At 40.2% G+C, this 72,089-nt stretch overlaps 2 protein-coding genes and 1 pseudogene across 2 annotated transcripts; 1 reads left to right on the forward strand and 2 right to left on the reverse strand.

The window, feature by feature from the left end:
- Nucleotides 1-6,794: 6,794 nt before the first annotated feature.
- Nucleotides 6,795-26,762, reverse strand: LOC139437290 (methionine synthase reductase-like). Its single transcript, XM_071210936.1, has 4 exons — nucleotides 26,642-26,762; nucleotides 20,134-20,226; nucleotides 19,706-19,885; nucleotides 6,795-6,928 (listed from the first exon to the last, which is right to left on the reverse strand). Exons 1-4 carry the CDS (start codon nucleotides 26,680-26,682, stop codon nucleotides 6,868-6,870), a joined length of 375 nt encoding a protein of 124 aa, XP_071067037.1. The 5' UTR covers nucleotides 26,683-26,762; the 3' UTR covers nucleotides 6,795-6,867.
- Nucleotides 26,763-27,733: 971 nt separating this feature from the next.
- On the reverse strand, nucleotides 27,734-46,647 carry LOC101442305 (methionine synthase reductase-like). Its single transcript, XM_071210935.1, is given in 9 exon segments — nucleotides 27,734-27,776; nucleotides 29,643-29,823; nucleotides 31,864-31,952; nucleotides 37,216-37,594; nucleotides 40,054-40,171; nucleotides 42,114-42,236; nucleotides 42,239-42,266; nucleotides 44,970-45,129; nucleotides 46,557-46,647. Coding segments are annotated over 7 exon segments (972 nt in total). The 5' UTR covers nucleotides 45,099-45,129; nucleotides 46,557-46,647; the 3' UTR covers nucleotides 27,734-27,776; nucleotides 29,643-29,717.
- Nucleotides 46,648-47,424: 777 nt separating this feature from the next.
- Nucleotides 47,425-56,539, forward strand: LOC101442746 (FAST kinase domain-containing protein 3, mitochondrial-like; annotated as a pseudogene).
- The last annotated feature ends 15,550 nt before the right edge of the window (nucleotides 56,540-72,089 follow it).

Consider the following 72,089-nt stretch of genomic DNA (forward strand, 5'->3'; position numbering starts at 1 on the left):
TGAGGGGGCTGGCAAGCACATGCTTGGCTACTTGACCTTCCTGGCTGCCAGAGCACACCATTCATTCATTCAGTCAGTCATCCATCCCTTTTACCAGTAAACCTGTCAGGCTAACCCCACTGGGCATAATTCTTAGGCTACACAGAGATTCAGCAATGTGGCTTGGATCAGACAGGGACTCGGAGTTCTTTGTGGAGGCATCATGCAAATAATGCCAGTCCAGTGGGTCACCCACTACTGGGCTGGTGACAAGATGCAGTGGCCTCATCAGCAAAAGGCTCACTAGGAGCCAGCCCTTGGGCATCACAGCAGCTACACCAGCAGGCTGGTCCTGTTGATGGATAGGTAGGAGTTGGCCAGATGGACAAAGGGGACCAGAATGGGAGTCATTCCAAACATTGGGTATGAAATATGTAAAGGCACAGAAGCCTGAAAGTGTAGCATTGTTTCCTAGAGGTACAAGCAGTTCTACCTTGCTGGAATATAAATTGAGGCTAGGTGCAATGGTAGAAGTGACTGAAGAGAACAGTAATATTGCTTCTAGTAATAGAAAACTGTTTTGTGAAATATATGTAATTACTTAATTTATACAATTGTCTTCCATACTAGACTTTGAGTTCCTTGATGGGCACCCATCAAGGAGCTGATTTGTACCAGGTACTCAATGAGCATTTGCCTGGGGGGGAGGCAGGTGGGTGGATGGGTGGATGGATGGATGGATGGATGGATGGGTGGATGGATGGATGGGTGGATGGGTGGATGGATGAAGGAAGGAGTGGGGCAAGTAGGTGGATGGATGGGTGGATGGATAAACACACACACACATATATATATAACTGAAAATACACAGTTCCCATCTTTGTAGTTAAGGTTCCCAGTGAAGTGCCCATGCCCATGGCTGGGCTGCCTCTCCTGAGTGTGTTTCTATCTGAGTTTCTCCAACCTCCTCTGTTCATCCAGCTTTCCTGGCCAAGCTGATGCTGAGTGGATGGGAAGGACACAGAGCCAGGTCCATCCCCCAGCCCCCAGCATAGAGTGTAAGTGTTCCTCCCCCACAGCTGGAAAGAAGCTGGGGTGAGTGGGGGTGACATCATTAGATTAGGGTCTGTGCTATAAATAGGAGCAAGGCTGGGAAGCATGGGAAGGTCCAGGTCCCTTCATCCACCCTGGCCTCCTGAGCTCCAGTCTCGATTCCTCAGGGAGATGTGATGAGTGCAAAGAGGCACTGCCCATCTCGGAGACCCCCCCACTGCAAGGACTCACCTGATGGATGTCTTTAAGTGATTGGTGGTGAAGCTGGACACTTTAGATGTTCTCTTCTTGCTAAATCCATATTGCCCAAAGGCTGATAAACCCCAGAAAAATTCCTCCTCCTTCTAAAAACCATCTTTGACAACTACTCCAGAAACTAGCTTGCCTCAGCCTGACCCCACTTGCTAAGGCTCTGACAATCCACCCCCTCTTCCCCAAGGCTGACCTCTCTCTGGGAGTGGCCTTGGGGGGCAGAATTCTGGTCAATCATCCACAAAGGGGCATGCCTTTCCAGCCAGGCCCAATCTCATCCACACTGCAAAAACCAGGAGACACAAAGTTCTAACACAGGTTAAAATGACTTGGGATTTGACTCTGATCAGCTATGGCAGGTGGAATGAGGAGCTGAACCCTATTTAGGTATTGTTGAGTTCCTTTAAGAGAGGCAGGGCATAGTGTCAGCAGAGTTGCTTTGTAGGGGACTATTTTGGGTTTGGGCTACTGATATTACAGTTACCAAGCAAGTGTAAATGCAACCTGTGTGGGCAAAAGCAAGTAAGCTACCCAGAGCCACTAGAGAAACCCCAGCCCCCTCCTACCCTAAAGGGTGGAGGTGGAATTGAATGTGCTCAGTTAATCAGTTCATATGGCTGAAAGTACCTGCAGTTGTCCAGAGAGGCCAAGGAAACACATTTATTGGGGTATGGGGATGGAGCCCCAGGTGTCTGACTATTCAGTCTGTGCCAGCTGAAAGTACCTGCAGTTACCTGGAGAGGCTGATGCAGGTTCCTCCCCCACCCCCACTTTTTCTCTGCCAGAGGTCAGGCTGGAGGTTAGGCTAAGGCTGTTTAGCAGTTTGATACGGTTCATAAATTCCAAAAATAGATATTGGTTTGCAAACTGGTCTGTACCTAGGTGTGGTTAAATTATGATTAGGGCTTTGATTGGGCCATGTCAGTAGGGCATTGAGTCCCCACTTCTTGGTGGGTGAGGACTCAGATAAAAAACATGGCAAAGGACAGAGTTGGAGTTTTGATGCTGGAGTCTTGAGCTGGAGCCCCAGGAAGTAAGCACACAGAGGAGCTTGATCATGGGGAAAGAGAGAAGGCCCCGGGAAGATAAACAAACCATTTGCCTAATAGTGTACAGCTAGCCTTGCAAAGATACAGAGCAGCTGAGCCCAGAGAGAGAGGAAGCCTAATCCCTTGCAGATGTAGACAGCCATCTTGCTCGAACACGTGGCAATAGACTTTGGTGAGGGAGGTAGCTTGTGCTTTATGGCCTGGTAACTCTAAGCTTCTACCCCAGATAAATATCCTTTTAAAAGCTAGCAGATTTCTGGTATTTTGCATCAGCACCCTTTTGCCTGACTAAAACAAGCTGCAATCCCATCTGGGTGGAAAGAAGTCCATCCACCCACCCATTCATTCAATCAGTCCAGCTTCCCCTCATGCTGGGGGCAGAGTTAAAATGGTACCTACTGGCCTCTTTACAAATTGGACAGGTTCAAACTTAAGTAGTTCATATTATATTTTAGCCAGCTGAATTTCCTAATCAGTAGCTGAAATCAGTGCCCAATTGTCTCTTCCTCCCTGTTTTTGGGGAAATGGAGTTTCCAACTCCAGCCATGGAATAGCTCCTGATGCACCACCAGTGGAGGATGGGCATTGGGCTCTGTGGCATGGAGTGCTCTATTCAAGAATCTTCTTAGCAGATGGGCAGTCTCCTCCTTCCATTCAAGGATGTTGCAGGATGCTCTTCTGGGCTCCTGGAGCCCCCAAAACAGGTGCTTTAGATAGCTGTGGGTGATCACAAACTGCCCTATAAGATGAGCTGACTCTTGGAACTCCTTATCCTTTACATGGTATTTTTAGTTCCACTTTCCAATTGTTCTGTTCCAGTATATAGAAATAAAATTGACATTTGTATACTGAGCTTGTAACCTAGGGCCTTGCTATTCTCACTTATTAATGCTAGTAGTTTTATTTTGTTTTATCCTTAAGATTTTTTATGTACATGTATACATGAGTATGTAATCTACAAATAAAGACAGTTATAATTTTTTTCTTTCCAATATGTGTATTGTTCCTCTCAGTTTTTAAATTAAAATTATTTATTATTGTCGGTTAGAACATCAGACAAAAACTCCTTGACTATACTGTTCACCTTTTTCTCCACTATGGCTTCTAGCAGAGATGCTCATATAGATGAATGAATTAAATGTGAATTGGTTTCTTTAAGGGGTCCCTTCAGCAGCCTTCCTTTTTTTCTTTTGCCACATTGGTTTAATTCTATGTTGCTGTGTGATAACTTGACCTGGAAAATGTTTTAAAAACACAAATCCCAATACAAAGCCTGGTAAGCCAGCCGAAGTCACAAGATGAGCACCTCTGCAGGGGCCCTGCTTTCTCAGAGCTTGCCTTCTCATTCAGTCCACTTGCCTGGGCAGCCAAGTGTTGTATTCCTGGTATTCTAGTGGTGGGCACAGGCAAGGGCACCTGTGGATCCCCTGGGGTCATGATTCCAGGGAAGTCAAGCCCTGTTGATGGTGGGGCAGAAGGTTTCCCAGCCCTTCAAGAACTGCTAGAAAGCCCCACCAAGGGAAAGCTAAAATGCACTCTGAAAACATTCTCAGAGTCACTAGCAGGCAATGTTAATTCTCATTTTGCATCACCTACCTGCTTTATTTCTATAACTACACTCTCAAATTTACCATTAGTAAGGCAAAAAATACAGGCAATGGCAGTCTGCTACAACTCCACTTTATTTCTTTGTGGTTACTATTAAGTAGAGATGAGAAAACAATGTGTGTACATGGAAAAGTCCCTTAGTTTTAATAGGGCTTGTGATAGTACTTCACATATATGGAGAAACTTCTTACAAAGAAAGTATAACTTTTCACATCCCCTTGGAAATACCAAAAAAAAAAAAACCAACCCTGCAAAAACAAAAAACGCACCTTCATAAGCTACAGCTATGTTGTGAAATAAATGCAGGATCGAACTGTTCTTACCCACATGGAGCCATGCTCTTTTGTCCAAGTCATCCATCTAGAAATAGAGAAAACATGACTGAGGCCTTTTCTGAGCCTGTCCCTTTACTTGTTAACCTTTGAAAGGTGAATTAAAGTTGGTGAAAGGGGCTAGTTAACTGTTATGGAATTGAGAACCATGGGACAGATGTCCATTCCATCACTGTGCAAAGGGCAGGGCATGTGCCAGGGGAGATGAAAATGTATCAAAATGACTTCTGCATACATCAGTCACCCCTATGGCAGTCAGAGCACAGTGCACATGTTGACAAAATGCTGCTTCTCCAGGAAGAAATGTAGAAGTGATAGAAGCAGTTGTAGTAGCAGCAGAAAGTATTAAGAATCATAACAACACATTTAAAATACACTTACAGGGACGTGGATTTGGCCCAATGGATAGGGCATCTGCCTACCACATGGGAGGTCCAAGGTTCAAACCCAGGACCTCCTGACCCATGTGATGAGCTGGCCCATGCACAGTGCTGATGTGTGCAAGGAGTGCCATGCCACGCAGGGGTGTTCCCTGTATAGGGGAGCCCCATGTGCAAGGAGTGCACCCTGTAAGGAGAGCCACCCAGCACAGAAAAAGTGCAGCCTGTCCAGGAATGACACCACACACGGAGAGCTGATGCAGCAAGATGATGCAACAAAACGAGACACAGATTCTAGGTGCCACTGACAAGAATACAAGTAGGCACAGAAGAACACACAGCAAATGGACACAGAGAGCAGACAACTGGGGTGGTGGGGAAGGGGAGAGAAGTAAATTTTTAAACTCTTTCAAAAATAAATCTTTAAAAAATAATAAAAAATAAATAAAATAAAATAAAATAAAATACACTTACATCCAAGAGACTTAAATCTTTGGGCTGTCCATATGCTGGTTGGGCCCTGAATCAACAGATTTGCAACACCCATTCTCCAGTACATGGATTCACCCAGGACAACTAACAAGGAGATGATGACTGACAACGACCATCTCAAGGAGCAAAGATAGTCCATAACTGCAAGCAAGAAAGTCCCATCCATTTGCCCCATGGGATCTAAGCCTCATTTCAATTAGAGGTGGAATGGCCATCACCATTCAGAATCCTCAGGATTGGGGAATGGATGATGGACTAGAGTAGACTTGCATTTGTTCTACTGTAGACTTGTGATCCTAGCAATGGAAGAACTTTTACCATTGATTTGGAGGCAGTGGCCACTGGAGGTTCTGAAGGCAGGGAGAGAGAAAAAGAGGTGTAATATGGAGGCATTTTCAGGACTTGTTATTCAGGAATTGTCCCAAATGACATTGCAATGACAGATACAGGCCATTGTACATCTTGCAACAACTTACATAAATGTGAGGGAGAGAGTGTAAACTACAATGTAAACTATAATCCATGCTTAGTGGCAATCCTCTAAGATATGTTCATCAATTGTAGCAAATGTACCACACTAATGAAGGATGTTGTTGATGTGGGAAAATGTGGGAGAGCTAGGGAACAGGGCATAGGGGAATCCCCTATATCTTTTCTGTAACATTTATGTAATCTAAGTTTCTTTAAAAAGAAAAAAAAAAGTATATTAAAAATAAAATAAAATAAGCTTATGCATCAAGTACATCTCTTGGCACTTTCTATGTATTATATCTAACAAACCATCATCAAAATTCATGTTCATTTAGGTTACAATTTCCAACCAATCACCAATATTGATAAAAATTTAATGGTTTTCTCCAAAGGCAATGCAATCCAGGCTCTGACACAAAGTCTTCATGGCAAAATCCTTTGTCATGAGAAGGCAAATAGATCAATAGGTATAAATCTATTAAGTTTTTCCCCTTCTGTTGTTTATTTGGAGCCTCCAGCTCAAAAACATGGTCAAGATTCTTTTCAGAAAAAAAGACCTAGAAGTCTAACTCTTATACATCATTGACTTTATGGTTGATCACTGAAGAAATACTACGCAAGTAAGTCTCATTTTGCAGTCAGAGTGAAGGAGTGTCCCGTAACTTTTCCAGAAAACTGACACCAAGAAAGTGTCCATGGATTTGTGTTTGGGATCAGAAGCCATAAAGATCCAAAAAGACTCCCAGCCTTTTAAGCCAGGTTGGAGGGAAATAGAAGACGCCTTTACGAATAAGCGTTGCCTTTGTTCTGGATTTATATTCTAATATTTACAATGATTACCTTTGGTTATATGTATCTGAAAAGTGAAGTTAAAAACATGTAAATGATCAGATATTAGATGTACTTAATACATACAGGAACACCATCATTCATTTCCTCTTCTTCAGTTTGGTATGGTTTAAAAAATAAAAAAGACATTGGGTGTCTCACTTTGTGATATGAGGAGTGTCCTGGTCTCCATGGAACTGTATCTTACAATCTACAAGGTGGGTCCTAGTTCACATTGGCCAGGGTAGGATTTGAGGAAACTTAATGGATGACTGTCAGTGATTTCATTTTATTCCTAAAGTTTCTTACCTGGTGAAAGCAGCAGCAGAGATTGCTCCATGGACATGGTCAAATTGCAAGGCAGAGGGAGCAAAACATTCCTGAGCAAATCCTCTTCCCTTTGTGATTATATATTCAGCAGCCTTAGAGCACTACTTTAGCAACTCCACACTTACCACCAATTGTCTTCAGATAGTGTAGGAAGCTAAATAATTAAGAAAATGTACTTTTTAAAAAAGTGACAAAAATATTGAAAGTGAAAGAATTCCAGTAACATGTTAGCAATCTCAATTCCAATTTCTGCATTTTAACATACTAGAGAAAATACAGCATATTAAAGAAAATGGTTCCTTTTATCTTTTCTTTTTTTTAAATGAAAGCTTTCCTCTAGCATGATAGAAAATTCTTCATTCAGGAAATGTTCACAGTTAGAACTCTATGCTGCTTCCTCTTTCCCAGCCAAACTTTCCATCTTCAGTGTTCTTTCTCATGAGTTTGACACTTCCTTCATGCGATAAAACTATTTTCAGTAATAATTATGTAAAGAAACCCATAAAAACAATGGCCAGAATAGAAGTGCAAACAATGAACGCTAACTTTATTTTATAAGATTTGTTTTATTTATTTATCACTACCTACCCCCTCATTGTTTGCACTTACTGTGTCTGTTCATCTTCTTTGTTTCTTTGAGGCACTGGGAACCAAACCTGGGACTTCTGATATGGGAGGGAGGCGCCTAATGGCTTAAGTCACCTCTGTTCCCTTGAACACTAACTTTTAATGAACTTCATAAATATATAATCATGCCAGTAAAAAAATTTAAAGTAAACAGATATTACTGTATAGGTAGATTTAAAAGTAATGGAAGGTAATGGATTAATTCTCTATAATTACTTTAATACTTTTTTTTTTTTTAAGGTACTGGGGCCAGGGATTGAACCCAGGACTTCATAAGTGGGAAGCCAGCACTCAACTACTGAGCTACATCATCTCCCCTGAGTTGGTGTTTTTCAATTGTTTTTCCTTTTGTTTTTAGGAGTACTGGGGACTGAACCCAGGACCTCCCATGGGAGAAGCAGTTGCTCAACTGTTTGAGCCACATCCACTCCCAATGCATTTATATAAGGAGGAAACGTACACATTGGTCCATTCTTAATTTTGCATATGTGTCCAAATTGATCTTCTTTGCATATTCATGTTCTTTCAATAAATAAATAATTTACCACCTACCTTCACTCAAAGTTAACCAAAGCAACCTTTTTAAATTTTAATTTCAAAGTTCTTTTTCAATGAACTATAAGACATATGATAGTTAGGAAAAATCTTATACATGAGGATGATAAGCTTCTCAGATTCATAAATAACACATTTCACAATGAGTTCCAGAAATTGCAATACTGTGCATGTCTTTGTTTCTTCAGGATTGAAATTGATGCTAACAGCTTTCAAATGTTTCCACAGCTGAAAATTTTCCCCTAAAATATCTTCACCAGAAAATTCATTAAAATTTCTATTATATCTGGTGAAAAGTTTCAGTGTTTTTCTTCTTCCAAAAAAAATCTGAGAAAATGGCTGACTGTTAGAAAACACTGAGAATGTTGAATCTGTAGCTTTAGAGCAAGTATCCAGTTCTTGGCAGAAATAAAGTATCTGGATTCCTTTTGACAGTGGAAAGTGAGCATCTTTTTTCCTTTCTCCTGGCATTCCTCCTTGAAATCAGGTTCTCTTTTTCTAAATAAATGTCCATGTACTTATATTTTATTGCTGCAATGTTAATGGCTTTCTTCACAATATCTGTGTGGTGATCTTCAATGAATGATTTTAGAGTTAGGTGTTTCACTATATCTTCTTAGGGCTGTTCTGGCTGTTTGTAAATATTTTTATATCTAATTTCCTTCATTTAAAATCTCATACCAAGAGAATGAATAGCTCAGAAAAAAAAAGTCACACACTGCAGAGGAATAAAATATGAGAAGATTCCCCTGTGTACATATTAACTTTCAGATTGTACTAACTTCAAAGGGTTGAGGCGGTGGACTTGGCCCAGTGGTTAGGGCATCTGTCTACCATATGGGAGGTCCTCAGTTCAAACCCCAGGTCTCCTTGACCCGTGTGCAGCTGGCCCATGCACAGTGCAGATGCACACAAGGAGTGCCATGCCATGCAGGGGTGACCCCCGTGTAGGGGAGCCCCATGTGCAAAGGAGTGCGCCCCATAAGGAGAGCTGCCCAGCATGAAAGAAAGTGCAGCCTTCCCAGGAATGGCACCACAAACACAGAGAGCTGACACAACAAGATGACGCAACAAAAAGAAACACAGATTCCCATGCTGCTGACAACAACAGAAGCAAACAAAGAAGATGCAGCAAATAGACACAGAGAACAGACAACTGGGATGGGGAGGGAAAGGGAGAGAAATAAATATATCTTAAAAAAAAACTTCAAAGGTTGAGCTAAACTCTTCAACTTATGTCTACTGCATACAGAACTTCGTATTAAGTATACCATGTCATCAGGGACAGTCCTGTCACAGCTACATTTATGTTCTGAAGGATTTTTCATCTATGAGGTGAGACTAAAAGGAATGAAAAATTGCATTCCAATTTTTTAAGAAATGTTACCATGAAGAAACTCTTCAAGTGGTCACAAAGAATTACAGAACTGAAGTAATTCAAGTTTTATTTCTATGCAAGTATAATCTCTACGCTAACATTTTAAAAGTTTGCATCTACCATTTAAAAGTGCTAAACAAAGATAGATATGAATATACATATGAGTTAGTAAGCATACACATATTTCCTTACTTTGTCCACTGAGAGGACCTAGAAGCAATGACATCCCATAGCAATAAGTGCACACAGCATCCAGATCTTGGATTCTAAATATCATTCCCTAATAAATGGAGAAATGGGTGATTCTGATGCCGGGGCAGGGAAAATAAAAGTTGAACCTGGAGCATCTCAGAATGCCAGAAAGAAAGAGATGCTCAAAAAAATCAGAGGGACCTGTCAAAGGGACACAGTAGTCAACCTGAAAGCTAGAACAATTTGAGCAACAAAATAATGTAGTATCATATTATAACCCAAAGTAATAAATAAATATCCATGGATCCATACTGATAGAAATAAATGATTAAATAAATAAATAAATGGGGAGAAGGAACACATTTTCCTTCCAAAGAATTACATATAATATATGTAGATACCCCTGCAACAAGGAAGTAATGATTAATTTCTCCTCCCTTGAATTTGGGCTGGACTTTGTGGCTCATTTCCAAAGAATAGAATTAGGAAAAGAAAAATTACTAACTTCACAATGGAGAAACCTGGCAAATATCATGTTAACCAAGTAAGTAACATTAATGCTACTGTGATAAGCCATGTTATACCATGTTTGATGGTTAAGTTTGAGTGTCAAATTGGCCAGCTTATGGTGCCCACTTGTTTTATTAAACAAGCATTAGCCTGATTGTTACTATGAGAGCATTTAGTGGATTTAATGCATCAGTAAACTGAAATCAAATGAGAAGATTGCCTTCAACAATGATCGAGGTTTCATCCAGCCATTTTGGAATTTAAAAGGAGACATGAGATTTCAGCAGTCAGAAGAGGGAACTTCTATCTCTACTCCAGGCAGCCAGCTTCTCCAGGGGATTCATCAAAAACCTTCATTGCAATTCCTGACTTGCACCTGCCCTTAGGAATTTGGACTTGTGCATCCCCACAGTCTCATGAGAAAATTTATAAAATCTCATAATATTTACAGATATCTCCAAAATACACTATGTAAACCCCGATATGAAGCTATAAGAAAGTTACCTCACCTCTGGTGTATTCTCAAAGTATCTTAAACCCAATGTAATCATGAATACTCATCAAATACCAAATTGAGGGACCTCAATCAAATTACCTGAAAAGTGCTTTTCAGAACTTTAAGGCCAAGAAAAAAAGAAAGACTGAGCGACTGAGACAATGTCCAGACTGGAGGAGACTACAGAGACAAGATAACTCAATGCAATTTGGTGTCCTGGATGGGATCCTGGAACAAAATATAATGCTAGTGGGAAACGTGGTGAAATCTGAATAAAGCCTGGAGTTTAATTTTTTTTAATCCCATCAGAATCAATTCTTTAATAATATTATTATTGTGTGGCTTAATCAGTTATTTAATTTTATTTATATATCTTCTGAATCCCTTGAACCTTATCTTAAATCATATTATCAAACTAGATTTTCAATTTCTTCAGACAAAGTTTTTTAAAAAGTATTATAATTTTGGGACCACAGACTACCTAGTGTTTCAAAGAATAAAATTAATGAAAGATGTACAAATTCTGTATGAATAAAAGTTCATTGAATGACATTACAAAAAATTGGAAGAAATGGTGAGAAATTCCATTTTCATGGGTAGCAAGCCACAATATGGCAAATATTTCAACTCAAGTCAATTCCAATAAAAATCATCTCTTCAGGTGTTCTGATGAACTTGAAAAGCTGTCTCTAAAACTTACATGGTGTCTTAGTTTGCCAAGGGCTGATGCAAATTACCAGAAATCTGTTGGGTTTTAAATGGGGATTTATTTGGGGTAAAAGCTTACAGTCCAAGGCCATGTTGCAGTTAAAATTGGGAAGAAAGCAGGGCAGCTGAACCTGAGAGAGGACACCCAGAGGGGAAGGCAGACATGGCCCACCATCTTGTTTCAACAGATGGCAGCTGACTTTGATGAGAAAGCCCCACTGATAGTTTGGCTCAAACTAGAAGATATTGTCTCACAATTTTGAAAGCCAGAAGTCCAAAATCAAAGTGACAGCAGACCACGTGTGGCAGTTTGAGATTATTGATGAATCCAAAAAAGAGAAAGATTATGTTTGTAAACTAATCTATTCATCTGGGTGTGAGACCCTTTGTTGTATTAAATTCAGTGAGGCATCTCTAATTAAGTTTACTTGATAAAATCCATCTAGGGCTTCTGATTGGGCTATGTCAGTAAGGCGTAACTCATGTTGAGTCCACGTGCCCTTGGTGGGCCCATATAAATGTATACTCCCTCAAGAAGACACACAGGAAGAGAGAGAACTGTCATTTTGGATCCTGGAGCTCCAGAAGAGATGAGTCATCTGCCTGATCATTTGCAGCTGACCTTGTGAAGAGACCAGAGCAGCTGAGCAGCCAAGAAGGCCTGGGAAGAAATGAGCCCTATGCCAGAGACTGATACAGGGAGCCCTGTGAGACAAACTTATGCCAGCCTAGAGCTGAGATCAGGAAGGAGCTGGGCCTATGGAGCTTTAAGAGGAAGAGGAAGCCCAGGAAGGAGGAGCCAAGCAGAGATCAGTGACCATCTTGCTTCAAAACATAGCAAATTACTTTGGTGATAAAGCAACCTTGAGTTTGACTATTTAGGGCCTTGTAATTGTAAGCCTTTACCCTTTTATACAAGCCAACAGATTTCTTGTCCTTTGCATCAGCAGACTAATACACTATGCCTTCTTTAAATCTGTAGCATTTGGGTGGTGACTTGTCAACAAGCTCTGCCTCTATAACGTGGTTGTCTTCTCACTGCTTCTACTATTCCCAAATTTCTTCTGCTTATAAAGACTCCAGTCACGTTGGATCAAGCAACACCCCCCTCCCTGCTGCCATTCAGTTTGGCCTCATCTTAATAGGCTCTTTGAAGGTCCTATTTACAAGTGGGTTCACATCACAGGGCTGAGGGTTAGGCTACAGTATGTCTTTGTGGGGAACATAATTAAATCCATAACACAAAGACTAAGAATAACTAAAACACTCCTTTAGAAGAGAAAAAAAGGTATAAGCTTATGGGTGTTCATTTTATAATTATGAATCATAAAATAATATTTTAATATATAACTCATTTTCTGAATGAAATATTGCAGCATAAACAAAATTTTTTGTAAAGATTATGTTTAACGCCCTTGAAAAGGAGCATGGTGAAAGAGACCAGACCAAATGAGCACTGCTGGGGGCGTCTCCTGAGCTGCTGCTCCTCTGGACACACCACAACTCAGAGCAGTGAGCTACACATATTCTTAGACTCAAACTGTGTCTTAAGAAAGATGGATAAAACGCATTGGGCCTACTTCAGCCAACTCCACTTTACCATCACTCTCACACTAAAAGAATATTTTTAAGGGAAAAAAAATTGTCCGGTCTTAAGGAAACCCATCAGATCCTCCAATCATGAAAAAGAATGGATGCCAAAAGCAATATTTGGATTTCTGTGAGATGTCAACCAACTACATTTAAAAACAAAAATGTTAGCATTAAATAAAAGAGAGATGAAAGCCTGGAAGAATTGGTTTAAGGTCTGTATAACTAACACTGCATTTATTGGCATTTGAGTTAATGCTCCTATCTGAGTGGAGAAAGCTTATCCTAGACATTCAGATGTTTCAGGTGTAGTTCATTTCCCCAGTTTTCACAATTTTGATGGAAATAAGCCACTTTGATGTGCATGTCCACACTAGAAAAAACACATAACTGTGTGACATAGAAGGGTTTGAATTTCCAGGGCAAATTCCCACAATGCACAGGACAGAAGGGGAATCAAAACCACCCAGATCCTGGAACACATGGTGGTCTGCCAGGCAGGTGCCATGGGATTGTGAGCATTCATCTCACCAAAATGTTTAATTCAGCTCTGGAAATGAGTTGATCTAAGTCAAATAATTCACATTCATGAATGCTCACTTTTATGTTTGGACATTTAAAATATTTATCATTAATGTCTCAGAAGCAAAATAAATTGAGAAACTTAGGGGACCCAAAGTGATCCTAGTCTATACCTAAGCTGCATTTTGCAGAGAAAAAGAGATGGAAATAGCACACAGAAAATAAAAATTTTGCATTAAATTAATAATAGTAGCCATATTTATATGGGGTTCACTGAAAGCATTCTAAGTGCTTTTCACAAAATTGATTGATTTAATTGGCATAATTACCCTTGAGGTGGATACCCATTTATACCAGACTGGGGCACAAGAAAGGTAAAGTAACTTGTTCAATGACACAAACTGGGTTTGAGAGCCAGGTTTCAGACACACAGTCAGGCTGCTGATTCTGTGCTTTACTATGCTCTCTGCCTCTCCAAGGAGCTGTGGCTAAGTTCCTGACTCTATTGCTTATGAGCTTTGCTCTCATTTATACCACAGTGATGCCCCAAGCACATCTTGAAGCAGAATGTAACTCTCCTTTGGACTGTAGAAAAATGTCAGTTCCCATCATTAAAATCTGTATAAATCATAACTTCTAAATAGTAAATAAATGAATGAATAAGAAGTCTTCAATCATGAGAACATACAATTCCAAGATAGAAGAATTTTAAAATGTAAAATTTCCATGTTTGATGTCAAGAATTTAAATCTTAAAATTTATTAATATGGGCATGTTCTGAATGATAAGAGTAACTTTAAAGACTGTGCATTTGACAAGAACACTTTAGGGAAATTCAATAAAAGCCAAGTCATTCCTAGTGAAATAAATTCATACACTGCAGTAGGTGAGAAAGCAAGCACATCTTACAAGGCCTAGTTTGTGGGAAAACATCATGTTGCAGTAGGGACCTTGAGGTGAAGGAATAATTTAGATGGCACATGGCAGGCAGTGGGAGGACAGAGGAACACTGAAATTAGAGCAGAAAATCCAGGGTCAAGGATTATTTAAGGTACCTGTTAATCTTTTTATATAGCAAGCTTTAAACTTATAATCACACTCTGAATATTTAGAAATATAACATCCTTTATTTTTCCCTGGGTGAATACAATTTGCTTATAAGCCTCTTAATTTAGACTTGGTAATACAAAAAGAAGAGGAAAAGAAGAGATGAATAAGGAAAGAGGGAAGAAACGAAGAGAGAGGTGGAGAGAGAGGGATCAATATGAAGATCAATATAAAGAGGAAAAGAAAGGGAGATTAGAAAGAAAAATAGTAACTAAGGTGGACATTAATTACCATAAGCCAATTATGGTTCTGCTTTTATATATTTTGTCCTTTAATCCTTAAAAGAACCCTATGATATAGCTGTCCTTTTATTAACCCCTTGATACAGATAAAATTGAGACACTGAGGAACTAAATCAACCAGAAGAGTCAAAACCTGAAGTGAGAAGGTTTGACTCCAGAACCTCTGCTATTAACCAGTGCACCATTCCTGATCCTGCATGACCACACGGTACTCTGGAGATTAGCAAAACACTTGTGTCCTCTGACTCTCTCCTAAACAGTCTTCCCTCCTCCCTGGGTGGCATGGAAACAGCCCCTAATATCCTGCATCCTTCCTGTTCTTTGAAGTATTTGGTTTTATTTCTTATTGTGGAAATTTTCAAACATATACAAAATGGGAAAGAACTGTACAATGAATCCTCAAGTAGCCTTTACTGGTTCAGCCATCATCAACTCATGGCTAATCTTTTTTTTTTCTATATCCTCACCTACCAACCCAACCTTCCCCACTGAACAGTTTGAAGTAAATTCCAGCCATTGTATCATTTCATCTGTAAATATTTCAGTACAGGCATACCTCAGAGATTGGGACTTTAGTTCTAGACCACTGCAATACAGTGAGTATCACAATAAAGCAAGTCAAAACAAAATTTTTGGTTTCCTAATACATATAAAAGTTGTGTTTACATTAGACTTCACTCTATAAAGTGTGAAATAGAATTGTGTCCAAAAAAGCAACGTGAAGACCTTAATTAAAATACTTTATTGCTTTATTTTTATTTTTTTACCAGTATTTCTTTTTTAATTCATAAATATCAGTACCAAATATCATGTCACAGTGACCCATGATCCTCTTAAAAAAATCGTTCAAGCCTGACCATTTTGAAATTTTGCCTTTCTAATGTCTTAACCTAGATGATCTTTTTTTAATTATTTATTTTTAAAAATTACATTAAAAAATATGAGGTCCCATTCAACCCCACCGCCGCCACCCCCCACTCCCCCCACAGCAACACTCTCTCCCATCGTGACACATCCATTGCACCTGGTAAGTACATCTCTGAGCGTCACTGCACCCCATAGTCAATGGTCCACCTCATAGCCCACACTCTCCCACGTTCCATCCAGTGGGCCCTGGGGGGATCTACAATATCCCGTAATTGTCCGTGAAGCACCACCCAGGACAACTCCACGTCCCGAAAACGCCTCATCTCATCTCTTCCTCCCATTCCGCAAACCCAGCAGCCACCATGGCTACCCTTCCCACACCCATTCCACATTTTCTCTGTGGACATTGGATTGGTTGTGTCCATTGCACATCTATGTCAAGTGGGGGCTTAGATTCCACATGGATACTGGATGTACTCCTCCTGCTCTCAGTTGTAGACAATAGGCTCCATGGTGTGGTGGCTGACCTTCTTCAACTCCATGTTAGCTGAGTGGGGTAAGTCCAATAAATCAAAGTGTAGGAGCTGAAGTCTGTTGAGGCTCTGGGCATGGGTGTCACATTATCAGTCCAGAGATTCAAATCCCCTAAATATATCTTAAACCCCAGCACCAACTACAATTCCAATAAAGTAGCATGCAAGTCTTGTGAGAAGAGATCCCCTCCGAGTCCAATTCCATCACGCAGAAACACCAGCTCCAAAGAAGGGCCATCTGCCATGGCAGTGAACCCCATCTGCCATGACCATAGAACCCGTGGATCTCTTTATCCCTCAAAAGAACCATTACCTGGGGTTGTATCTACTTTATCTGTCTCTTAGACTCTGCTCAGTTGTGCATAAGGGCATTCCTTCTGACAACCTCCAGACTCTTTTTTAGAGACTCATAGCCTTATAATCTCATTTCTCCTTTCCATTTCCCCCTTACATTAGGTCAAACAGCATTTTTAACTCCTGTTATTATATGTAGACAGGGATATTCTGCTGGTCCATGTTGAACCTTTAATTCAAGGTCATTTTCTAGTTGCATCTTCAGCTGGTACTTTATTGCTTTTTAAATGCTAACCATCATCTGAGTCTTCATGAGTTGTAATCTTCTGCAGGTGGAGTGTCTTGCCTTGATATTGATGGCTGCTGACAGGGTGTTAGTTGTGGAAGGCTGGGTCTTAAAATAACAATGAGGTAGAGTGCGTCCAGTGACCCTTCCTTTCATTAAAGAGTTCTCTGTAGAATGTAATACTGTTTAATAGTATTTTACCCACAGAACTTCATTCAAAATTGGAGTCAGTCCTCTCAAACCCTGTCACTGCTTTATCAGCTAAGTTTCTGTAATATTCTAAATCGTTTGCTGTCATTTCAACAATATTTATGGCACCTTCACAGGAACAGATTCTATCTCAAGAAACCACTCTTTGCTCATCATAAGAAGCAATTCCTCATCAATCAAAGTTTTATTATGAGATTGCAGCAATTCAGTAACATTCAGGCTCCACTTCTAATTCTAGTTCTCTTGCTATTTCTACCACATCTGTAGCTACCTCCTCCACTGGAGTCTTGAACTCCTTGAAGTCATCCAGGAGGCTCAGAATCAACTTCTTCCAATGCCTGTTTGTGTGTGTGTGTGTTTTATTAAAGATTTATTTTTTTATTTATTTCTCTCCCCTTTCCCCTCCCCACCCTGAGTTGTCTGCTCCCTGTGTCCATTCGCTGTGTGTTCTTCTGTGACCGTGTCTATCCTTATCAGTGGCACTGGGAATCTGTTTTTGTTGCATCATCTTGTTGTGTCAGCTCTCCATGTGTGTGGTGCCATTCTTGGGCAGGCTGCACTTTCTTTCACGCTGGGCAGCTCTCCTTATGGGGCGCTTCTTGTGCGTGGGACTCCCCTATGTGGGGGACATCTCTGTGTGGCACGGCACTCCTTGCGTGCATCAGCACTGCACATGGGGCAGCTCCACATGGGTCAAGGAGGCCCAGGGTTTGAACCACAGACCTCCCATGTGGTAGGCGTACACCTATCCATTGGGCCAAGTCCACTTCCCTCCAATGCTTGTTAATGTGGGTATTTTCACCTCCTTCCATTGAATCAGAAATGTTCTTCATGGTATTTAGAACCTTTCCAAAAGGTTTTCAATCATCTTTTCCCAGATCCATTAGAGGCATCCCTGTCTATCACAGCTATAGCCTTATGAAATGTATTTGTCAAATAAGACTTGATGGCGGTGGACTTGGCCCAGTGGTTAGGGCATCCGTCTACCATATGGGAGCAAACAAACTGTATGATTTTGATTTCTAAAATGATCAAGATTTGCTTTATGGTCAAATATCAAGTAATTTTATATGACTCCATTGGCATTGAGTGAGAAGAGTGTTTATTCTGCAGTTGTCTGATATATTGTTCTCTATACATTGATTAGGTCAAGCTGGTTTCCTATACTGTTCAACTATTCTATATAGTTACTAAATATTTTTTAAAATCTGTTTTTGTTTAAATAGAAAATTAATCACATCTGTATGCTGATGGGAATGATCCAATAGAAACAGAAAAATGAAAATGGAAGACAAAGAGGAGAAATTTGCCAAAGAAAAGTCCAAGGAGACAAAAGTGGACAGGATCCAGTGCAGACAATGACAAGGCAGTGGTGGGCAGTACAAAGTCATGGACGCCAGGAGCTGAGAACCTGTGAACACTCCCTCCTGATTCCTTGAGGTGCAAGTGAATAAGTAAGCAAGACCATTCAGGTTTTAGGAATTTGTTGTTTCTTTCTAGACTAGAGGGAGGTGAAAGGAAAGCAGAGATCTTAACTGCAGAGATGTGGGAAAGAGACAATTAAATACTCCCAGCCTCCAGTCCTAAAGACACTGCCAGAGTTTCCAGTCTTACTGAGGAAGATGAGCCTATGTGATCTATCCCCATGACCATGAGGGGCTAGTTCACGATTAATGCTTTAAGCACCTGGCCATTTAAGATAACTACCAAGTTCTCAACTACAAGATATTTGGAGCATGAATCTGCCCACTGATGGCACTGTTCCCCACAAAAGAAAAATGAAGATCAAATGCTTCATCAAAAACTAAACGAGGCGGCGGACTTGGCCCAGTGGTTAGGGCGGCGTCCATCTACCACATGGGAGGTCCGTGGTTCAAACCCCGGGCCTCCTTGACCCGTGTGGAGCTGGCCCATGTGCAGTGCTGATGCGCACAAGGAGTGCCCTGCCACGCAGGGGTGTCTACCGCATAGGGGAGCCCCACGCGCAAGGAGTGAGCCCCGTAAGGAGAGCCACCCAGCACAAAAGAAAGTGCAGCCTGCCTAGGAATGATGCCGCACACATGGAGAACTAACACAACAAGATGACGCAACAAAAAGAAACACAGATTCCCATGCCACTGACAACTACAGAAGTGGACAAAGACGACGCAGCAAACAGACACAGAACAGACAACCGGGATGGGGGGAGAAGGGCAGAGAAATAAATAAATAAATAAATCTTAAAAAAAAAAAACCTAAATGAAACTATACACCAACATGATGTCCAGACTCCCTTCATCAACCCAAGGCTGTTTTTCAGAAGTGAAAATGGGTCATGAGGTCAAGTCAGGGGTCATTTTCAAATAATGAAACAATACAAGAGAATAGGAGTCATCCCAATGTGTCACACATATTTCTAGGGCATTTATGGGTTTCTCTAATGGATCTTGTCTCAGTGTCTGTCTCCTGGCTTATGTCAACTTGGACACCACAAGTTTTGCCTTGAAGGAAAAGCTTTTTAGCATCCATATTCTCAAAGTCAAAACCATGCTTTTTTTCTGTACCTAGTTCAACTGCAGATATCACACATTCTTATATTTAACAAAATTGAACCAAACACAACTAATTTTTCTGACTATTTCCCTGATAATGACAACTCTTGGTTATGAAAAGTATGTTAGAATCATTTTAGAATTGCATTTCTACTCCTGTACCTGAGAATCAGATGTGTCAGCACTACACACCTAGATCCTCAACTGATGAATCTTCTGTTTCTTTTATAAACATCATCGACTACCTTCTCCTATCTGGCTTGTACACATGATAGCCACTTACCCACACATGTAAATACAGCCACTCTCATGGAGGAGGATCCTCACCACCTGCTTGCAGTGAAGCTGGATGCTGTCTTGCACATACTTGGCTGTGGCATCCTCCCTCACAGGCGCATCTCTCGAGAAGGAAACCTTCAGATGAGTTAAGACCCCACTCTTAAGAAAATGCTTGAGCTCCTCTCTGAAAGAGAATACATGATGAATGGGTCACTGGCAGGTTCGTAATTTAAGTTAAAAGCACCTGAATGAGAGGGTACAGGTGTAGCTCAGTGGCTTGAGCACCTAGTTCCCACATACAAGGTCCCACGTTCAATCCCAGATCAGTACCTCCTAAAAAATAATTTTAAAAATTAAAAAAAAACAAAACACCTGAACATTAAAATCGTACACTCAGTGGTTAAGCATTAAAATCCTAGAACTGTGGCATACCTGAATAAATAATCTCTGTCCTTATGCCTGCAGCCAAAGAACAGCCACATTGCTCCAAAGTTTCCATCAGGATGTTGTTCCTGGAGTTTCTCTCTAAGTGAAAAACATAGTAAAAATGTTTATATAAACATGTAAAACCAGTCTCCCTCATCAGGAAATACCACCACCAAACCCAGGGTGTGTAAAATCCATCTTTGCAGCCATTGGAAGTTCATTCCCTCAGTTAATGTTCACTACCCACAGGGTGATGTGGCCACTCCTGCAGGCACGAAGCAAAGGCAGCACCTCCACGAGCCCCAGGTGTCTATGAGCTGGCTGGGGGCCACGTGGCATGAGTACAAAGAGAGTGTAAACAGCACACTGGGAAACCTAGGGCAATTTATACATTAAATAATGTTAGTAGCAACTTTAATGAATAAAATTAAGTTTCAAGTATTACTGAAGATGTGGTATAGGGAGCCTGGCCTTTAAAAGGTGGAACGACAACAAGCTATTTTTAAAAGTATTTCTGAAATAATAAACACATCAAGTATGTCCATTTGCCATTACTCTTTTGCTTTGTTAAGGAAAAACTAAAAAAACAAAACAAAACACGACTTTGTCCAAAGGACACTGTTCCACTATCAAGGGAACAGTACATACAAATTGTTCATCACTTCACAAATCTGGAGAGAAGCATGATTCTGCTTATTTTTTAAAACTATCAAATAGTTATCTTTGGATACTAAGTTACACCTATTGATATCATCCTGTTGAAATAACTGATGGCTGGGATTTAACTTTGAAACTTCTAGGGAACTAGATCTCTGCTATGATTGTTTTCATCATCACACCAGGAAGGTATGCCTGAAATCTGTTCACCACTACACAGGCCATAAACCACAGTGCTGCTGAAACAAAATGAAAAACAAAAGTGCTACAATAAAAAAGAAAGTTCCACTACAGAGCAAAATCCCTCTAAGATGGTACTTATTTTTCCCTGTGGTGACAAATTATTTTATGATATTAAAGTTGGTAATTTTTAAAAAATAAGTTTCACAACCAAAGTGCAAGATCCTAAAAACTACCAATGAAACAATGAAAAATGGCTACCTAATATATTTACATCCACAACCACATGGTTATGTGGTACTTCTAGCCAAAAGGGCCTTTTACTTTCAAAATACTCAAGAAGCACTTACCTATGTTGTAGGAAACCAATAAAAGGTGCTATGCCAGCTCCAGGACCCACCATTATAATGGGGACTGAAGGGTCATTTGGTAAGTGGAAAGAATTTATTGTTTGAAGACAGATGGCTATCTGGAATATTAAAGTAATCGTATGGATGGAACCAAGGTAAATATGGGGGCAAGAGAGGAGTTCTGTGAGAGTACACGAGGATGAATATAAAACATGTAATATTACACCAGAAACATATAGGGGATGACAGACTAATAATGTAAACCATAAGGCAAAACATAGGATAACTAAAAAATTTAGAAAACTGTACAATCTAAAGTATGGACCACATAGTAAGCACAGATGTCACCTTGTTTGAAAGCTATTGTCTCGGAATCTGTACATCAGTTTCAGGAAATATGATATGAATAAGCTAAAAGATTATCGCTGTGGAAGGGAAAAGGTTTTATAGTGGATCTGGGGAAGTACTGTATATTGTATATATGAATTTCAGTGATCTAAGACTCTTGTGAAGTTGACATTATGTTGGGATTCACTTTACAGGAAGTTTTGGATCACCAAGTGGTTCAACAATGGCAGCGGAGGAATACTGATATAGGATGTTATTGATAGGATATATATGGCTGACAGGGAGTTATACAGGGCATATGCCCAGGGTATATAGTAATGTCTAGATATACTCATAGTGGAAACAATTAAAAACAACAGCTGGGGGGGTACTGGGCCCCTGGCCAGGGGGTCACTGTCATGGACCCTGGGGGAGCAGCGGCAGTCCCCCAGGTGCAACAGCAAGAACCAGGAAGGAAGGAGGGCCCAACAGTGGGTTCCTGATACTAATGGCTATGCTTTTGAGCCTATACACCTGCAATAAGAACAAGGCCTAGAGTAGCACTGTGCCTGGGAGTTTCCTCCTGACAGCCTTCATGCCACTCTCACAGCCAAACTCAGCATGTAGATGCAGTGCATTCCCCCAACGTGGAACATGACACCCGGGGATGAGCCTCCCTGGCACCAAGGGATCACTACCACATACCACCTGAAGATGCAACTAGAAAATGACCTTGAATTAAAGGTTCAATACGGATCAGCAGAATATCCCTGTCTACATATAATAACATGACTTCAAAATGCTGTTTGACCTAATGTAAGGGGGAAATGGAAAGGAGAAATGAGATTATAAGGCTATGAGTCTCTAAAAAAAGAGTCTGGAGGTTGTCAGAAGGAATGCCCTTATGCACAACTGAGCAGAGTCTAAGAGACAGATAAAGTAGATACAACCCCAGGTATTGGTTCTTTTGAGGGATAAAGAGACCCACGGGTTCTATGGTCATGGCAGATGGGGTTCACTGCCATGGCAGATGGCCCTTCTTTGGAGCTGGTGTTTCTGCATGATGGAATTGGACTCGGAGGGGATCTCTTCTCACAAGACTTGCATGCTACTTTATTGGAATTGTAGTTGGTGCTGGGGTTTAAGATATATTTAGGGGATTTGAATCTCTGGACTGATAATGTGACACCCATGCCCAGAGCCTCAACAGACTTCAGCTCCTACACTTTGATTTATTGGACTTACCCCACTCAGCTAACATCGAGTTGAAGAAGGTCAACCACCACACCATGGAGCCTAGAGTGTCTACAACTGAAAGCAGGAGGAGTGCATCCAGTATCCATGTGGAATCTAAGCCCCCACTTGATATAGATGTGCAATGGACACAACCAATCCAATGTCCACAGAGAAAATGTGGAATGGGTGTGGGAAGGGTAGCCATGGTGGCTGCTGGGTTTGGGGAATGGGAGGAAGAGATGAGATGTGGAAGCGTTTTCGGGACGTGGAGTTGTCCTGGGTGGTGCTTCACGGACAATTACGGGACATTGTAGATCCCCCCAGGGCCCACTGGATGGAACGTGGGAGAGTGTGGGCTATGATGTGGACCATTGACTATGGGGTGCAGTGATGTTCAGAGATGTACTTACTGGGTGCAATGGATGTCTCACAATGATGGGAGAGAGTGTTGCTGTGGGGGCAGTGGGGGGTAGGGGCGGTGGGGTTGATTGGGACCTCATATTTTTTTAATGTAATTTTTAAAAATAATTTTAATTAAAAAAAATAAAGTAATCGTGATGACAAGTTTGAAGGAAAACATAGGCAAAAGCATATAAGCAAGATTTTCTTTGCTAAAGCAATCAGAAAGTACTAATTCTCTTTGAAGTATCATTAAATCAGATAGCATTAAATCTTATTGAAACCACGAGTGCATCTGTCACTACATAGAAATAAACAAGTCTGGCTTACACATTTTTCTTTTCTATCCAAACCAGAAGTGTTTTCAAAATGACAGGCATGTTATTTTTGAGGTAGAACACTGAACAAGTAATAATCAAATTCTTTTTCCAGGCCCATAGATAAGATCTCTCTAGTAAGCAAACCATAATATATAATATGGAGATGCAAAAAATCTAGATCAGGTGCCCAAGTTTTAAATAGAATGGTGGAATTCTACACTGGAAGGTGGAATAATCTTACACATTTCAGTCTTTAATTCAGGGAAAACTTGAAGTTCATCAACAGATTGAACACCGTATCTTTTAAATGAAGACTTTATTTAGAATGAGACTGCATTTGTAATGTTGCATTGACCAATAGTCTTGACTCCTCCACTGAACAGTTTTACTAAGGCACTAGATAGAACAGGCCCTGGGGAGGCAGGAGTGAGCAAAGCAAAGTCCCCGTCTTCATGGAGCTTCCACTTCAGCAGGAGGAACAAGTATCAACAGGCTGGTGGGGAGCGCTAAGCCTTTTGAAGGGAAGTACATTGGGATGGAGCTGCTACCTTAGCTTAGCCTCTGGGAGGAAATGTTTGGCTGTGGTGTCGGATGGGACAGTGTTCCTGTGAGAGGGCAGGGTGAGTGGGATGAAAGCAAATCTTCTATCTTTTAGGGACAGTAAGGAGACCAGAATACTAGTCAGCCCTTGTTGCAGTGACAATCAACCCCCAAATCTGAAATGGCTTAAACAGCCAACACTAATGTCTGGCTTTTGATACGTGAAGGCTGCAGGCTGGCTGTGGCTCTGCACCACAGAGCTCCTAAAGCAGCAGCTCTGAGCAGGATCACCTGTGCCTTAGGACAGAGAGGAAGAGAGAGAGGGCAAACCACACCAGGCCATCACACGGAGTGCACCTGCTCAGATGAGGCAGGCATCCTGTCTCTCCCATCTCACTGGCCAAAGCTGGTCATATGAATGAGCTAAACATCAATGGGCAGAAAGATCTACTTCTCCAATGGATGGGAAGGATGTGGGGCAGGGGAGGATTGTGTGAACAGTAATGGTCAATGGTGATGGTGAGTCTATAGGCCAACCTGGCTAGGCCACAGCATTCCTTTTATCAAATACTAGTCTAGATGTGGCTGTCAACAGGTGGCTACCATGTGCCATCAGTGGATTTTAAGATTAATCTTGAGCATCACTCCTGCCTGAGTTCCCAGTCTCCTGGCCTGCCCTAAGATTTCACTTGTTGATCCCCACAATTATGTGAGCCAATTCCCTGAACTGCATCTCTTTATAGATGTGTGTGTGTGTGCATATATATTCTATTGTTTCTTTTCTCTGGAGAATGCTGGCTGACAGCAAATACCTCTCATGAGCAGGAGGTGTGTGTGGGGGGTATGGGGACACTCTCCCACCCACCTGAACACCATGGCAGAACAGGTATCATGAGATGAGCCAACACTGACATTCTCTACACTGTGCTCTACCATGTAGAGCAAACCAAGGTTTTAAATCATACTCTTTATACCTGCACTCTCATGCCTGCATATAGGGTGGGCCGTGAAATTCTGTTGAAATGGGAGGGGAGGAAAGAGCGTGTGGAAGGGTAATCCATGCTTAGTACTTAGGATACATTTTAAAAATACTCCTTTAAAAAAAAAACAAAACACAAAAAACTTATCGGAGATAACTGGCTATTTTTATACCTTACAGGTAACTCAACTGTTCTTATATTATCCTGAGATCACAAAGTGATGCAATATTTCCAGATCAGTATTATTTTTTAACAGGGAAATTAGTTTCTCTGTTCCCAGTTTTCCATTTATGCCTAAGGAACCTGGGAGTGTCCCTGTGTCTCTCTAATGGAGTTATCTGCTTTTTGGGAAGTGGGGGGAGGTTGGGAGGGTGAAGAATACACTCAAAGACTGTAAAGTACCTCTCTGTTCCAGGTAGATCAGGAAAATATAAAGCTAACCTGCATTTCCAAGCAGTTGACTTCCCTTAAATCCTCTTAAATAAACATTCTCAAATAATAAATACCCCTAGAGGCTATGAACTTTCAACTCCAATGACATAAAAAAGCCAAAATGATCCTAACATAAAGCAAGAAATGATGCATCTCAATTATCTGGGAGAAGACTTCATGAAAGATGATGATTTTTTTTTCATTTCAATCGTCCTTACATTCAAACACAAAATATATCACAAAGTACAGATGTAAATATGTTCACAATTTGTTCAGAAAATCACGTATATTTTTCTCCTAGGTGTTTTCAAAGTGATTTCTTCTCACTAACAGCACTAATTCAGATCCTATGTACCACAGCTACTACAAAAACAGAAGAAATAGGGACAGGCGGAGCTCTTACTACCCAAAATTGAAAACTATAAAATTTGTGTCTTACACATTTAGAAAATACATGGGACAGCTTTGGGCTGCACAGCTGAAACATTAAAAAGTATATTCAGGGGGAAGCAGACTTGGCCCAGTGGTTAGGGCATCCATCTACCACATGGAAGGTCTGCAGTTCAAACCCTGGGCCTCCTTGACCCATGTGGAGCTGGCCCACATGCAGTGCTGATGCGTGCAGGGAGTGCCATGCCACACAGGGGTGTCCCCGCGTAGGGGAGCCCCACGCGCAGGGAGTGCGCCCCATAAGGAGAGCTGCCCAGCGTGGAAGAAAAATTCAGCCTGCCCAGGAATGGTGCTGCACACACGGAGAGCTGATGCAGCAAGATGACGCAACAAAAAGAAACACAGATTCCTGTGCCGCTGACAACAACAGAAGCGGACAAAGAACATGCAGGAAATGGACACAGAACAGACAATTGGGAGGGGTGGGAGGGGAAGGGGAGAGAAAGAAAATAAATAAACCTTAAAAAAAAAAGTATATTCATAGGAAGTGAAAATATTTTCCTGTCCTTAACAACAGAGATTTTATAATTAAGAGTACAGCATAAATTTTCCTTTGACTAATCTAATGACAATGTCTATTTTTATTTTCCTGGGCAGGCAAAGAAAATTCTAGTGGTGTCGCAATTGCATACTCTCCACGTACTTCAGGTGCCAGGGCTCCTCCACCATCTGTGAGTGCTGCATGCGCACTTGGCTGAAGAACCGAGGCCACCAGCATGGCCAGCCAGCCTGTAGACTCCCTTCTGCAAAACCACTGTCGTGGCCTTAGACAAAAACTCCACAACATTAAAAACAAAATGAAGCTTCCCTGGGTGAAATAAACTTGAGCTGCAAAGACACACAGGTAAGTTTTTAGAATCAGTAATAGAACTCACATGTAACCCCCTCTTCCTATTGCAGTGGAGGAGTGTTTCTATGTGGACTTCAATCTACCTGTTTATGCCCCATGAGAGGAAGACAATATTGCTTCCTAAACATTTCTCGCCTTGTTTTGTGATAACACTCAGGAAAGTCTTCCTTTACTTCTTGGCCTTTCAGACTAGAGAAGATTTACAACTACTGACTTACCCTTGAAGGTCTCCTTGTGAAGACCCACAGGACATTCATAAAAACTTTGTGAATGAACAGGGGCAAATCCTGACAGATACCTCATAGATTAGTTACTGTTGAGTTGGTAAAATATTAAAGTGCCTGAGGAACATACATGCAGAAAGCTAAAAATTCAAATTACAAATATATTTTAAAGATACAGTACAAGCTAAATCATGTGGACATTCTGGAGTTAATCAACAAAGCAGTGTGATGCCTTCTATCACAGAGGAGCAAAGGGTAGAGCAAGATGGGAAATGGTGGTGACCATGGAATGGAGGTCAGATAGAGGAAGCTGCCTGTCCCATGCAGGGGGACCAGTGCTTCATGGGGGCATTCCTGCCTCTCCCTGCCCCACTGGCCCACCAAGACAGGGGTCAGCCAGTAAAGGAGGCAGGCGGAGGACAGCAAGGCTCATCGCTCTAAGTGGAGAAACACGGAAGCAGACCTGGAACAGGAGAAGATTTTAAACTTGATGAACTCCTGGAGGACAGGAGCTTATTAGATCTGTCTTCTTCATGCCTAAAATTTGGTATGCTTTCACTGAATAAAATGAAATTAGTAGACACTAAGGGTTTAAAAGATTGAGTCTTATAAGATTTTAAGAAAAGGCGCCGTATTGTATTATGTTAACAAATACTAGTACCTTGCACAGGAATATGGTCTGGGTTGAAGCTTGGGAAGATGTTCTAGAAAGAAAATAAAAATAAACAATTATTAATTCACTGCTATTGGAATTAAACTTATATCTGAGGGGTAAAAAACTGACTCCTGTTTTCTATTATTTAGAATATTCACAAATAATTTATGGTCTAGTTTTAAATCATACTTTAGAACACATATAAATTCACTGTGACTAAGTAACATATTATTGGGTATTGTTTCCCAATTCCTAAAATTAAAGCCAGACATATTATACTTCCTTACTCTGAAATCAGTACTTCTGCCCAAATGCTGGTTTCTAAACCCAGAGAATACTGAGAAAGGGGTCTGTGCAAGGGCTTCAGATCAAGGCTCCAGGCTTCTACACATATCTGCAGCTTTTTGGTGAAAGGTGTCCAGAGATTTCAGACCCTTAAGATTAAAGATCACTATTTTAAGGATTTTGAGAAATATTTAGGACTGAACATTTTTTCCTTTATATGTGTCATTAATAAAAAAGGACTGAACATTTTAAAACCAAATATCTAGAAAGTCAGTGGTTACAAAATACATAGGTTCTTTTAAAAGCTTGTTAAGGAATCAATATTATAATAAACTGTCCAAACTGACACACTTCAGAATTTTCAGTTCAATATTATATTTTTAAGTTATTTAAGCAAAAATGTGAAAAGACATTTCTAAAATGGCTTAGTTTTAATAAATACCACAATAAGGTTTCAGAGGGCTCAATTTCATATTAAACTTCAGATAAATAATTTAAATTTTTAAAGTTTTTTGCATAACTAGGTAATAAATGCTATTTTTATAATGCTAGAAAAGGTAACAGAACACACAAAAGGGACTGGAACACAGCCACGTGTGACTGGGCTTTACGAGGCCCCTTACAGCTTCTTTCCAGGGTTCTCACTGCTACTTGCCCCCACATTAGTGGTGTAAGGCTGAGCTGCAAAGGGTCAGAGTGCTGGTCCGAATGTTGGGAGCAGAAAAGCTGCCTCACCTGGCAGCACCTCCTAACCAGTGTGGGGAGGAGGAGGAAGGATGCAGACACAAGGCAGAGCAGGCAGGGCCTGACTTCAAAGGTGCATGCCCTGAGCTTTCCTGGGCATCGAGAAGGAGCTTGCAGGCCTAACAGTAAGAGGTATGATACACCTTTTGCTGTCACCAAGGACAGATGCAAATATTGAAGACCTTAATGCTTTACACTACAGGAAAAGAGAGATGACAAAATTACAAGCACTAGAAAGTAGTAAGGGTTTAAATACCTTCTGATGCCCTTACAGTCATTATCCCTGCCTAGAGGATACAGAGGCCATCTGGGGAAAATTTGGAATACTCTGTGATGGGCTCTCCAAGCCTCACTGCCTGGAAGACCCAAGTAAGTGGACTTCCAGGGGATGGCGTGAGCAGCCCTCTGAGCTGAGGAGCGCTCTGTCTCAACCTGCCTGGATGGGGCATGAACACATTCTGCACAAAGCACACACCACTGAGCGAACCTCTGTCAATTAAACCTGATTTCATTAACTTTGAAAAAGACTATTTAAATTTGGAGGGAAAGTTCATTTTCAGATAAAACTCGGCTAAATGACTCTATGAAATACAGTTTAACTTGCTAAGATGTTAAATTCTTAGAATGTTGAAAAAGAATAAAGACTGACCACTGATGGTAGAATAAGGACATATAGCTTGGAAGAGGGACTCTAACTTCTAGAAGGCAGTCCAGAGGTCACAGCACCCTGAAGACAATATATAAGATCTTTACTGATTATAATTTAATTTAGATGAGTTCTCACTATGGCTGTATAAAGTTCCAAAAGGTAATAAAAAGCAGCCATTTCTCTTTCTTAAAAAAGATTACCCACACATTAGTGCACTCAGAGACCAAGGCCACTTACCGAGCAGCAATGGAAGCGGTGGCCGACAAGATGAAAAGGCATGGAGGAGGTCCAGCAAGCCAAGGTGAGCATCCCTCACAAAGTGGTTATAATCAGCAGCCCCTTGCTTACTGCACAGCTCCTGGAGCCTTCGCCTGTCAGCACCATCACCTGTATAGTCCACAAGGGCTCGCAAAAATGCCTGTGGCCAGAAAGAAGGAAGCAGATTTAAACCACCACACCCCTGTGGTTAGGGCTATTACAATAGTCAGTTATTACCTGCCTGGGGGTATGGCAAACTGTCCAAGAAAAAGTGAGAGGCTCAAGGAGTGTTCTCAGGAAAAGAGAATCTAATTTACTACCTGCTTTAATTCCACCTACTAGGAAAATCCCACTTCTACTTCTGATTTTGCTCACTTGTCCAAGGTCCTAAAGCAAGGTCCTCGGTCACAAGTATGATCTTAAAATACCTGTCAGGTATATCAGAGCACACGTGCTCAAGGAGTCTCAAAAGTCAAGAGTCTGTTTCTGGACATACCTGTTTTTGTCTCAGCTGGTGATTTTGACTGACATTTTCCACAGGCATTTACAACAGGCCTGTGGCAGGTAAGGTTCTGGTCAAGAAGACATCTGCCCAAGGGCTCACAGCTGGAGTGGACACAGGCTATCAGGGGCTTCCAAATAAGGCGCGACTTCCAGAAAGCAAAGCTGAGCTTCAAGTTGGCCATAAGACACAAGGGCAGTAAGAATGTCTAAATGGATGGCACAGTTTCCCTGCCTAAAATACCAGAGACTAATAGATTGTGTGGATTCCTTAAAGAGTTGACGTCAGTGCTGCTGAATGGAGAATAAGCACTCAGGAAAATGCTGGAGAATGAATGCATGTTCCAAATTTCTGCATAGACTTTTGGTAAGATAGTAAAGGGTTTACCAATATCACCTTGTATCACAAAGTCTAAAGTCAATAAAATGTCCTACATTACAGGCTAAAATAGTGGCAACTATAAATCCTTTAAGATATATTTTACTTTTAGAACTACTGAAATTTTATAAAACTAAAAAATGTTACTGTCCTGTTCTGGAAAACAAGCTGACAAATATTTACTAAATTAATACAATTTTTAAGCAGCAATTCTCCTTCAAGGGATTTGCTTACAAAAATTCTTCAAACACAAGACTGTTCAACTAGACAGTTTTCTTTAATAATCGGAAACTGAAAATAAACCAATTGCTATGATTAAATCAACAATTAATTATGGTACATCCAAAACAGCCTTTAAAAATATTTCCAATATCTTTCCATGTTGTGTTATATAGAGCTCTTGATTTCCTTTTTAAGAAAAAAAAGACAAGTTACAGGACAACATCTGGAGTATGGGAGTCCATTATTTTCTTAGCAAAACAAAATTCAAGTGTTAACTCTGAAGTTTTGATTATAAAGGACTTTCATTTTCTGAGTTACACATTTCTGTATCTGGAATTTTTAACAGTGAGCATATTATTTTCATAGTTGGGGAAATATCTATGTGTCATAAAATCTTTAAAAAATGGTAGAATTGAACTAAAACTGAATTTATTGAATTTAATCAAGAAGCTCTCCGCACAGAGAATTCTGAGTAGTTAGGAACATTTTTTAAGCAGTTCCTTGTATAATACTGACATCTAGTGGATCTATCTCCAAATTCATCTAAGCATCAATACAGCCTACCAAAACCTTCAATTTCTCCTCAAAAAGTCTGGTTCAGCAATAATTATATATATTGCACAAATGGGATCTTAATAATTATAAGAGGTGGCAAGGACAGAGGGAAAAACAACAACCACGACCAAAAAAAAAAAAAAAAATACACCTAAGCCCCTAAGCCCCTATTAGCTTCCTGCCATGAATTAGAATGAGAAATATTTGCAATGCGTAGTTGGTTAACATAAGAAATTAGGTAGGGCCTTTTTCATCATGTTTAAAGTGTTATATCAAGTTAATGGCTAGTAAAATCAAATCCTATCTTAAAAATCCCATTTCAAAAGAAAATGTAAAAATTTCATTGTAAACACAATATAAAAATATCTGACTGTGACAATTATAAAGATACCATACACTCTTGGGAACTAATTTTGCAAACATGTTGTAAAGAATACATTTTTTAAGCCCCCAAAGGGCAAATAAATACCAAACCTCCTTAATAAATCTTACATAGAGTTAAGCATATTTTTTAACTGTTACCTGAAGAAGAAAGAAAAATACCTTTTTAGGAATTGCTCGTATTTCAAGGCACCAGGTAAGGATGAATTGAAGAGAACTCCTCTCAGGTATATGCTGGGGTAAGGCTGCTCCTTTTCAATTAAAGACAGAAAAGAAGTTCATGACAACGAAAATAAAGAATAAAATGGTGTGATTCCAAAAATACAACCAACCATACCATTTTACATTAGAATGCTATTGAAGTGCAATTAAGATTTGCGGCACTGCTTATTCAGCCAAAGCATTTCCCCCAAATGAAAACAACCCAAGAGGCAACCTTACAAAAAGATATTACGAATTCAACAGATCTATTACATGAGCAATTCTTACCAAATCCAGTTATACCACTGAAAAGAAAGGAGACGTCTAAAACTATGGAACAAAGCCTATCGATGGTAATAGCCCATTAAAACTGGTAATGCACAACTCTAAAAAGTAAACTTAGAACTGAATGAATTCAAGTTCATTCTAGGCAAATAGCTAATGTAAATTTGTTTTAAAAAATAAACTTTTAATTATGAAAAATTCCATTAATGCTGTATACTAAGTAAGTGCTGACAAGTATGCTGAGAATGAGTCATAATAGGAATACAACTAAAAAAAAGTTCTAGGCTCTTGCTTCCTAAAGACCACAGGTTAGTTTAACTTTTAATGCCCAGTGTCCAATAAGTAGGAAGCCCATTATCATCTCATGTCGTATAATTAACACAAAAGCTAAAACACGGGAGAGCCTGGGAGGGCCTGGCCCACCAATGCTGGTGGAAGGGCAGGCACCTTGCGCTGCAGCGCACACAGCCAAGTGGACTTTCAGGAGAAGCTCGCAGGGTTCGTGCTCGCAGGGTGTGCTCTCGCAGTCAGCTCCAGCCCACTGGCTCAGTAAGTCATGTCCTCAGGGCTGTAGCACCTTTCTTCCTCGAGTCTTCCTTGATTTGCAAGAAGACGTAGTATTCTTTTTTGTCTGTGAGGTGCAGTCTCTCCAGCAGGTTCTGCACCTAAGAATCACTGTTAGGACAGATCACATCGAAGGCATCTCCAGGCTGATAGGAAAAATCTGTTTTCTAGAGAGGAACCACAGTCAAAGAAAAAAAATTTCTCAGGAATTAAAGTTTACATTGTTTTATTACATAAACATGTTAACACATGGACTTAGGAATAAAATAATTCTACCCACAATAACAACAAACAAATAACCCCAACTAACCAAATGAACATATTTTCATTAGAAGCTATTTTTAAAGAGAAATTCCAAAGTTATCTAATGTTTTGCTTTATAAAATTGTGTATTGGAGAGAATAGAAATTAAGACCTTCCTCATCTTCCACAGAATAAGGTACATTAGCAAGTAGCAGTTTGAAAAATCCATGCAAAATTCTGCTCATATAAACCCAAACACAAAAAATATGACCAAAGGAACTAATTAAGGGTATCAGCATGGCTCTCGATTTACTTTTCTTTACTTTGCTTCTTCCCTTTAATGGGCAAGAGGGATGGACACTATTTTTCCCTTCATGAGCATAAAATGCTGCACTTGCAGCAAACATGGGCTGAAGAAGGAGCTGCCCCTGCAGCAAGTCTGTGTTTGAGGCCCAGGGACCCAGGAAGGAGGCAGTCTCAGCAAGGGGTCAACTCCAGCCACTTTTATGTCAAAACTGCCAAATGTCAGAACAGAATATAAAATGTCATCATTTTTATAGTACAAAGTTATAACATGGCTTATTGAAAAGGTGAAAACAAACCAAAAAAATGGAGCTACTCACTAGAACACATGCAAAACCACCTAGCTGTGACACCTGTTATATTTCCTTTTCCTATAAGGAAGTTGAACTAAATCCGATGGAGACTTGATGTGCTCTTCTCTGAAAAGCACAATCCCTTGACCTCTGAGGACCTACCACTGACCATGAGAAGTGGTGCTCAGAGATGTATTCACCAAATGCAATGAATGTCTCATGATGATGGAGGAGATTGTTGTTATGCGGGGAGGAGTGGGGTGAGGAGGGGGTGGGGTATATGGGGACCTCATTTTTTTAATGTAATATTAAAAAAATAAAGACAAAAAAAAGAAAATAAAATCATCTAAAACAAAAACAACAACAACAACAACAATGGCTTTAACTAAATGACTGAAGATGCACTCAAGCACTGAAATTTCAGGATCACTCACCAGATTCTGGACCAGAGAGAGGTCCATGGATTCAGGGGGGAGGGGGAGTGGCATGGAAGGAAGGGATGGAGTTCACAGGTGTAGTGTGTGAGTCCCCAAAAGTATATGCAAATGGTTTTATATAATATTGTAGCATTTTCCTGGGAGAAGGTCATAATTTTTTCCCTGACCTTAAAGGAATCTGAGAACCACAGCCCTGAGAAATTAACCTTTACATGATGGTCTATCTCAGCTCTATTTCTTTTTTTTTTTTTTTTTTCTATTTTTTTTTTTATTGACTTTGTAATAATATTACATCAAAAATATATATGTGAGGTCCCATTCAACCCCGCTACCCCACCCCCCCTCTCCCCCCCCAACAACACTCGTTCCCATCATCATGACACATCCATTGGATTTGGTAAGTACATCTTTGGGCACCTCCGCACCTCATAGTCAATGGTCCACATCATGGCCCATACTCTCCTCCATTCCATCCAGTGGGCCCTGTGAGGATTTACAATGTCTGGTGATTGCCTCTGAAGCACCATCCAGGGCAGCTCCATGTCCCAAAGACACCTCCACCTCTCATCTCTTCCTGCCTTTCCCCATACCCATCGTCCACCATGTCCACTTTTCTCAATCCAATACCACCTCTTCTATGTGGACATTGGATTGGTTGTGTCCATTGCACCTCTATGTCAAGAGGAGGCTCAAATTCCACATGGATGCTGGATGCAATCCTCCCATTTTCAGTTGTAATCACTCTAGGCTCCATGGTGTGGTGATTGTCCTTCTTCAACTCCATCTTAGCTGAGTGTGGTAAGTCCAATAAATCAGATTGTAGGTGCTGGAGTCTGTTGAGGCTCAGGACCTGGCTATCACATTGTCAGTCCAGAGATTCAAATCCCCTAAATATATCTTAAATCCCAACGTTAACTGCAGTCTGAGGAGATTTCAAAAGGAAACAAATAGTCCTAAGTGCTTCAAGATGGTATATGCCAGCTCTGAATATCATTAATGTTATTTAAAAAAATCTTTGTCCATTTCTTCTTAAAATACAAGGAAACATACTCTAGAGACATAGCCATTAAAAATGAATTAAACAGAATGCCAAAACGATTTTGAAAATGGAAACAAAGTTGGAAGAGTCCCATTACCTGATTTTAAGCCTTGTTTTCCAGAGTAAACAAGACAATAATGTTTTGGCAATGTGAGGTGGACTGAATTCTGGATCCCAATGGGACATGTTTTTGGTCTTGGTCGGCATTCTGGTGATGTGGACCCTTAGTGAGTGGTCTCTTCCATGTTTCTTAAGTTAAGCAGGGTCCTAACTCAATCAGGTTGAGTTCCAAGCAGGATTAACTGGGATCCTTTCTAAGCAGAGCTAAAGTGAGGAGAAAAAAGCCAAGGAAGAAGCTGCAAGTCGACAGAACCTGGAAGAGAAAGGAGCAGATGCCGCCGTGTGCACTGCTATAGGAAAGAAACGCCAAGGAACCCCCGGACTGCTTGGGCAGGAAGAACCAAGCGTGGAGGAAGCCAGGCCTCCAGCCACTGAAACTGTGAGCCAATGAATTCCTGCTGTTAAGCCAACCCACTGCATGGCACTTTTTTAGCAGCTGGGAAACGGAAACACAAAAGAATAGTCACCAATGGAACAGAACAGAGAGTTCAGCAATAGACCAATATATGTGACTGATTTTTGACAAAGTTGCAAAGTTAATTCGACAGAAAAAAGATAGTCTTTACAACAAATGGTACTGAGGATACATATCAAACAATATAAAGCCTGACACTCACAACTTATGCAAGAATTAACTGAGACTGAATCACAGATACAAACATAAAACCTAAAATAATCAAGCTTCTGAGGGAAAAAAAGTAGAAAAGCTTTGTGACCTTTGGTTAGCAAAGATTTCTTAGATACAACAATAAATGGACTAAAAAAGAAAAACATTGATAAAATGGATTGAAAATTTAAAACTTCTGCTCTTCCAAAGACACTGTTAAGAGAATGGAAAGACCAGTCACGGACTAGGTGACTTATATGCCCTCTGAGTGTATCTTTTCAATAGAACACTCAAAGTGTTCCTTAAATAGTTCAGACTTCAAAAATCTTTTAACTCCATTACCTACTAATAGCTCAAGCCTATTTAATGAATTTACCATGGGGAAAAAAAACTCTTAACAGACTCTCTCCCCCAACTCAGCATTGTCAGGTCACTTGGACACTCTACCCCTCCACCATACGCTATCCTGAGACTTGCAGGTGGGGGAGGTGCTCCCCAAGAGTCAGCCATGTCAGTTCTCAACCCAGATAAAAATGCCAGTAGTATCTATGGCTGTAATTACCTTGCATAATTAAAGTTTACAAACTAATAACCCACAGTTGTGGCTATAAAAAAAATAGAACTTCTTTATTTGAATGTTTCAGGGAGATAATAAAAAAATTAGATAAGAAATGCTATCACAGTATGTTTATGCAAAATAGTTCTAATATACTAGGATGCTGGGCTCAAATTGCTTCTCATGTCTTTAAGACTTTCTTCATTAGTAAAAGAAAGCAGAAAGCCCTATATTAAAAGAGTGGCTGCACTGATTTATTTAAGCATGTTAAAAGGATGTTCAGGGTAGGAATTAAATATTATTCAATTTGATGTTCAAAAATTTACAGTCATTTATTTATGAATAGGAAAGTACTCTTTGAGGAAAAAAAATATGGACAAAAGTGGGTCTCTCAGTTATCACCCACCTACAAAATGAATGATCTCCAAAGTGGGGCATCCCATGACACCAAAAATCATTCTGGAAAAGAATCTACTGTAAATAGGTTCATTAAGTTTAGCTGCTGAAATAAATTTGCTAATAGTCCACAATTCACTCTGCACCATTCACATCTATAATGAGAAACCAAGAGGTTAATTCTCTAAAATAACAGAGATGCTGCTCTTAGCCATTTCCTTCTTCAAAAACAAAGTAATATAATAATATAAACACTTCTGTAATGCATAGATGGGTAAAGTTTTTCCGCAAAAGCAGCCGTGGACAATGTGTAAGTGAATGAGTGTAGCGCAATGTTCCAATAAAACTTTATTTATACAATCAGGTGGCAGGTCTGCAGGCTATAGTTTGTTGATCCCTGTTTGTTAACAAAATTAACACCCACGTAAATCAACATTACCCAATATAAATCAGAAAGCCACACTGCTTACCTGGCTAAGAGACTCTTGCAGATGTACCTGTAAATATTCTGGTGGTAAAGCAGGAATATTTAAAGAAGCCTGTGAAAGTGGGGGTACTGAATGGGTAAGTGAGGACTCAAAGTCATCAATGAAAGCATTCGACTGACTGTTGTTGGCTGCACTGTGTTCCAAAACCTCAGAATCCTTTCTTCCTGAATCACCTAATCTCAGATGTTCAATTTGTGATTCAAGGTGTAAAAATTCTGGTTCAGTAGAGTCTGTCCTCAAAGAGGCTTTAGATGCCATTGTGAGAGTTCCACTCATGTCCTCTTTTCCTCTACTTGACATAAAATGCTTTGTGAGGGCAGCCCGAAGTCCATCAATCCATGGCTCAACCACGAGCTCTAACCTGTATTGTTACATAAAGAAAAAAAAAAACCTAAGTTATCTATCATAAATCTACACCAGTGGAATGGCAGAAACTGTCCATTTGTTAAAAATGAAGACTATTCAAAATGCAAAAAATACCTACATGAACAACTAAGTTTTAAAAAAGGTAGAAAATATGTGTTCATTAGTATTGCAGCTATAAAAAATTATGTACAAGTATAAAAATCAGAAAAAGAAATGAAGATATTTTCATAATAGGGTAATAGGAATATGATTTCCTCTTAATTTCCTAAAATAGATTGATAATCTTCAAAGAACTTTGTTTTTAAGAAATCATCATTGTAAAGAGGCATGCCACATAGTGATGTGGCTAACAGAACTCAATCAAAATCCAAGTCTACTCTAAACCTCACAGGTGATAATTACATCAAGTGCATCATCTTTTTCTGCCTAGCCAACTTACTAGCCTTCTCTTCCCTACGGATCAGGGTTTCTTAACAAGGAGTCTGTGAGCTTGAATTGAAATCCAAAAAAAAAACTTTATTCTTGTAGGGGCTGTTGGTATAAGTGTGATATATTTATAAATTAATACACAGTACAGTAGGGATTTGGTAAGGGGTCTATGGTTTTCACCTGACTGGCAAAGGAGTCCACGGAACAGAAAAGGTTGAGAATCCCTGTATAGAATAAACCATGACTAAGTAATCATTCCAAGTCTTTTAACAAAACAAACAATTCAAACTTCTGTCAGTTCTGAACAATTTATTTAGTAAAATTTCTAGAGAGGCTGACCACCATGTGGGGGGCAGGGAGAAGAGTCATCTTTTAGGAAAGTTAAATTAATCATGTTAAGTACATTACAAAAAAAGAGAAACCTCAAACAATAACATCCCCCATATTACCTAAACAGAGAAACTATGAGTAGAGTGAATGAAAAAGATAGACTAAGCTGGGATCTTGGAAATGACATTGTCATCATTTTAAATCAAAACTCAAAGAAAGTATCAAAATCCAATTCATAAACCTAAATGGCACATTTTAGACCTTTGTCTTATTATGACTCAGGATAGAATTTCATTGAACTCATCAGTAGTGCAATACAGTACACAGTTCTAAATTTGGTTATACACCACATCCATCCCTGAGCAGTCTTTGAAAAGGCAAGTTTATAAAATTATGGGTCCAACGGTGACAGATACATTTAAAATTTCATTCTCACAACTCAGAAACAGTAATATGGTAACGATATTGACAACTTTAATATTCACTACAGGGCAGGCACTGTTTTAAGAGGATAATGTTTATTCATTCATTTAATTTGCCAAGAGCCTTACATAGTGTGTACTATTTTATCTATATCACAGGAGGAAAAACCAAAGCACAGGACATTTAATAATAATTTGACCAAGGTGTCAGTCAGGAAGTGGGAGATCAACTGAGTCCACACACATGTGGGGGCATGTTAAGCAAGAATGACTTCTTGAAAATATTAATAAAACATTTAATGTCAATGACCTTCTTACAAAAAATAAATACTATAAAGGGACAAAACTAATAGAGTACAGCTTGGAAATGTGGCAGAGCTTTGTCACAATCAGAAAAATATATATAGTAAGAATGTGGGGAAAAAAACACAGCATCCAGCTATAGAAAATAATATAAGAAGTGGACATTAGGCATGAGTTAAGTGAAAACATAACAAGAATCTCTGACACACAAAAAATAAAGTGGTAATATGCAGAAAAGCAAGACAATAGCAAATCTGTCATTCGTAAATACATCTCTTGTGAGTGAAAATTCATTTAATACATGCATCTAGTAAGAAAAAACAAAAAGAAAAATGAACAGGAGGATGTGAGTGCTTTCGGCTAGCTAAACGGTTAAAGGCCAGGTGCAAGTGAGTCAGAGGGCAGCACCTGTAAGATCTTTGAATAAACATGTTAAGAGGACCTGAGAGGGAGCTCTCAGGCTGAAGTTTTTACAACTTTACAAGTGTAAAAACAAGATCAAATAGAAATCATGAAAACAGAAACTGAGGCGGCAAACGGACACTGAGATGGCGAGAGGCAGAGCACCAAGGAGGGCCTCTGAGGCGATGCCCACTGATCTGTGCTCTCTCAGAGAGGGCGGCTCTGTTCCCCCTGTCCCTCCCCGGGGTGCACAGCAGAGGGGACAACATGCACACTCCTAAGTTTCCTAAGTAATTTACATAAACATCCCAAAGAAAATGCTAAATGTAGCAAATTCACGCTTCAAAATAAAGGCAACCATATTGAGGCATTTTCTCTAGTTCCTCCCATTAGCAGATACTGAAGGAGAGACATCTAAAAAGAAAAGCAGAGAAAGGGGTGAATCAAGCTCTGACTGACCTTCTTGAATCCAAAAGCTTAAAAAAAAAAATTAAACTCATTAACTCCCATGCTGTGCAAATAAGCACTTATTACAAAAAGAGGTCCTTATGAGGCACACTGTTCTCACCCCACACAGTCATCTGCATATCCAGAGTCACAGAAACGCTGGGCTCCAAGCTCTTTAAGTCGTCTGTCAATTATCTTTCCCTCATTACAGAAATACATGTATTCTGAATCGCCCAGACCTAAAAGAGCCCAAATAAATTCTTAGTGCACAATAAACTTTAAATTTAAAGCAGATACAAAGAACAAATAAAATAGCTAAAGAAAATACAAAGACCAGATAAATAAAATATCTAAAATAATATCCTATGCCCTTATTGAAGGAGCAAGAAATAATGTATAGTTTCTCATTTTAATTTTTTCTTGAGTAATAGTAAGTATGCAGACATGTTCCTTCTACTTTGCAACATAAAAATAGGCAAACTGAAATAGAACAAATACTTTTTGACAACTGTTTAAAAAAATTTCACATTTTCCTAAGTCTTAAAGGATTAGGTAGGTTTTGAAAAAACATGGTACCTGTATTTCTGACTTTTCTGAATTAGAGCAGGGGTCTGCAAACTATAGCCTGTGGGGCAAATCCTACCTCGACCTACTGTGTAAATAAAGTTTTACTGTAACACAGCCAAGTCAATATATTTATGTACTATTCATGGTTGCCTTCAAGCTCCAATGGTAGTTACATAGTGGTGATAGAGACCACATGGCAAGCAATGCCCAGAGTATTTATAATCTGTTAGCCCTTTACAGACAGAATTTGCTGACCCCTGATCTAGAACACCTAGGTGTGACTGCAGTATAAACAATCAGCTGCTACAAATGTTTCTGTATTAAAGTAAATTAAGAATGGTTTCTACATTTCATGGCAAGAAAATAGACTAAGTTATTGTTACACTTGGTAGAAATTTTAAAATTAAAAGCTTAAACTTCTCAGTTGCTTAACTATCTCCATGTTCTTTCACATGAAGAAAGGGTAAAGAAGTGGTGGGCCCACCTATGGGCCTTGGATTGGATTGACTAGAACAGGTGAACAGGCTGCAATTTTCTGTCTTTAATAAGTTTTTTGAGGAATTTTCAAGCAATATATGTTCCCTCTTGAAAATTGGAAACACAAGAATATAAACATGAAATTATAATAAACCTACTACCTAAATATAGGGGCTGTTAAAATTCTGGTGTTACATTTTGATGGTGCCTGATCTTAACATACACACAAGTGTTATTTTATAACCTATTTATTTCAGTTAATATTTTCATATAACTCTTTTCCCATTATTAAGGTTTGAGTAAAACAATTTAAATGCTATAAAATATTCTTTTAACTATGTTTAGACGTGACTGTTCTTGGTCAGGGTCACAAAACTCAAAATTCTGATGAACTGTTTATTACAGCAAAATCTACCCTTGCTAGATCTCCTAGGATGTGAGGGGATCCTCAAAGGTGAAGAGTACAGACCTCAAGCCAGGAATATGGGACCTGAATCCTCCCCATGGGGTCCCACCTGACTGTGCTTATCCTGCTGATCCTTTGATATTTTTAAGCAATACTGCACAGCTTGATCTAGGATGCACATTAAAATCACCTGGGTGCACTTAAAAACAATTGATTCTGGGCACTACCTGAGAATACTTAAGTCAATCACTGCACGTGGGCCCAGGAAATGGAATTTACTAAAAACTCCCAGATGAACCCAATGTTCAGCCAGGATTGCAAACCAGGCTCCTACACTACAGGAATGGTTCTTAGACAAAGGAACCTAGCAGAGTCATCTAGGAGCTTTTCACCAAGACACAGCATTCAGGCTTACTCTTTTAGGGACTTGACATTAGGTGTCAGAAGGTGGCATTCAGCCATTAATATTTTGAAAGTGATCCAAGGTTGAAATTGATGAGCACCCTTGGTTAAGAATGCTACTCAAGGACTTCCACAGAGGCGGGCTGAAGATTGGGGGAGCATTCACACAAGATGCATGTATTTCCATATTCTGTTTTATATTCAAATATTCATATTAAAACAAAAAAGTCAAAACCCATGCAACTCTATTTCATGGTTCTGAAAGATGCTTTCAGACACCAGAGTTAAAGCTAGTAATAATACAGTAAAGCAAGAGCAGGAAATGTTACCCAATAATCCATATCGCAGGTGAGCAAAGAAATCAGCTGGCAGTGTCTTGTCCTGTAATTCTTTAACAAACTTGCTGGCTGTGTCTGGTGGGTCTCCAGTGCCCGTGGTGGAAACAACGATAAGAGGGGAGCCGTTTCGGTTTTCAAATTATACTACAAAACAAGAACAGCGTTTCAGGGATCTAATGCCAGACGTATTTTTGACTTACCATGCCAACAAGGCAATATGCTCAGCAGTAGACCGAAGTGACCAGCAGGGCAGGGACCAGGGAAAACAGTGTGGTCCTGCACTCCCTGCTCAAATGAGCCGTCCAATGAAACAAAGGGCATTGGTTCTCTTGATGCTCACCATGAAGTCAGGGGAATTTAACATTTCCCTCTCTCCTTGCGCCTTACCAGAGAAGCAGAGGTGGACCCCACCACAGTGTCCATCTAATGCGTTCATTCCAGTTCAGGAAAGTCAGAGGGAAATGAAGCTGCTATCACTGTGTCCCGGGCCAAATGTGAACATGAGCTCTAATTTGCAAGGCCACTGACAGGGCCATCGAAGCACCTGCCTGCCGAACAGTTTTGAAACCAGAGATAACCAGGGAAACCTACCACCAAGCATGGTTTTAGGAAGGGGAGAAACAACCACTGAACAAGCACACAAGACATATAAACCCAAGAGAAGCGAAGATGATAGCCCTATGCATTGTGGTGAGCTGTCGAGAAGATGCTGCCTGGGTGGGAAGTCTACCACGTGGGAAGTCTACCACGTGGGAAGTCTACAGTTCAAACCCCGGGCCTCCTTGACCCGTGTGGAGCTGGCCCACGTGCATTGCTGATGCATGCAAGGAGTGCCGCACCACACAGGGGTGTACCCGCACAGGGGAGCCCCACTCGCAAGGAGTGTGTCCTGTAAGGAGAGCCGCCCAGTGCGAAAGAAAGTGCAGCCTGCCCAGGAACGGCGCTGCACACACGGAGAGCTGACATAACGAAAAGAAAAAAGAAATACAGATTCCCGTGCCGCTGACAAACAGAAGTGGACAGAGAACAGACAACTGGGACCGGGGAGGGGGGGAGGGGAGAGAAATAAATAAATAAATCTTTAAAAAATAAAAAAATAAAATAAAACAAAGCATAGGGATTTTGTTAAAGTGGGGGTAGTAGATATGGGGAGATGGAAGTTCAGAAACAAAGAGCACAGAAACCCAGATGCCCAGAATTAAAATGGCAGGATAACAAGGGAGGAACAAATGAGATATTCTGGTGAAGAAAGGAAGCAAGGAAAACCCAGTTCTGGAATCTTCAGCAAAACATATAACCAAAATAAAACCAGTTATCTGAACTGCAAATGGCATAAGGCAGAGAAGTAAATGGAGCACTTCAAAGCTGTTAAGCTAGAAGTGTTATTCCGTAGTCACCAGGAAACCTAGCTATCAAGAATGCCTCCACATTCCCAGACAGGAAAAATCAGGAATGGCAAACTGAGATCACCAGTGTTTTCACACCTTACATATCAAGTTTCTTCATTTTAATCCTATCCTCAATTTACGTATTTCAAATAGAAGACAGCACTGTCTCTATTTATAACACCTCAAGAATACCACTTAATTTGGCTCCAAGGAATCCATTTTATTTTCATGCTGACGTAACGGCTAACTTTTGACTAGATGGCATCATGTTTACAGGACATTACAACAAGTTGTGTGTTGCATGCTACAGAGTTTGTGTAACTTCACCTTGAAAAGGACCAACACAGAGCAGAAAGCAGAGAGCTATGAGCTGACACTGAGATCGTGTGACATTACTGGAGAGACCTTGCCACCCTGGTCTTAGTTATACAGCAGTGGACCTAGTCGGGGAGGTCAACCCCAAGGGGCCGGGCCGGGCCAGGGCTAGTGTTCCATCATGATGATTTTGTGTTTGTTAGTAGTAATGGCCTCAGATTATGTTTCATCATGTGGCTCCTGCAGTGTCCCCCCTTCTGTGTGAGTGACTACATCTGGAAACAGCTTGCAATGCAGTACAAAGCAGCTAGGCAGGCTCCTTCTATGAGCTGGGCTTGTACCTCACCTATGCTGTTAACAGTCTAGCCTCTTGAACTGAAGACGTGGAAAAGGCTAGAGGAGGTTGTAAACTTGACTGTGAGTGAGAAGTTAGTACTGGCAGTACAGTTTTTAAAGTATTGAACCGAGCTGCTACTTATGGTATAAAAGTCCCTGCCCGCTGCTAGAGCCTACGTTGTCTGAAACAACGTAATCCAGAGGGCTAAAAAGAATTAAAGGAGAACAGAGAATTGAGACAGGCCCTATATTCCTTCAGAGAGGAACTTCTGCAGAAGCTGGACATAAAATACAAGTAGTCTCTGGCCTTAAGAAACTGAATCTTCTCCAGATCCTTATACTTCTACTTTAAATTCTATTTCAAAGATTTCAGGTGGCCCTTTCCTGGTGGAACTCTAAAAGGAATGGCAAGGTGCTTTGGAGGAAACATAAATGGGATTCATGAGGTAAAAATTGCACATACACACTCACATTTTTTTTCCAGAGCTTTTACAACACATCTCATTTTTTGTCAGACACCCAATGAGATAAAGAAGCATACATTACTACTTTCACTTATAATTGAGAAAAATGAGAAATAATTACTTGTTTTAGTTTTAGAGAATGCATAGACTAATCCAAATGTACATTTATACAAAATAAAGAGCTGATAGAAATCTTACAGTACAGTTAATTAAATAAAATTCTGGCTATTAAAAAACATGGTTGCATTTAGTGTCCTACTTTGTTGTTTAACAAACATCACTTAGTAATCAAAATACTTCAAAGCACACAACACAGTAAAAGTCATTGGAATAAGGGCTCTTACCTTATCTGATTCACTAACACAGTGAAGCTCTGCAGAAAATCCATGTTTGATGGCTTGCTCACCTATTTCTTCTGCTATGGCTTTTGCCTGTCCCTTCTGTGTAGCACACAGTAACAAAAACCTCCTCATCCTGTCAAGGTACGTGAGATAGCTGGAACAGCTGAAGAAAAGGTTTTCATTTTTATGAAGTAATAACAATGCACAGGTATTTTCTTACCTCATAATCTTTAATAAAGGCAGCAATGATATTTACACAGTATGAAATAATCTCCACATTTGCTTTTTAGCATTAATATTCTAAATGAGTCTAAAAAAGAAAGAATTCATCAAACTAGAGAGACTACAAGAATTAAACTCTAATGCTGTGGTTGAGAAATCAGATCCTGGGGTCAGACCACTTGGGTTTGAATCCACAGTCTGTTATTCACAACTGTACCTCTGGGCAAGCTACTTAACTGATCTGTGCCTCAGCTCCTTCATCCTTAAAATGGGAATAGTACCTACCTGATAAATCACAGCACTTGAAACCATGCTAGAGACATTGTAGTGCTCACGAAAGCTTAGGTATCTTTTTGTTTGCTTTTTTAAAAAAAGATTTAAAAAATATGAAAGTTAAAATTCCATTAAAATTATAGGATTATTGGCCCCTATGTAAGGCTAGTACTAAACACAGTAAGTTAATTGAAGCAATACAATTAATTTCACACCAAATATATATATATATATACACATATAAAATACATGAAAACACTTCCAATCCATTCAAACCTTTTACTAAATCATTTATGTTTTCCCCTTAAGAAATGACTTTTTTCCATACCCGTCCACTGTGTCTAACCTGGAGAAGTCTCAATTTATAGGAAAAGATTTAAGGAGAAACCCAAACCAAAATCTTGGCTGCTGAGGAGTCAACAACAGAGCTTTACGCTTCTCGGAAGTGCAAAATTACAACTAAGGACAAATTAAGCTACCAGGAAATCAAAAGATAAAATAATCGTGTAACACATGAAAAAGCGAAATCACAGAATATACTTACGGACCACAACAGCCTCTCGCCTACGGCAGACTCAGTTAAACAAATGACTAGATAAGTTATAACAATAATCTGGTCTCACTACACATTTGGGGTTTACCTGGCAGTGTTAAGCGCAGTGCTAGAAACGCCAGGGCTTCCTGTCGTAACTAGCAATCTGCCTCTTGCTAGGAGTCCCGGTTACTCTAGGCGCCTTAGAGGATAACCCCCACAACCAATTTACAAAGCAGGTGCCGTGACTCCCGCGTGTGTCAGGAGGCCCCACGCACCGCAGGCCCACGGGAAAGGAGACGCGGGGAGCGGGATTCGCCCCGGCGAGGCTCCCAGAGAGCGGACCCCGCACGGCCTGGGACTCGGCCCTCCTTCCCCACAGCCCTGGGATGGCCTCAGTGAGCCCGAAACGCGCGCGGCCTCCACAGCGCTCAGCTCGGCAGTGGGAGGGACGCCAGGCGGCACCGGCAGGGGAGCAGGCGCGTGCGCAGCCCGCCCGGACCCCGGACCACCGACCCGAGGCGGCGCGCGGCGCAGGCCGGGAACGCCGTCGAGGGTCTCACCTGCGTCAAGTCCTCGCGCACAAGAGACCCTCACCGGAGCAGACCCCAGCCGGGGACGCCCCAGGAGCGCGCGGAGAGGCGCGCATGCTCGGCGTCCTGACCAATAGGGAGGTAGGAGCGGTGGCCAATAGGAAACACGGCCTGGAGGCGAGGCCAATCACGGCGCGGCGGAGGTGGGGCGATGTTGGTCCACCTCCCCGCCCCGCTCCCGGCCCCGGCTGGGGGCTGCGCCGCCTGGGGGATTCCTGGTAGCCAGCGCGAATGCTCGGGGCGCCGGGATGGGGGGCGGCCCGCGGGGTTTGGGGTTATTTCTTGCCTAGGAGGGACTTGGCAACCGGGGTCCCCTTCCTCTCTGTTCTTCAGATTCCCCCGAGTCCCCAGGGGAGCGTTAGGAGGTCGCCTCTTCCTCTTCTTTGACATTTTGCGCTTTTCTTTATTCTTCCATTGGCCAAGCTAGAGCATTTTCCTTCCAAAATCTTAACCAAATCCCAGATCCGAGGGAAAACCAACACTTTAGGGCCCTTTAACCCTTTCTCTGACCTGTCTGTCGAGTCTTGTCGAGTAAATTTATTTGTAACCAAACGCAATTCCTTCCTTCAACCAGCATGTAGGTACTTGGTCGTGGTTAAGAGCAAGACTGAGTTTGAATCTCATCAACATCCTAACTAGCTGTGTGAGCGGGGCTTCATTTTTCTCATCTGCTTTCCCTGTCGTTACATTTTAGTGAAAAAAATTATTAAGCTTGTTTTTGTTTCTCTGCCTTAGTTTCAAGAGAACTGATGAAGTTGTACAAGTCATGTTCTCCATGACCATGTTTAGTTTTGTTTTAATTTAGGTATAGATCAGGAGGAGTTGAGAATCCAATGGCATGGCTTTAACCACCTTGCGGAGGAACCTTTGTCATTTGTTGGATTGTTTAGCACACAGAGCTGTGGCTGCTCTCAAACATCAACCAGAAAACCATGTTCACTAGGCAGCCAAGGTGCATCCGTGTCCACTGCTCTTTTCACAACAGTCCACACCTTTCAGGGTCAGGTTCCATCATGCCTGTTGTAAAAAGTTCCATTCAGAAAATGGAAATTACCCCCATCCAGTTGGTGAGCCAGTGTTTTCTCAAGTACATGATTGGGACAGGCTGGAAAAAAATACTGAAAACATGGATGAACAGATATTTTACCAGAAACTAAGCAACTTCACGTCATCTGAAGAGGTGTTACATTTTATGGGCACATTGGGCACTCTGCCTGATACTGTGGCAGCAAGACCTTTGCAGAGCATTTGTGAAGTGGAAAAAAAGATGGCAACAGTAGGCTGCCAAAAGAAATCTTAGAGAATAACATCTTCAAAGATTTATGTCTTCAGTTCAAACAGGATCCCTAACATTTGTCAAACACTGGTTTAGTGACTGCTTTGCAAGCTCTGCTTCTGTTGCATGCGAATCCTCAAAGTGGCTTGTTAGTGAGCCTGGTGGCAGAATGCCAAAGTCATCTCAGAAAAGGTGACCTGGAAGTTCACAATCTCTTTATTCTTGTCAAAAGGCTGATTAAACTGCAAAGTCCAGGTTGTGCAACAGTAGAACTGATTCTATGTCAACTGCAAGATGAAAATTTGGAAAAATTTACCGCTAAGGATATGGTGGCCCTTTATAGAATACTCCAGGCATGTCCTGAAAAAGCAGATCAGCTCCAGATGTTTCAAATAAGATGAACAACTATTCTCTGTCAGTAGTTTCCAAACTGAGTCCTACTTGGGTTAGCCAAATGCTCAGTGCCTTAGTGGTATTTGATCAAACTCAGGCATTTCCTCTGGTCATAAAATTGGGTAAATATGCTGTCAGGCATTTCTCTAGTTTCACTAATGAAGAGCTAAATAAAGTCTTAGAGGCTTTCATATACTTTGGGCACACTGACAGATTTTTTACAAAAGTCCTGGAGCAACACATAGCTGTACTTTGTCTTTCTTTGAATCCTGAAATTGTCAGCAAAATTATGGAATATTGCAGTAGAAGACTGATTCTTTCAAAGCCTATCTTGGGTACAGTGGCAGAAAATTTTGTTTGCCAATCAGAAAAGTTTTCACTTACTCAGATTTCTGTGTTAATTGAACCATTTGGAAAACTCAATTATTTACCACCAAATGCCTCTGCTTTATTTAAGAAGCTAGAAAATATTCTTCACACATTTCAATTATTTTCCACCCAAAGTACTACTGAAACTTCTCCATTCATGTTAGCTTATTGAATGCCATCCAGTCAACTTTATGGCAAAAAATATTTAATCCTTATTTTCTTCAGTGGCTGCAAGGTGAGTTGGTTATAACTTTTGAGAGTGGAAAAAGGAACTTGTGATGCTTTCAGGTCTGTGCACCTTTTATACTGAGCAGTGCTATGCCTTTATTTCTCTTCCCTAGTGATCCAAAGAAAAGGTCTGATGTGGCAGGCTATAAACCCAGGTTTAAAGAATGCTAGAGCATCTGATAGAGGGAGGAAAATGGTTTTGGATCCTGCTGCCCTAGCTAAGGATTTGTGTTCTTGTGGGGATATGGTGATCGTGAAGCTCAGTAATATGCTGTAGATTGAGAGCAACTCTAATCCTTTGAGAGGATGGCATTGTTCGTCTTACTTCAGTATGTCACATTTCTGGATCTCTGTACTTAAAGGAGATTTGCACTAATCCACTCAAAGAAGTTAGGAGCTTGGGTTCTAGAAGTCAAAATGAGATGTCACTGGTTAAGCAAGAGGGCATCATTCTAACAAGTTCATTTTCTAGTGTCACTTAAAAATCCATCACACTTCTGGAATGAATGAATTAGTGCTGTGTGTCCATGATTGTTTTCATTACATGTATCAAAATTCAGATGTAACTGATTGAGATGCTTTTTATTTCAGGTGAAGAATCATATGTGGACAGATTGAGTCTGGCACAACTGACACAACTGAACTTACCCTGAGTCCTAGAATGTCCTTTCTATAAGGTAAAAACACAAAGTATATGGCATTATTTCACTGAAGGTGAACAGTTTTCTTGTACCCCTTCTGAAAACTAAGTTGCTTCTCTTTTGACCTATCTCCATAACCTTATTAAAAGGGAAAACTTACATTTACTTGGAATTAGGTGTGACAGCTAGCCTCTTCTTTGATAAATTGACCCCATTTCTGTCTTGCCCTATAGGACCAATTCCTGCTATATGAGATTTCTAGACAGTTTCAAATGTTGAAGGCGTGTGATTCGAGTTTCAAGTGTTGAGGGCATATGATTAGTACTCTTTGATTCACTTTGAGGGTTTTAAAGGGTTTTAGAGTGCACAATAGCCATTTGATTTTTAAAAAGTCTGAATCTCTGAACTCTACAAATCCTAATTATTTCTGAGTGCATTTTTAAACCAAGTCAGAAATTTCACTCCTCTCTGGTAGAGTTTCATTTAGGTGGTGTCTGTGCTATAAAGATTCACTCTCATAACCTTTACAGCACACCTTTTTTTGTGATCAGAAATAGTGTCAGGAAGTGGACTTGGTCGAATGGCTAGGGCGTCCATCTACCACATGGGAGTTCCACGGTTCAAACCCCAGGCCTCCTTGACCCATGTGGAGCTGGCCCATGCACAGTGCTGATGTGCGCGAGGAGTGCCGCGCCACGCAGGGGTGTCTACCGCATAGGGGAGCCCCACACGCAAGGAGTGAGCCCTGTAAGGAGAGCCTCCCAGCACAAAAGAAAGTGCAGCCTGTCCAAGAATGGCACTGCACACACAGAGAGCTGACACAACAAGATGATGTAACAAAAAGAAATACAGATTCCCAGTGCCACTGATAAGGATAGAAGCAGCCAGAGAAGAACACACAGCGAATGGACACAGAGAGCAGACAACTGGAGGAAAAAAAAAAAAAAGAAATAGCATCAACAGACTTTGTCATCCTCTCCTTTGTCCTCTAAATTTGACTCAGGGTCACATTCCACAATGCCAAAGCATATAAAGATAAACATTAAAATTAGTTAACCCCAACCACCTCCCTTCCCTGAAATAATAAAATTGTAACTATGCCTTCTATGCCAAACATACACAAATACATAAGCCAATTTTCTTTTTGTTGGGTGACACTATTCGCATTACTCTACAATTTACTGTTATGTCCAATATATCATAGACCTTCCTTGAGGCCAATGTGTGTGGATCAAATATGTTCTTTTTCAAAGTGGCATAGTATTTTATGGGGCTTACTCACCTGTTCCCCAGCTTATAGACTTTCAAGTTCTTTCCACTTTTGGTCCCTCAGCAGTGTTGTGGTAACACCCTTGCATGTCATTCTCCTGGGGCCCATGTTCCTTTAATCTGCAGACTAGAGTGCTAATAGTGAGACTATTGGTATAATGTCAGTAGATAGTGACTCTGAGAGGTAGATGTCATGTCTCCCCAGCAGTGAGTAAAGGTGGCTGTGTCTCCCCTGCCTCCCCTGCACAGTGTTGTTAGTCCCTTTAGCTTTTGCCACTCACTTCAGTGGAAAAGGGCATCTTGTCACTTGTTTAAATTGCATTTAAATGAGCAATAATGAAGTTGAGTATTTTATCAAATGTTTATTGCCCATTTGTATTTCCCAAGAATTGCCTTCCTGCTCCCTAACTCATCTTTCTATTGGGTTGTTTGTGTTTTTAAGTTTTGTGTGACCAAATCTACCCCTCTTTTAATGGCTCCTGACTTTCCCATCATACATAAGATTATTTCACCAAATATGTGTTAGTACAAATATGTTACTAATTTTTCCCCATTGGATCTTTGCAAGTTCAGTTTCAGACCACTGCAATAAAGCAAGTTATATGCATGTTTTGGTTTCCCAGTGCATGTATTCTATAGTCTTTTAAGTATGCAGTAGCATTATTTTTATTTGTAAATGTATATACTTCAATTAAAAATTGACGCAATCCTGCCAATGGCCCACTGGGTGGACTGGAGGAGAGTGTAAACTACAATGTAAACCACTATCCATGTGGTGCAGCAGTGCTCCAATCGTATTCACCAAATGCAGTGAATGAACCATGATGATGAAAGAGGTTGTTAATGTGGGAGGAGTGGGCCAAGGGGGGTGGGGGCTATATGGGGACCTCATATTTTTTTTAATGTAACATTAAAAAAATTTTAAAAAGGGACACAGTTGAAGTGAGCATGTGCTGTTGGAAAACTGGCACTGATGGACTTGCTGAACACAGGATTGCCACAAACCCTCAGTTTATTAAAAAAAAAAAATAGTATCTGCAAAGTGCAATAAAGCAAAACTCAGGAAAAGGAGATATGCCCATAGTCTGATGTTTGGTAGGAGTTTAACTGTTCTTTTCTAGAGAGACAACCAGTTTTCTAGCACTACTTATTCAATAGGTATACTTTATTTACTGAACTGAGATGTCTGTTTTATCATTTTTTCTTGGATTAAAAAATTTAACTGAGTCCTTCAGGTCCTTAAAGCTATTCTGAGAGTTTCAGAGATGTTTCTTGAACTTGACAGCATTGCCATGATGTTTATTTTTCTTTTTTACAGTGGCTACTTTTAAAACACATTTTAAAGATAATTTGAGCTGTTAGACTTGAGCTATAATAAGGGTATTTTTCATTGCCATTTGAAGGAAGATATCTGTCCTAAGTCCTGGAAAAATATCATGTGTTAAAGTACTTTTGTATCAAACTTTTATACATGGGTAACTTACTAACTTCAATTTATTCTGTGGTTCTGTGTCTTATTTTTCTCTGTCATGTTTGTATATATGATTTTTAGGGTCCCAAACTTTTTCCTAAATATCAAGTGAAATCATTTCTTACCTCATGCCATTCCCTTGAGATCCCTGTGGATTTTCACCTTCATAAATCTGTGGTGATTGGATTGGTTGACCTTTTAGAAGCAAGATCCTACTTTGCTTCCAAAGTGTTAACACCCCATTGGTATATAATAGGTAAGTAGTAGGGAGTTTGTTACGGAACCTCAGTGGTTGTATTCTGTTTGAGAGATAGGTGGAGCTTAGAATGCAAAATGGAATCTTCCCTCCCTTGCATGAGGCTATAGAGTGTAGATGGTAGAATATAGAATATAGACTCTATTTAAATCGTTTGCCACAGATTAGCAGAATGTCTTTCCACAGTGTGTTTGCCCTTTTTAATCTTTTTCTGTTTGCTTCCATCTGTAAAACAGGGGTAAGAAGAATATTTACCTCAAAGACCTATAGCAAGAGGGAATAAATGAGGGGATAATACAATGAGTGCTCGTGACTGTTTAGCTGCTCTTATATTCTAGGCCTGCACTGTCCAGTATTGTAGCCACTAGTGCAGATGGCTACTTAAATTTAAATTAAACTTAAGTAAAATTTATAATTCATTTCTCTAGTTATATATCACATTTCGAGTGCTCCAAAGCCTCCATAGCTGGTGGCTACCATGTTAGCACAGATGTAAGCACATAAATCATCCCAGAAATAGCTACTGGAAAGTACTGACTGTGAGTCCAAGTCCTTCCTTCCATGAATTAAAAAAAAAAAAGTCATCTCAAAGAGGACTATCTCTGATAGTGATGTGGGCTATGGGTGGGAGGCTCTTTGTCTCTTCAGAGATAACCTTAATCTAAACTGTCTGTCATGACTTGTGGGTGTGGAATGGTAAGAGGCTGCAGTCCTGCCCTTGGTAGCCATGGAAATGACTCCAGTCCCAGGAAACAGTTTAACAATGCAAAGTCTATAAACTCTAAATATTCAGGGAAAATGCAAACCAAATGTGCTAAAAGCTTATCTAGAATGTATGAAGTCCCTGCTAAAAGCTTACCTACCATGTGGAAGATGTATATGCTAATTCAAACCTATTGAGAACTGAAACAAAAGGACCTTTTGGCCTTTCCTCTCTGTGTAAAAGGGACTCAAAAATCTTGTTCAGGGCTCAGGATTGAAACAGAAAGCTCCCGAGTCCAGCTGGCCATCAGTAAACCATTTTTCCTTCTCAAAATCATTCCTGAGTCCTGGCCTTTCTATACACAAATAATTGAACCTCTCTCAAATTCTACAACAATAGTGTTACTGGATTTTATTTAGGTTCTTGGCTATGCTGCAGAAATGAATTTCAAGAGCATGCCAGGTGAGTTAGACCAGTAATTATTCAGGTAGGGAGGAAAGAGAAATGGGAGAAAATAACAGAGCAAAGGTCCCAGGTAGAGAGTAAGGGGGTGAAAAGGGATAAAGAGGACTGATTTACAAGCTATAATTCCCCATTATAGATTATATATGCCCAGGTTTACTTGCATGGCCATGTGGCAGAGGAAAAATGGCAAGATTGGCACACAGAGGGTAGGAACAGGTCCAGAGGCAAGAGAGCAGGGTAAGAGAGTGCTCAGGCCTTGTCTGCTTTATAAACTATTAAATATTCCACCCCTTTGCTAATGGCAGGGAAGGAGTTCCAGCTGTTTGCTATTTTGATTGATTACCCCACCTATCAATCCCCCAGTGAGGACCCAACGATAAAGTCCTTGGGGAATATCTGGGGCTTTCCTTGTTCCCAGAAGAAGTCTTTGTTCTGGATTGCAGAATCCTGGGGGTGGGGACCTTCCAGCAGCCATCTTAGGGGTTACTGATGTCCATGTGGACTTTGCCAGGTTCCAGATTTGTCTATTAGTTCCCTATCTTACTAGACTGTTTCAGTAGGCTCCAGATGGTCAGGTGTTCAGCCTCTCTGCTCTCATGACCCTTTCTACGTAGGAATGGCATACACCAGAGGACTGGGAAGGGAACTCCAGCCATGCCCCTTGGCCACGTGTCACAGTTGTGGGGTATGTTAGCTGTTGAGAGGTGCTGAAAGTGATGGACATGTTGAGCTCCTTAGGTGTCTAATTTTGCTGAACTTAGAGGATCTTCTTCACTGTCTGAACTGAAGGTGTGCCACCATTTGTAAGGATGAGGAGAAGATGCATGGTTCCTATTGCACCCCTGCTAATTTGAGGACCTACTCCTTAGCACAGGAAACCTCCTGAATTTCAGGCATATGTGCTTGTTCTTGAAGTCAACTAAGTGAACATCCTCACCTTCATTTGGTTGTGTTCATTACTTTGCAGCCTTCAGTCCTATTGATAAATATAGTTTGGAAGAAATCAAAACAGAATAAAGAAGTAAAGGAAGATAGTGTTTGTGAGGGTATAACATGAAGACTTTTTCCCTTTCTTCTCTCACCAGATATTGAAACTAAATTAGATAAAGAAGGATTTGTATTATCATTTACAGTTGATGAAGATGTACACAAAAGGTAAACAAACTGTTTTGGTTTTTACGTTACAAGGCCTTTTGAGGTGAAGAGGCAAGGATCTTTTTCTTAAAAGGGTGAGAAAAATAGATGATTCTGGAAATTAAAACTACTTTTCAGGATATGTTTTTTGGAAATTTCTTGTAATATTTTATAAACAGCATCATTAATAAAGCTGAGTACTTTTTTAGTAGACTAAAGAATAACACATTCGTGATTGATGTGAACGTATTGGCCATTAGGAATAGCCAAATCCCAAGTAAACTTTGGCAACAAAATAATAAGAATATTTGGGTTGTTTTTAAAAATGTTTCTTTCTCTTTGATTTTTTTTCAGAGTAGCACTATGCATTGATGGCCCCAAAAGATTTTGTTTTAACAGCAAAAATTTACTAGGAAAAGCTGTTAAACAATGGCTCCTCCAGTTACTTGGTTATCAAGTTGTCCAGGTATGGTTCCAATTCCCCACTCCCAAGTAATCTCTAATTCAGACTTGCTTTTGCCAGAGTCCTAAGTAGTCTGCTAGCCCAGGGGGACAAGAATCTTATATCTCTAATTTAATTACCCACTTTGTTAATTAGGCTTTTCAGGATACTTGATATTTTTTTATAAATCTTTGGCTTATATTTTGAAATACAGAATTTTCAGACCTTCAGTTTTCCAAAAGCAGAGCATACCTATATTCTTCATAAACTATGCTCAACTCTGCTTTTAGAGTTGCTAAATTATTGGAATATGATGTAAGGGTAAGAGTGGACAAGTTGACTCACTAAACCCAGTATCTTCATCACTACCTAATGCCTAAGACCTTATTGTTTCCTTTGTAAGTTACTTAATAAGGCATTATGATGATGAGTGACTAGAGAATATAGATGAGTTTCCCCAGTTCTCTAAGGTATCAGTGCTAGTCTGCTCCCTGGTTTCCTCTCTGGCTTACTCTTCTCCAGTTCTTCTTGCACATCCCCAGATTAATCTTCTGAAAACTCTCATCATGCAACCTGTGACCAGAACCTTGTTTCTTTCCTGTTCACAGGAACCTCCTCTGCTCACAGGACCCCTTGCAGGCCACACCTTGTTTACCATCCCTTCCCCCACCCCCCCCAGCCCACTCCATTTTCTCTTGCCTTGCTCCTTTGCCCAGGTGCCCCTTCTCCCTCCAGACAGCATCTCCCCATGACTAAATTCTGTCCATTCAGTAGCACCCCACTCAGGTCTCTTCTTTCCCCACAACCTAAAATCCCAACTCCCACTGAGGGTGGGGTACTGATTTTCTTCACACAATCTCCTTTGGCTTGTTGCTTACTTCAAGTATTTATTGTGTCCTTGAGGACAGGAATTGTGTTTGATCCTTCTTTAAATATCCCTCTTATTTAGCCAACAAATATTTCTTGAGCCCTATTATGTGCCAGGCACTGTTCTGGGCTCTGGGAGTACCTGTGTAAGATAGCTGTGACTGTGCCCTCAAGGAGCTTCCATTCTTGTGGGTGGCAAGGACTGGGGGGCAGGTTGTTAGAGACCAACAAGTTGAACACCATAATTTCAGTTGTGAAGGATTATAATAGGCAGTTTATTTTTTCTTTCTTCTTCCCTTAACACATTCCCTTTCATGAGGTGGAGATGCTAAAATCAAGGCTTGAATTGGTGGAATATTTATAAAGAAAATTGTTTTCTCAAAATCCTGGGGTTCAGTGCTGATAAGAAGGAATAGTGACTTCAGAACTCAGATTGTGAAAGAAGTTGGATTTTATGGGACTCTGTATAAAAAGAGCTTTATTTGTGATTTAGCCAATTTGCAGAATTATGGACTATTAGGCAATCTGAAAAGGGCCTGTCCAGATCTTACAGAGACATGGAAGGAGCCTTTATTTTCCTTATTCTGTGTATACCAAGTATCAGTGATTGATTTAAAATTAAAGTTCAATTTAATACTAGTATCATAGATGCTTGATTTTATATGTCAAACAGATTTTTGATCAAGTACAGTAAATGAGTACAATGAATAAATATTTTTAAATCTGTCATCTTGTAACAGTTATCTGCTAAATGAAAATAGTATGCTCTTTTAGAGACATTCATTTCCTCTTCTTACAAATATATGAAATGTTTTCTCCCATTTTCTAATGTACTTTGTTAGCAGATGTAATGTATGGTGAGGAGGAGCAAAACACAAACAGATAACAGCACTTTGGATTATTATAACATTTATAATTATAGAATTATACAGAAATAATCCTTTAATAAATATAGGGAAGCAGATATGTCTCAAGCAGCTGGGCTCCTACCTACCATGTGGTAGGTCCTGTGTTCAGTTCCGAGTGCCTCCTAAAGAAGATGAGCAACATAACAAGCTGACAGGACTAACTGGCTTGGTGAGCTGATGCAGCAAGGTGACACAGATGATGCAACCAGAGACACAGCAAAGAAATGAGACATAACAAATGGAGCAGAAGTGGCTCAAGTGATGAGGTGCCGCCCTCCCACATGGGAGGCCCCAGGTTCGGTTCCCAGTGCCTCCTACAAAGAAGACAAGCAGACAGCAAGCCCAAACAATGTGTGTGGGGGGGTAATAAATCTTTAAGTATATATATATTCAGGAGCTTTTTCTTTTTAAATGTACAAAGAAGTAGAGTAAATTTAGATAGGGTTGTGTGTGGGAAGTAGGTTTGAATGTACATAAATGAATTACATTGTATTGAGCAAAATACAGATGATTCACTCTCCCATTAAGGTCAGGTTAAAGCTTGAGGGGAGAGTAAGACAAGGCAGGCTGGTGTGGAAAGGGCTGCAGTTAGGAGAATGGGTTTCTACCACTGCTAGTTCTGGGACCTTGGACAGGGCAAAGAGCTGTCATTTACTTTTCACCTGCTCTGTGCCAAGCTCTGTGCTAAGCACTTGAACACAAGACTTGTATGATTCCCAGGGGCCTTGGGCTTGGGCAGTGTCCCTCTCTGATAGGGAACCAGCTCAGAGACTGTCAGTGCCTGCCCTGGCTATAGCACTGGGGTGAAGATGAGACTTGAACCTGGTCTGAGCCTCATAAAGCAGAGGGCCAAGAATCTGCATTCAGGAATCACATACCTGGGGTTGATTTCAGCCTCTCTTGCAAACTATATGATCTTGGGCCTTGTTTCCAAATGGCTAATCATAAATAAGGATGAAATGAGTTAATACACATAAAAACACTTAGGAAAAGGCCCAGCACAAAGTAATCACAGGGCATGTTAACTGCATGTCTACCAGTATTAGGGTTCTCTGAGGAAACAGTCAATAGGATACAGATCCATATGTAAATAGGAAGGGATTTGTTAATGGAATTGGCTCAGCAACCCTGGGGATGGGCAAGTTCAGATTTCCTAGGGCAGGCCATGCATTGGAAACAGTGAAGGGGATGACTTCTCGGGAGAGGCTGGAAAAGTAGAGAAAGGAGTTGTGACTGCTGAGAGCCTCGGTTTAGCTTTAAGACCTCCAGCTGCTGGGGTGATGGGAGTCCCCTCCTCACTGAAGGCAGTCACCCTTGTGGGTGTGATCAGCCATAGTTGCAACCAAGTGCCTAATGATCTAAAGCCACCTATGGAACTCCCTTACAGTGGCAGACCAGGGCTTGCATCATCCAACAACTGGGCACCAACTGGACGGTGATTAACCATCACATGACCCCATCATGCTGTAACATTTTACATCTCTTTACTTTTTTAGATGTTTTTATCTTTAGCATAGGATATTAAAACTATATGAGTTCTAGAGCTCTCAGTTCACTTTTAAATTTTATGCTTCTTTGCAGAGAAGGAAAGAGACAAATAGAAGCAAATAAAAGATTGACCAGGAGAATATGGTGTCTGAGTGAGTACACCTCATAATCTCTCCTGCAAAGAAGCACCTGAGTAGGGTTGGAGTCCTGCTGGACTGGGCTGTTTCAGGTGTTTGCAGGGTAGGAGGTGTCTGGACATCGATTTGGTGGGACGGTGACAGAAGAGATTCTTGCAAGAGGCAGAATTTTGGGTCTCTTGCATGGAGGTCAGAGGTTGTGGACAGGACCCTTCTCCCTGGGGCTGGCAGCCCGGCTGTGGCAATTCCTGAAGGCTTTGCTGTGCTTGGGAGTTCCAAAGCCCTGAGTGGGCTGTTTCAAGGGCTTGCAGGGCAGGAGGTGTCTGGATGTCGATTTGGTGAGACAGTGATGGAGGAGATTCTTGCGAGAGGTGGAATTTTGGGTTTCTGACATGGAGGTCAAAAGTTGTGGGTGGAGCACCTCCCCCTAGGGCTGGCAGCTGGGCCATGGTGATCCCTGGGATCTTTGTTTTACTGGGGTGTTCCCAAAGCCTGAGCAGGCTGTTTCAGGGGCTTGCAGGGCAGGAAGTGTCTGGATGTTGATTTGGTGAGACAGTGACAGAACAGATTCTTGCAAGAGGTGGAATTTTCAGTTTCTGACACAGAGGTCAGAAGTTGTAGGTGGAACCCCTCCCCCTAAGGCTGGCAGCCCATCTGTGGTGATCCCTGAAATATTTGTTGTGCTGCAGTATTCCCAGGCCCCATGTTAACCAGATGCGTGGTTCCCAGGTCTGTGTCCCCTAAACCCTGGTGGCCCACGCTGTAGAGACTCACACACCTTGAGTCTGCAATATCACAGAATTCCCATCCCCAAATCCACTGTGCCCTGAGGTCCGTCTGAGGTCCTTGATTACCCTAGCCCTTGGCATATGTGTTGTTTTTTGTTTTTTGTTTTCTTCTCTCTCCTTGAACTTGGAGGAGTGTACCAGCTGACTTGGGGAGAGTCTAGGAAGAAAGGAGAGGCAAATCTGCTGAGGAAGCCCAATTTACCGAAATGTCCTGGGATAGGAAACTTGGTCTAGGAGAAGGTAGGGTCAGAAAATCAATTAGACCTCTCCTAGCACACCTAAAGGGGAGGGACTGTAGGAGGTGCTATCCAAGCTCCCAGTAGCATATTTGGGGTTTCTGGTGAGGTGTAGGTGATCTCATGCTGAAAATAAAGAGCCATAGTCTTCTGTGTTGAGTTGGCTCAACAAGGACCTACTTGAATCTTCTACGGGACCTCTCAGGCAGCTTTCCTGCTGCCCTGGAAGAGAGAGAAGTGAGGAAAGCAGAAAGGGGGGAGATCAGATCCCTAAGTGTATTATTTAACTGCAAAGAGGATTCCTAGCTTGAAACGTTGGTTTGTTGTTGTTGTTGTTGTTGTTTTTCTTTTTGTCTTGGTTGCTAATATTGCATTGTCTCCTGGTCTTTCTCCATTTTATCCCCCAAGGTCCTTTTTCATTTATTTAGGTTTTTTTTTTTTCTTTTTTTCTTTTTTCTTCTTTTTTTTCTTCTTTCCTCCCCTTTTCTTTACCCCCCTTTTCTCTTCTCTTTTTTTCTTTTCTCTCTTTTTCTTCTTATTTTATTTTATTTTATTTATATAGTAGGTACTGCAGGGAGTGCTTCACACTTGCTGTGTTTCCTCATCCTCCATTTCCTCTTTTCTGTGTGTATTGATTTTGGCCACCTGCACTATCCCTTTTCCCCCACATCTTTCTATCCTCCTCCAGCTATTGTTTCTCTTACATTCCACCTCCCTTTCTTTGGCCCTCAAATTGTCTGACTTTTTATTTCTAGTAACTTTATTCTGTTTTCTGTCTTTTATCCACTCTTGATATTATTGCCTTTCTTTCCTCTTTCCCTCTCTCATGAAAACACTGGCCTTTTAATTCATACTATATTCCTCCCCATACTCAGTTGACTGTCTCATTATAGGTACTTTACTTACTGCTATAACTATACACAACTTACATGAGTCTAATATCCATTCTCTTAGATCTCATATTGTTGCTCTGTTAACATTTATTACCAATACTACTTTATACATTTTCTTTTCTTACTAATTTTGCTTTCCCTGGCCCTAATATTTTCCTTCAAAGTGAACTTAGCCAACAACAAGAAAACAGAGTAAGAAGAACAAGTGACAAAGAGAAGACATAACACTTATGCACGAACAACAACTAATTAATCCCCAAGACTAGACAAAGAAGCTAAGGAACTGATAAAACCCATCAAGATAAAATGATGACCAGACAGCAACAAAAAGCTACAAACCAAACCAATAATCAGGAAAACATGGCCGAATCCAATGAACAAATTAAAAACCAGGAAGGGAGCAGAACATCGGACAAGTAATTAAAGCTCTCAAAACATATATTAGAGACCAACTTAATGAAGTAAAGGAAGAGATTAAAAATATGAAGAAATCACTTGGAAAGGTGACCCAGACCTGCCTGCGGGCCAGGCCAATATGACAGGATGTCTCCTGTCTGACCAAGTTCAGGGATCTAGAAACAAAGCAAATGACACAGAGACGGGGACAAGAGACATGAAGAATGGAGGCAAGACAGGATTCTGATCAAGCCTCACTTATTGGGGGTAGAACATGGGAATATATACTGAGGGAAGGGAACATGTCCACAGGTGATAGGCTAGTCCCGCAGGTGACAGGCGTCCAAGGAGGGGATTGGCTGAAAATTCACGCTGGATCTGCAGAGTTTCGCGCCTTGTGCATGTGTGCTGCTGTGTTTACCAGAGTTGTGGCAGGAAGGGGAGAACAAAGGAGAAGAAGAAGAAGAAGAAAATGGCAGGGCAGGGTTGTGAAATCCGCCATGTTGTTGGAAGCTGTAAACAGACCTCACAGCGGGTGGCTCCCCACAGGTCCCCCTTCTCTGTTTAATGTGTTATGAACTGAAGAAAAGAACAGCTGGCAATGGCTCACATTACAGCAGGGCTTATACTCAGTGGTGACGTGCGGCTGCAAGGTGCTCCCATACTGAGGGGGGTTGTGCCTGTCTTAGGTCATTGCTGCACCTGTTAAGTGATCAGTCTTACCCATCATTGGGAAGCATGGCAGCGAAAGGCCACGTCCCTGTCTTAGGTTGACTGGTGGGTCAGCCCAGTTGCCCGTCATTGGCTAACCAGACCAGCACCTGAGCGACAAATGACTTGCAACTATAGCAAGCTATAACAGGGATCTCTACACTGCACATGACACGCATGATGTACTGAGATTAGTGGGTGAGGCCACACACACCCTGGTCTTGTTTGGCTAGGGCACCTGCTGCTCGTTTGAACCACTAAACTCCTCACTGAAGCTGTTTTCCTTACCAAAGCTGTTCAGCAATATTAATTAAGCAGAGAAGGTTAAGCCATGATAGGGGCGGTGGTGACCGTGGGCAGAGAAAACAGGCAAGGAAAGTAAACACTATTAGAATACAGGTTGGTGATAAGGTAACATAAGAAATTTGAATTTTCAAAGATTCGTTGTTTGTTCTTAGGTCCGGATAAGCTGGTATTGAAGAACAGCAGCAAGATACATCACGTGGGCAGAGATTTGCTTCATCCTTTCTTGGAGAAATTTAAGGAGACAAGGCACAAATGCACAGATTAAAAGGAAAGTGATTAGGGGGCTGAGGAGGGGACCTAGCCAGGTCATGAGAGGGGAAGTGAGCCAGGCAGATAAGGAGGAGGTTGATTGGGAGGGCAGTATTCCTTCCTGCAATTCTTGCAACTTCTTAACATTTTGCTCAACAATACCAGATTCATTTATATAGTAGCAGCATTCCTCCTGGAGGAAAAGGCAGGTTTCCCTTTTTTTTTTTTTTTTTTAGCTTTGAGTAAGTTAAGGGCCCTGCAGTTTTGAAGGACTACTTGGACGAGGGATGTTAGTTGCCACTGCAGAGAGTCAAGAGACTGTGCACTGGATTCTAGGCTAATTTGTCATTGTTTAAAGTATTGCAAGCTGATGAGGCCATGACCAAGAGCACCACCTGCTGTGGCAGCTGCAGCAGCTGAACCTGTGAGGCTAATTTTTTACCAATATAGGGAGGAAGGCGGCTCTCTTTGACACAGACGGGGATAGTAAAATTTTTAGTTTGCCTTCTCCATAGTATGTTAGTTGCGGGGTAATGGCTACTAGGATGCAAGGCCTCATTTTTATAGAATAGAGCATTTTGGGGTTATAGTTAATTTTCCGACAATCATAAGTAGGATTCTTGGTTATGATTAAATTGTAAGAGGGAAACAAAGTCACAATAAACTGAGTATTACTATTTTTAAAGATAGTTATGGCCCGATTTTTAACATACATACAGGAAGGATGGTTACCAATGCATAAGCGTTGATAATCAAATGGTAATATGAGATTATCGATTCTTTGTCCTTCTTCATAGAGTTTGATTGGCAATCAATCATCAATTGGTCCAGGGAATATATGGGTTTTATTCAGATATATATGAAAGAATGAATCTTTCCAGAATTAATACTTTAAGTAATGGGGGGTTAGGTATATAGGCCTAATAAGTGTAATTACTGGCAGCTTCCTTATTACTTACGATCACCATCATCAGAAGTTGTAGAAGACTCCATCTCTTCATTCTGGGGTTTAATCCTTTTCGCAGATAACTAAATTTGTTCTCCATTTTCTGAAATAAGAGCATAGCCTCACCCCCTTACTTTAATCCTGTCTTTTTTTCCATTCCTTGCTTAAAATATCTTTCTAGAATATTGATTGATCTTCATTTCCTGTGTCTACTGTAGATGTTTGACATTTTCTAAGTGACATTCCACAGGTGTTAATGAATTATAAACATTAAGAAAATTTAAAGTAAATAAAGCTTTTGCTAATTAATCTTTTGGTGTCATAATACCATCATCTCCCCCTTTTTGTTTTAAAATCATAGTTTTTAGGGTATGATGGCTGCATTCAACTATGGCTTGACCTGTAGGATTATAAGGAATGCTGGTAACATGTTCAATACCATATTTTAAACAAAGATTCAAAGGATTTACTAATGTAAGAAGGTCTATTATTAGTTTTAATATTCAGAGGGCATCCCATTACAGCAAAAGCAGACCAGAGGTGTGAGCAAACATGATGAAACCATTCCCCACTTTGAGCAGTAGCCCACGTAAAATGAGAATAAGTGTCAATATAAACATGAACATATTGTAGTTTACCAAAGGATGGCATGTGAGTAACATCCATCTATCTTAATTGATTAGGAGTCCGGCCTCTGGGATTAGTTCCAGCCTGAAAAGGCACCACTGTTAGTGGTCCACAAGTAGGACAAGCATGAATAATTGTTTGTGCCTGTAGTTTTATTAACTTTTGATATTTATTTTGCAGGCCTTTAGCATTAATGTGATTTAGAGCATGGTAATCACGAGCACTTTGTAAACACCCTACTAATAAATTGGCTCGAGCATTATTTCCTGTCATAGGACTAGGCAAAGAGGTATGAGAGTGTATGTGAGTAATGTAAATAGGATGCTGTTTTAACCTGATGAGATGTTGCAAGTCAGTGAAAAGTTGAGATAACTTATTAGTAGCAAAGATATGAGCTGTTTCAATATGCTTAACAGTAAGGCATACATATTCAGAATCAGAGACAATATTCAAAGGTTCCTTAAATATTGTTAACACCTTAATGATGCAGCAAGTTTAGTATGCTGAGCAGACGTGAATGGAGTTTGCTAAGCCTGTTCTTTTCAAGAAGTAACGTATGCTGCTTTTTTTATTACTATTACTATTAGTAAATACTGTACAAGATGATTGGGCTATGCACATAGTCCTGAAAAGCACTGCAAAAGTTCATTGTTGGGTTTTTTACAGATAAAGGAATGCAGCTGGCTTGATTTGTCTAAGAAGACACTAAAGAAAGTCTTAGCAAGTTTTAAAACAAAGTGATAGCAATACAGCTGGACTTTAACATTTTGCAACAAACTAACAGTGTTTGGGATTGCTGCATACTAGTGTTGTTACTTTAATATATGATAAGAGGTTGTTTTTGTGACACATACTCTTTTATTATAATTGAGACTATAAATAACCACATTGTACTTTTCTTTAATATTATGCTGAAATATTGGTAACTTTATACACTTTTAAGCATTTATAGAAACCTTTTATTCATACGACTTTAATTAATAGAGGGTTTAAGGAAAGAAAAAACTTGTTAATTTTATAACACTGTAAAACACCTTTTATTTAACTTATAACATATTAAATGAACTCAACTATTACTTTAATTTTTCTTTCAAGGTAAAAGAACAAATCTCTTATAATTAGTTTGGAATAAAAGGCTACTGTTCAGGAATCGGTTTTGAGAAAGCAGTTCTGAACATTATGTTCCTTCAAAAGAGACAAAACCTTCCCCTGTTGGAACACCGAGGAAACAATAAGCACAAGAAGCACAAGAAGTTATTTTGACAAGACAGACTTTCTTTGTATACTGATTATTGAGGATAAAAACTTTTACCAAAACAGATTAATGATAAGAGGCCTTGAGAAAGAATAAAAATTTTCAACTTTGCATCAGCATACTACTTGATACTAAAGCCTTTAAAATTTTATAGATAGACCCATCAAATCTTATTCAACTTTATAAAATTTCTTTTTCCATGAACCTTCTGCACTTTTAGTATTCACTCAGGTTTTGTTCCATATTTTACTTTTTCTTAATAACCAATCATTTTATCTTAGGACAAAATCATTTCCTGTTTCCTTAATAATAAAAACACATTTCATATAGCCCACATACGAAGTTATCAAGCAAACTTGTTATAACATAATACTGTGAACACTAAACAAGCTTATTAAAATAATGAACTTTTCTTTACTTTAAATACTTAGTAGCATGCAATATCAGAAACAGTTTTCTAGAAACAAGTTGGCAGGGGAGGCTGGTTGCTGCCAATCTTTCCTGTAATAAAATTACCTTTTATTATTATTATTATTATTAATTCAGGTTTGTTTAATAATGACCTTTTGGAATTAGCCATTTAAATACTTTAATGTAAACGATGCTTCATAAGATCTTTTATAATTATTTATAACCATATAGACTATAATTATATCATTTTAAGACAAATTTTACCTTTACAGAACACATTCCCTTACTTAAAGTTATTACAATACCTTCTATAACTTGCCACATGCATTTAAGTTCCAAGAGTTTATGAAAATTAGCCATCCTACTTTAGGACAAAATACACCTTTTTGCAAAAACTTATTAAATTTCAGTTAGCATTGTCACAAACTTTTAACTTTTTTTTTTTAATATTCATTTAAGTTTTGCATCCTTCATATTATCCTGTGAAGAAAAATAAGTTATTCATTTCAATCTAGGCAAGAACCATTTTTTATGAAAAGGCATAGTAATTTTGTTAATCAAGACTTACAATTTTTATTATTATAGATATCTTATTAACATTTAAACTTATGTATTAATATAATAAACTTAAGTATTAATATAAGTGCTTATTTAATTTTTGGCCATTTGAATAGAGCTCTTTAAAAAAATTTCTACTAATTTATATTTACCATCCAGAGGTATCACAATATACACTGACATTGAATGAACAGACAGAAAAAACACAAAACAATTACAACACATTAACAGAAACATACAATGTATTTACAATCAACTCATAATTCTTTACTTTCTTGGTATAGCTGCCTTTAAATCCTCTATTATATATCACATCTTAGATTGTACCTTTTAAGATTTCTTCTGGAATTCATGTCACCTGTAATATGCAAGCTTGTGCTTGGAAACATTACTAGTTATCAGCAATTAGTTAAAATAACTTGAGCAGCATAAATGTAGTTATGTTTTTATTTTGCAGTTTAGGCAGACCATTAACACACATTTTTGGATTGCTACTGTAAGACTATACTGAGACTTGAAGTTCTGGAGAAAACTATTGATTTAAAACTGAAAATTCCTTTTTAAACCTTGATAAAAATTTTATACTAATTTTAGTATCTTGTTTAATAAGCCCAATCAGAATTAGCATGAAAACAAAACAAAACACAAATGTTGCATTTTTCTCTCATTCCAGTGGCTTAACTATATTAGCCTTCTCTAGCCCAGAGCTACATTGTTATGTAGACAGCAGGGAGTTTGAGGAGTTGTGAAAGGAATTGGCATTTGCCGGAAGAAAGCTGATTGCCTCATAAGCTTGTTTTGGTTTCGGGGCCTGTGGCTGGCCCTGCCTCCCATTTCCCTGATGGGGAGGGAGAGGTTGGCCCTGCATGTTGGCAATGAGGACAGACTCTAGGGGCACTACTAGGCTTTTTGTTAAATACCAGGGGTGGGACAGTCTCGGGCGAAATGGCCGGGATCACCGCACTTAAAACAAGCTCTTTTTTGCTGTGGCTGTAAAACCTCTTTTAAAGTGGCTGCCATAGCAAGGCCTTGTTGGTAGGCAGGGCTAACTTCAGGACAAAGCCCGATGTAACCAGAGAAGTCCTCCTTCTTTCTATAAGGTCTAACCATGGCCTGACAAGCCGCATTTGCATTATCAAAGGCAATTTGCTTTACATAGTCTGTTTCTGTGTTGGCATCGCCAAACAGCCTTTCTGCAGCCGTACACAATCTGCCTACAAAATCTGAAAAAGGCTCCTCTGGCCCCTGTTTAATATTGGTGAGGGAGGAGGCAGGGCGTTCTTTTGTGGGCAACCCTTTCCAAGCCTTAAGGGCAGCAGTTTGAATTTGAGCAAATAGGCCAGAGTCATACCTACATTGATTTGTATTATCTCTATAATCATTTGACCCTGTAAGCATATCAATACTCCACCCATTGCTGGCCTGAGCATTACACCTGGCTGTATCGGCACAGAACTCAGCATACTCGGATTTCCATAATAGGTAATCTCCCACACTGAGAGCAGAGCGAGCAAGAGTACGCCAATCATGAGGTGTAAACCAGGCATTGGCAATGTGCTCCAAGATGGTAATAGTATATGGAGCAGTGGGCCCATAGGTGGAGGTGGTGGTTTTAAGCTCTTTTAAAGATTTAAAGGGGAAAGTGGAATGCACACAAAGTACCTTCACCTCACCATCTGCCTCATTATCTGCCTCATTGTTTTGCCCCTCAGTTTGCCTCTCGGTGACCGGTTATGCAAAAAAAAGGGGGGGTTATCACCGCAGGGGATGCATGCCTGGGTGGCCTTTGTAAGCAGGTGCAGGTGGGTGGGAAGTCAATAAAAGGGGTGTGGTTAACTGCCTTTCTGCATTTATGATGTTCTAATTCTTTCAGCTGCTGTAACTCCTTTATGAGTTGTAAATGCTCCCTCTGTAAGCAAATTTGCTCTTTTATTTTCTCTGTATTTGCTATGACTCCTTGGTTATCCTGACTTTCAAAATTGCCAGCACCAGTAGGGCGATTGGGTGGTGGCGTGGAGGGGGAGGGAGCATATGGTGGCAGGTAGTCAATGACAGTGAGTTTCACTGACTCTGACTTGGGGTTAGAATTAGAGGTTTCAGAGCTTGAGCTTGTGCCAGTTTTCTTTTTGCACCTATTTTTATTTCTCCTACCTATTTTGGGTATTTCCTCCTCACTTTCTATCTTAATAGAAACTGAATCTGAATCGATAGGAGGCGGGATTCTACACAGTGTCTCCTTAACTCTGAGATCCTGACCATGTGATTGCGAAGGGCAGTAGAAGGACTGGATCTGGGGTGAATCCATCCCTGTGACAGAATCTCTTCGCCCTTTGTAATTACATTTGCCACGACTGCATCTCTATGGTGGACACAAACTATATCATTGCATCTATGCTCCCTTCCTGTGGAAATAAAAGAATTCTAGGAGCTGTTTAACTTTAACCCTTACTCCTTGTGCCTTTAAAGCCTCACGTAGACCTTCTACAAACACTTTATGCTCACTCATTGCTTGTCCCATACTTACGCTGATCACTTACTGAGATCCTAACTGTGCAGCAGGCTCCTGGCGGTGTCTCTTTGTTCTCCAAGATCCTGACCGCAAGCTCCTGGCGGTGTCTCTTTGAACTCCGAGATCCTGACCACAGGCTCCTGGCAGTGTCTCTTCAAATATTTTCCTTTGGGCCCATCAATCGGCGTTTTCTATATCATTGCTTGGTTCCTGCCCCATGTTGGGTGCCAAATGACCCGGACCCCCCCGCGGGCCAGGCCAATATGACAGGACATCTCCCATCCGACCAAGCTCGGGGATCTAGAAACAAAGCAAATGACACAGAGACGGGGACAAGAGACATGAAGAATGGAGGCAAGACAGGATTCTGATCAAGCCTCATTTATTGGGGGTAGAACATGGGAATATATACTGAGGGAAGGGAACATGTCCACAGGTGATAGGCTAGTCCCGCAGGTGACAGGCGTCCAAGGAGGGGATTGGCTGAAAGTTCGCACCGGGTCTGCAGAGTTTCGTGCCTTGTGCATGCATGCTGCTGTGTTTACCAGAGTTGTGGCAGGAAGGGGAGAACAAAGGAGAAGAAGAAGAAGAAGAAAATGGCAGGGCAGTGTTGTTAAATCCACCATGTTGTTGGAGGCTGTAAACAGACCTCACAGTGGGTGGCTCCCCACAAAAAGGAAATTGCAGACATATGCAAAAAGATAACAGATGTGATGGTGATGAACACCATAAGTTCAAGAAATCAAAAATACACTGTCAGCAAATAGCAGCAGATTACAAGAGGCAGAGGAGAGAATTAGTGACGTGGAAGACATTACATCTGAAATCAAACAGATAGTAGAACAGATTGATAAAAAGATAGAAAAAATCCAGCTAGGACTTAGGGACCTGAATGACAATGAAAAATGCACAAACATTTGTATTAGAGGCACCCCAGAAGGAGAAGAGAAGGGAAAGGGGACAAAAAGGGTGTTTGAGGAAATAATGGCTGAAAACTGCCCAAATCTACTGAGAGAGATGGATGTACATATCCAGGAAGCACGACACACCCCAAACACCATAAATCCCAACAGGCCCACCCCAAGACATATACTTGTCAAATTATCCAATGCTCAAGACAAAGAAAAAATTCTAAAAGCAGTAAGAGAAAAGAGAACCATCACATACAAGGGAGGCTCCATAAGATTAAGTGCTGATTTCTCATCTGAAACCATGAAGGCAAGAAGGCAGTGGTACGATATAGTCAAGGTACTAAGAGAAAAAAATTTCCAACCAGGAATACTCTAAATACCTCAACTAGCATTCAAAAATGATGGAGAGTTCAAAATATTCACAGATAAACAGAAATTAAAAGAGTATGCCAACAAGAAACTTGCCCTTCAAGAAATACTAAAGGGAGTTCTGCAGGAAGAAAGAAAAAAACAGGAGAGGCAGAGTTGGAAGAGAGTGTAAGAGCAACAAAAAAGACAAAAAGAGAAGGAAACAAACAAACAAAATATGACAAACACAAGTCCAAAGAAAATACGGCTAACATAAATAATTCCTTGAAAGTAATAACACTGAATGTCAATGGATTAAACTCACCTGTCAAAAGATTCAGACTGGAAGACTGGATAAGGAAATATGATCCATCTATATGCTGTCTACAAGAAACTCATCTTAGACCCAGGGATTCATGGAGGTTGAAAGTGAATGGCTGGAAAACAATTTTACAAGCAAACAATAACCAAAAAAAGGCAGGAGTAGCTATATTAATATCAGACAAAATAGACTTTAAATGCAAAACAATTGTGAGAGACAAAGATGGATACTACATATTAGTGAAAGGGATAATCTTTTAAGAAGAATGAAAAATCATAAATATTTATGCTCCTAACAAGGGTGCCTCCAAATACATGAGGCAAACACTGGAAAAACTAAGTTAAAGAATAGATGCCTCTACAATTATTGTGGGAGACTTTAATCCACCACTATCAACTTTGGACAGAACATCTCAAAAGAGAATCAATAAAGAAACAAAAATTTTGAACAATATATCAGAGGAGCTGGAGCTCATAGACATATACAGGTCATTACACCCAAATACAGCAGGATATACATAATTCTCAAGTGAACATGGATCATTCTCTAAGATAGACCATATGGTAGGACACAAAGAAATGCTTAATGAATTCAGAAAGATTGAAATCATAAAAAATAATATCTCTGAACACACTGGAGTGAAACTGGAAACCTGCAAGGACCAGAGACTGAGATTTCACACCAAGATATGGAAATTAAACAGCACACTCTTAGAAAAACAGTGGGTCAAAGAGGAAATCTCAAAAGAAATTAATAACTACCTTGAAACTAATGAAAATGATAACACAACATACCAAAATTTATGGGATGCAGAAAAAGTAGTAATGAGAGGGAAATTTATAGCCATAAATTCATACATCCAAAAAGAAGAAAGAGCAAAAATTGAAGAACTAACTGCACATTTGGAATAATTAGTAAAAAAACAACAAAGTAACCCCACAGAAAGAAGAAAGAAAGAAAGAAAAAGATAAGAGCAGAACTAAATGAAATAGAAAATAAGAAAGCACTTGAAAAGATAAGCAAAACCAAGACCTGGTTCTTTGAGAAGATCAATAAAATTGACAAACCCTTAGCTAGACTAAGAAAGAAAAAAAGAGAGAAGATGCAAATACACAAAATAAGAAATGAGAAAGGAGATATCACCACTGAACCCACAGAAATAAAGACTACCATAAGAGGATACTTTGAAAAATTATATTCCAACAAAAATGACAATTCAGAGGAAATGGACAAATTCCTAGGAACACATAAGCAGCCTATACTGATGAAAGAAGAAATTGATGAGTTCAACAAACCAATCACAAGTAAAGAGATAGAATCAGTCATAAAACCTCCCAACGAAGAAGAGCCCTGGGCCAGATGGCTTCACAGGTGAATTCTACAAAACATTCCAGAAAGAACTAACACCAATCTTACTGAAACTCTTCCAAAAAACTGAAACAGAAGGAACATTACCTAACTCATTCTATGATGCCAAAATTACCCAAGTACCAAAGCCAAACAAAGACACCACAAGAAAGGAAAATTACAGACCAATTTCTCTAATGACCTAGACGCAAAAATCCTCAACAAAATACTTGCTAAACATTTAACAACACATTAAACGAATTATACACCATGACCAAGTGGGATTCATTCCGGGTATGCAAGGATGGTTCAACATAAGAAAATCAATCAATATAAACAGAGTGAAGGAAAAAAAATCACCTGATTATATCTATAGATGCAGAAAAAGCATTTGACAAAATACAGCAACTTTCTTGATAAAAACACTCCAAAAGATCAGAATACAAGGAAATTTTCTGTACATGATAGAGAGTATATATGAAAAACCCACAGCCAACATCATTTACAATGGTGAAATCCTAAAATCTTTCCCTCTAAGATCAGGAACAAAACAAGGATGCCCACTATCACCTCTTCTATTTAACATTGTCTTAGAAGTACTTGCTCAAGCACTGAGGCAAGAACCAGATATAAAAAGCATTCA

This window comes from Dasypus novemcinctus, chromosome 22, assembly GCF_030445035.2.
Source record: "Dasypus novemcinctus isolate mDasNov1 chromosome 22, mDasNov1.1.hap2, whole genome shotgun sequence".
Lineage (NCBI taxonomy): Eukaryota > Metazoa > Chordata > Mammalia > Cingulata > Dasypodidae > Dasypus > Dasypus novemcinctus.

Excerpts from the sequence above, each read along its gene's own strand:
- LOC139437290 (XM_071210936.1), bottom strand. The coding sequence starts at position 26,682 with ATGCAGCACTCACAGATGGTGGAGGAGCCCTGGCACCTGAA. Across the intron at positions 20,227-26,641 it reads GAGGAGCCCTGGCACCTGAA|AGAGAAACTCCAGGAACAAC; the intron begins GTACGTGGAGAG and ends TTTTTCACTTAG. Across the intron at positions 6,929-19,705 it reads GGCTGTATTTACATGTGTGG|CTTCCTACACTATCTGAAGA; the intron begins GTAAGTGGCTAT and ends TTAATTATTTAG.